At 39.5% G+C, this 55,947-nt stretch overlaps 6 protein-coding genes across 12 annotated transcripts; 3 read left to right on the plus strand and 3 right to left on the minus strand.

The window, feature by feature from the left end:
- Positions 1-11,798: 11,798 nt before the first annotated feature.
- LOC105190461 (metaxin-2) lies at positions 11,799-15,716 on the plus strand. The gene is made up of 4 exons (XM_011153229.3): positions 11,799-11,965; positions 12,322-12,904; positions 13,378-13,512; positions 14,829-15,716. The coding sequence occupies exons 1-4, from the start codon at positions 11,872-11,874 to the stop codon at positions 14,959-14,961; spliced, it is 945 nt and encodes a 314-aa protein (XP_011151531.1). The 5' UTR covers positions 11,799-11,871; the 3' UTR covers positions 14,962-15,716.
- LOC105190463 (CTD small phosphatase-like protein 2) lies at positions 15,635-26,281 on the minus strand. 3 transcript variants are annotated; one of them, XM_025296584.1, is made up of 8 exons: positions 25,893-26,281; positions 24,398-24,626; positions 23,988-24,128; positions 23,484-23,907; positions 22,797-23,383; positions 19,698-20,054; positions 17,793-17,888; positions 15,635-16,816 (listed from the first exon to the last, which is right to left on the minus strand). In XM_025296584.1, exons 1-8 carry the CDS (start codon positions 26,099-26,101, stop codon positions 16,751-16,753), a joined length of 2,109 nt encoding a protein of 702 aa, XP_025152369.1. In that variant the 5' UTR covers positions 26,102-26,281; the 3' UTR covers positions 15,635-16,750. The 3 variants fall into 3 exon arrangements, with proteins under 3 accessions (XP_025152369.1, XP_025152370.1, XP_025152371.1); XM_025296585.1 differs by lacking the exon at positions 25,893-26,281 and adding an exon at positions 25,386-25,842; XM_025296586.1 differs by lacking the exon at positions 25,893-26,281 and adding an exon at positions 24,809-25,153.
- Positions 26,282-29,822: 3,541 nt separating this feature from the next.
- On the plus strand, positions 29,823-34,219 carry UHRF1 (ubiquitin-like with PHD and ring finger domains 1). Of its 2 annotated transcripts, XM_025296640.1 has the most exons (9): positions 29,823-30,375; positions 30,460-30,530; positions 30,725-31,332; positions 31,401-31,755; positions 31,829-32,017; positions 32,113-32,269; positions 32,553-32,751; positions 32,842-33,255; positions 33,410-34,219. In XM_025296640.1, the coding sequence occupies exons 1-9, from the start codon at positions 30,300-30,302 to the stop codon at positions 33,627-33,629; spliced, it is 2,289 nt and encodes a 762-aa protein (XP_025152425.1). In that variant the 5' UTR covers positions 29,823-30,299; the 3' UTR covers positions 33,630-34,219. The 2 variants fall into 2 exon arrangements, with proteins under 2 accessions (XP_025152425.1, XP_011151533.1); XM_011153231.3 differs by having other exon boundaries at positions 30,310-30,530; positions 33,410-34,218.
- A 771-nt stretch (positions 34,220-34,990) lies between these two features.
- On the minus strand, positions 34,991-36,436 carry CUTA (cutA divalent cation tolerance homolog). Its single transcript, XM_011153232.3, has 6 exons — positions 36,144-36,436; positions 35,826-35,885; positions 35,663-35,708; positions 35,539-35,588; positions 35,419-35,461; positions 34,991-35,309 (listed from the first exon to the last, which is right to left on the minus strand). The coding sequence occupies exons 1-6, from the start codon at positions 36,305-36,307 to the stop codon at positions 35,214-35,216; spliced, it is 459 nt and encodes a 152-aa protein (XP_011151534.1). The 5' UTR covers positions 36,308-36,436; the 3' UTR covers positions 34,991-35,213.
- Positions 36,437-38,849: 2,413 nt separating this feature from the next.
- On the plus strand, positions 38,850-48,418 carry Miro (mitochondrial Rho GTPase). Of its 3 annotated transcripts, XM_025296596.1 has the most exons (14): positions 38,850-39,547; positions 39,788-39,993; positions 40,068-40,118; positions 40,201-40,302; positions 40,381-40,422; positions 40,519-40,684; positions 40,782-40,902; positions 40,977-41,169; positions 42,998-43,264; positions 43,372-43,584; positions 44,546-44,742; positions 45,136-45,174; positions 45,401-45,472; positions 47,894-48,418. In XM_025296596.1, exons 1-14 carry the CDS (start codon positions 39,349-39,351, stop codon positions 48,018-48,020), a joined length of 1,995 nt encoding a protein of 664 aa, XP_025152381.1. In that variant the 5' UTR covers positions 38,850-39,348; the 3' UTR covers positions 48,021-48,418. The 3 variants fall into 3 exon arrangements, with proteins under 3 accessions (XP_025152381.1, XP_011151539.1, XP_011151538.1); XM_011153236.2 differs by lacking the exon at positions 45,401-45,472 and having other exon boundaries at positions 38,906-39,547; XM_011153237.3 differs by lacking the exons at positions 45,136-45,174; positions 45,401-45,472.
- Positions 48,419-48,667: 249 nt separating this feature from the next.
- LOC105190466 (Coiled-coil-helix-coiled-coil-helix domain containing 2) lies at positions 48,668-50,041 on the minus strand. Of its 2 annotated transcripts, none has more exons than XM_011153235.3 (3): positions 49,832-50,041; positions 49,113-49,498; positions 48,668-49,001 (listed from the first exon to the last, which is right to left on the minus strand). In XM_011153235.3, the coding sequence occupies exons 1-3, from the start codon at positions 49,870-49,872 to the stop codon at positions 48,991-48,993; spliced, it is 438 nt and encodes a 145-aa protein (XP_011151537.1). In that variant the 5' UTR covers positions 49,873-50,041; the 3' UTR covers positions 48,668-48,990. The 2 variants fall into 2 exon arrangements, with proteins under 2 accessions (XP_011151537.1, XP_025152382.1); XM_025296597.1 differs by having other exon boundaries at positions 49,083-49,498.
- Positions 50,042-55,947: the final 5,906 nt, after the last annotated feature.

Consider the following 55,947-nt stretch of genomic DNA (forward strand, 5'->3'; position numbering starts at 1 on the left):
TCTACTTACATATCTCACTAACTATTCGTCGAAAGAAAACAATAGTATTAGACTTTTTTACTTTATTACTATCAAGAATATATTACTATAATAGTTGCCCTAACTTTTATGAATTATCGACCTTTGGAAATTTCAAAATTATTAAATTATTAAATCAAGCTAAACAACTTTTGTCTTAAGTATTTTTTGATTTAACGCAGTGTTTTGAGATATTTGAGTGGTCCTTGAAAAGGACACCTGTATGTGTGGGCACCCCAGTATGTGTCCCAAAATTTTAAAAATTCATACCTCCCACAAAAATAAAGATAGCGACTTCTTTCTCGAATTGATTTTAAAGAGGAAGATAAAAACTCTTCACACAAAAATCAACACCCTTGTTAGTTTCATCCTCCAATCTGCATATCTCGTCAAATACTCGTAAAATAGGGTAAAAGTGAAAAAAAAATTATATTCCACAAAAATTAAGATAGAAAGTTCTTCCTAGAAAGACCTTCATTTTGAAGGTCAATGTAAGGGCTATATGAAACAAAATTACTACTTAATTTCAATATGGCGGACCAAAATGTGAAATTTTTTGGATTTGAGTGAAACTTATTTTTTAGGGATTTGAAGTCGCTGAATATGAGTCAAGAGTTAAAATTTTCAAATTCAATATAGTCATATCTAATATAGCTGATAAAATGTAAATAAAAAAGGTTGACTCAATATTATTCACATTTCGTGGAATTTTTTGTAGCACGGAATGGGACAGGATGGAACTTTACACGCTATGCATATTAAATTTGTCATTTTTAATTTTGAAATTTTGACTACAGATTCATAATCAGCGATACCAAAAATCTCTGGAATATGAATTTTATTCAAATTAAAAAAAAATTTACATTTTGGTTCGCCATAATGGATTCGCTATTTTGAATTTTGAAATTTTGACTACAGATTCATCATCAGCAACCCTAAAAACTTTTAGTGAGACGTGAATTAGATGCAAATTATTAGATGCAAATTATTCCTAGAAAAAAGTCAGGCACAAAAGGGTTATAGTAAATGTTTCGCAGTAGCCGGACATTTAACGGCGCAATATTACGATTGTTTAATTTTATAAAGGCACATGAAATTTAATGATATAAATATTTCAATTCGTGAAAGCTGAAATATCAAAATTTATTATTAAGAAATGAAAGATATAATAAGTTGCGGAATTAATTAAAAAATAATCAAAATTTCAAAGAGCACGAAAATGTACCAATATTCGAACAATTGTCCTGATACTAAACTTTGTCGACCTAATATCCGGATATAATTATTATGCAAGTAAAATCTTCACGTCCATTAAATTTTCCTTTTATTGACTATTTGAAATTATTTTATATTAGTCATTATTTTGTTTATAAACATTTTATAATATGTTTTGTATAAGATAATAATTATATACTTTATTTTAAATTATAAATTGTTTAGTTAAATTTATTAATTTCTTTTGCGCCTTTTTTTATTAAATTTTCTTTGCTGCTTGTTTTCTTTCTTTTCGATGGTTATTTTCTTGTATCTTCGTAGCCAATTTCCGATCAGTACCGGAAGTTGAAAATATCACTGTCGAGTAGAGCGTACCCGATTTAAGATATATTTAAAAATAGCTGTGACTTTTATCAGTAACAAAGATAAAGTTGGCAGTAATGAAAATTTTATTAGTTTTGTTTCTCGCATCAGTAAAACCAATAATCGATTCACAATTGCCGCGTTCAGCAAAAGAAATTGTTTACCAAAAATTTTGACATGTGCACAAATTTTTGTCGTAATCATAAAGGTGTAAGAAAACTGACCAATCGCAGATCGATTATTCTCCTTGCGCTAAAGAAATAATCGACTGTGATTGGTCAGTTTTCTTATAATTTTACGATTACGACTAAAATTTTTACATGTAAAGACCTTGAGCGCTTAGTGATTATCAATCCTGATTAGCTCGTTCACCTGGATCTATTAAAGATCTAAAATAATATTCTAATCTAAAAAAATATTCTAATCTAAAAGAATATTCTAATCAATGATAATAATAACTAAGCGCTTGGTAAACAGCTAATTTTTATCAACGTTCTCAATTGTTATAGATGTATTGTCCACTTGAAAAATGTTTGTAATATTGGTCATGTTTAGCGGAGAAAATTGCTCCGCTACCACTCAGTAACAAATGTTCATGATTGGAAAATCCGAACAGACGTACCAATCAGAGACATTTGCTACGGAACGGTAGCGGAGTAATTTTTTCCGCTGAACGCGACCATTGATAATGCTGATAAATTTGCTATATGCAATTACTAGGAGCGAAAACATTTGAAGCATTTAAAAGCGATAAACGGACCGCACGTTTCGCATAATATTTGTAACATATAGTTACATGAAAAATGTGTGCTTATATTTAATCCTGTAATCAATACTTCTTTAAAAGCAACATGGCGTCTGCATAAATTAATGCAACTTCTCTCAATGTCGGTTATACAAGGTATCCCATTTTAAAGGATCCACTCAAATATCTAAAAAATACTGCGTTAAATCGAAAAATGTTTCAAACAAAAGTTATTTGGCTTGAAGGAGGACATAAGACAGCGATAGCATTTTGCTTATAGATGACGCCACTTTCGAGATATTCACTGATCATCAATTTTCTTAAATGGAAATCCCAATTTTTTATTATATCTTTTTTTCTATTAATTAATTTTAACAAGTTTTGTCTGAAACATTTCTTTATTTGCCTAATATTTTTTGGAATATTTAAGGAAAACTTGGTAACTTTTTCAACATTTAACTTACGATATTTCGCTAACTATTTGTTGAAAGAAAAAATAGTATTAGACTTTTTTATTTTATTTACTATCAAGAATATATTACTATAATAATGCCCTAACTTTTGTTAACTTATCAACCTTGGAAATTTCAAAATTATTAAAGAAAATGTTTCAAAATATGTATGTACGTACCGGAAGATATCAAAGACTATTAATATAGAAAACAGACAGTATGTGTGTATGTCTCTTAGGATTGCGAGATGTGAGAAAATTTAGAATTTTTATTTTATAAATATATACACACGTTGGCATTCCTTAAGTTAATAATTCGAAGTTGAAATAATACTAAAATTGCAATCGGAAACATATGTACAGAGTGTTTCACAAATTCCTCGTTCCTAGGAATTCACGAAGACATAGAACGGATTAAGACAAATATAAAATTCCCACACCATTTTGCGATGTACGTAACAACCGAACTATTAATTACAGAAATGTAATGAATGAGCACGCGCCAAGATGGTATCGAAAAAGCAACGAAGCTGCTCGAGCCAAGAGCGGCCCACATAATCTAACGACAGTTGCCAGCGTGCAAGAAGAAAAAGAAGAAGGACAAGCCGCCGACGAAGTAAAACAAGTAAGCTGATGAGGCACCCAGGCGAAAGAGACTGAGCTAGGCGACAGAACGACGGCTGACGAGAAATATAATCTAATCGGAAATTTCAAGGTAATACTCGCTAAATATTCCCGCTATGTCGTCGCTGCAAATTCGAGTGTGTTGTTTTTACACGCGTGAGCATGTAATTAGCTCAAGCTTTCTTTACACGATTTTTGTGAGATTAGAAACGATAAAACTCGCCCCCAAAAAAGCCTCAGCCAATCGCACGCTCGTATGCATATAAATAACACATTTGGATTTGCATCTCGAATCTTTCGAAAAAAATCGATACTCGCTCTTCAGGTTCTCACAGAGAATGTCTAAAAACCTCCCTCAAACAAGCAGTATGTGCTCTTGAAATTTTCATGGATCCCGAAACTTATAAAGCGCAAGTTGGACGAACGAGAATAGTTTCCTTCGCGGTATTTAATTTCAAGATGGTACGTGCGCTGAGTATTCTCCACGTGCAACATTTTTCGTAGGCACGTCTCGGGACATTTTTTATCAAGCACGAGCGACGAACTTGCGTAAAAGAGCTGGAAAACTTTACGAGACGTTCAGAGGACAAAGTTATTCGCGGATGTCACTTTCCCCATACTTATCCGCAAAAATAATCGTAATGCGAACTAAACAGCCACAGGAGCAGCTGCGGAAAGAAAATCCATGCGGTTTTTACGATCTCACCGGCAGCAGGCTCTGATTTCTCCTCGTCTTTATCACCGACGAAAGAAGCGAAAGAACCATTTTAAAGAGCGATCATAAAATTCGCGACTACTTTGTCACGCTTATATCATCAACGTCCGTTTCAATCTCCCTCGATAGAATCTCAACACACGATCAAGCGCGAGTTATGAAGATTCAGGCCTGGTCTACAATACATGTCGTAAGTTATAAGTCGTAAGAATTGGCGAATCATAGTCGATTATTACAAAAATAATCGACTATAATTGGTCAGTTCTTACGGCTTACAGCTTACAACACATATTGTAGACCAGGCCTCAGTTTCCACGAAGAAACTAGTCGGGGGACGTTCGCAGCCGCGGTGGAATTTAACGCTCGCGTTTGCAAGGGCCTAACATTCTATTCGCGAAGGGACGCCATCACCCCTCTTTTCACAACGGTGCAGATGTTTAACTCCTTTCTTCCTTATTTTCCGCGACAACGATATCGCGACAAGGCCCTAACGAAGCAAGTTCGCTTATAATCAACGTTTATGTCAAGAGCGCTTCTCGGGAACATTCCGCTCGAAGGATTAGTCCGCGATAGAAAGTTTCCTGCAACCGGAAGCCACTGTGGTTTAAAGTTAAATTGCAGCAAGAACATTGTTATCAAGCAGCCCTGAGACGGGCTGCTGTCATCCGTCCGTGACGTCTGCCGCGCGCCTTTGCTATTATCGGCAAATTTAGTTTTCTCGATTATTTGCGCGATTTCAAGTGGCCATAATATATGGCGATAATACATGGCAATATGTGGCAATAATATATGGCAACAATATACGGCAATAATATATGGCAACAATATACGGCAACAATATACGGCAACAATATACGGCAACAATATACGGCAACAATATATGGCAACAATATATGGCAACAATATACGGCAATAATATATGGCAACAATATATGGCAACAATATATGGCAATAATATATGGTCATAATATATGGCAATAATTTATAGAATATATTTTTCGTTACAAAAGTCAATGCGAATTTGCGGCATGCACAATGTAATAATAAAAGAGCTCTCTGCGAGCATTGAGTCAAACGCTCACCGATGATGATATTGATAATGTCCTGTTGCATCCAACCAGATCCACCAATGTCCGCTCATGTCCGCTGCCGCTCTCCATGTCGCGCAGCATCCATCTTGCAGCGAGTCCCACGTTGATTGCTACACTTTCACCACATTTCCGCGACGCGGTCGATACTTGTATTAGAGCGGCGATATTTGCATCAATTAATGAACGTTTTACATCGACATCGGTGGAAACTTTTTACGCGCTGCGAAACGGACTCTATGAACTCGATCGGCGAGCAGCAAGAACGGTGTGAAAATTTATCGTTTCCAACGGATTTTTACGGTGCTTTTCGCGATCGCGTCTGAAAAGTCGCGAAAATGCGAGAATATCGATATCTACGAGAATATTCGCAAATGCATGCGAGGAAAGATTAAACAATTAGAAACCGGTCACTCCGAGGGAGCGCAAAGAGAGAGATAGAGAGCGGGGCAAAGTTTTCACGCATGATAGTTCCGTCACGATGAAGCTTACGTTCGCAGTACTTTGGAGAAATGAGAATTTAAGCTTTCTTTGTTAGCAGCGCGGGTAAAAACGCGTATTGATAACCGCGGTCGCGATATTCAAAGGCACGCGAGCGAGGATACCTCAAGCTCGGCGTGCGCTGGCGCAATTTTTGCGCGCATTATACGCTACTCGAGACAATAGGGATCGTAATGAATGCACAATATTGCCAAATAATTCTACAGTCTGTTTTGGAAATAAAAGAAAAGTAGCCAACGGTATCGACATTTATGCGTATGAATATATAATATTTTACACGGACAATTGAATATTGTCAAATAATATATTGTCGTTAAATAATTCTGCGGCCCGCTTGAAAAATGAAAATAAAGTAGCTGATGACCGTATCGCATTTGTAGATATAAATATCTTTTATTCAGATGACTGAACATCAAAAGAGAATCATTCGGTATTTTAAATCTTGTATGTAATGCAGGTTATCGATGAAGTCATTTCCTGATTGTTTCGAGCAATGTATTTTATTCAACGTCACAAACACACACATGCAAGAATCTATTTGCAATTCGCATTGACTCGAACGATATTTTTTAGTCCCACATCCGTCATGCAGAATTTTGTTTCTCTTTTCATTTTGACTCACCGAAACGACTTGCAGTCAGAGCCGGCTACGTTCAACTCTGCCGGCTGCTTCAACTCTGTAACAAAAATTTCACATTCGTTCATCAGATTTGACCAACGAGTACGGGCGAGTAAAAGAGTAGTTTATCCTCTGCGATCATAATTCAAGTCGAGCCGGAAATTATATTCCAGCTCTAGATCGCCAAGGGTCAAACAGAGGATTATAGTAAACTTGTGAACTTACCTTCAAGCCGACTCTGCTTAGCCCGAATCGGATCCTCCGATGCGGCATCCGCGTCCGCTGGATTGCTGTTGCTTTCCGCAATAACTGAAACAGAAAAATAATTTTTCCGGTTGATAATCTGCAGTAGAGAGAGAATATCTTTTGATCGGGACGAATCGAAAATACGGAAATATTTTGATACGGAATTTTTATCTTTATATTTTTGTTCCAACATTGAAAATCTAAATGGGAGCTTGAAGCTTTCAAAAGAGCTGATGAGGAACAAGTTGCAAAGGCAAAGATCGTAAAGGGTTGAACACAGATGTGTAGGAAACTTGTAAACTTTACCTTCCGACTGACTCTGCTTGGCTCGAACCGAATCCTCCGGTACGGCATCCGCAACTGCCGGATTGTTGTTGCTTTCCGCAACAACTGAAACAGAAAAGTAGTTTTCCCAGTTGATAATCTGCGGTAGAGAGAGAATATTTTTGATCGAGACGAATCGAAAATACGGAAATATTTTGATATGGGATTTTTATCTTTATATTTTTGTTCCAACATTGAAAATTTAAATGAGACATGAAGCTTTCAAGAGAGCTGATGAGGAACAAATTACAAAGGCAAATATTGTAAAGAGTTGAAACAGATGTGTAGGAAACTTGTAAACTTTACCTTCCGGCCGATCTTGCTCTGCCCGAACCGGACTCTCCGGTGCGGCATTCGCGTCCGCCGAACTTGCTTCCCGCAACATCTGGAACAAAAATTTAGCGTTCGTGGTTGGTAAGCTGCGGTAGAGAAAGAATGTTTGGTCGGGATGAGTGGAGAATATTCGCTACGGTTTTTATTCTTCATTGACATTGAAAGTCTAGATAGGACTTGGAGCTCTTGAGAGAGCTGACGAAAAAAAAAGATAACAAGAAGCGGAGACAACAGTTGTGTACTCTCGAAAATACTCTTTTACGAATAGACATTTAAATTTTAGATCCCGTAACGAGTAAACAGACTTGAAAGAAAGAAGCGCTGACCGAAAACAAAAAGGTCGCAGTCTAAGAAGCGGTATAACGTTGAATATTCTATACAAGACCGGTATACTCATACAATTGGGAATTATTCAGAATGTTTGATTGAGAACATGAATTAGAAATCCGCGTTCATGGACCGTTATCTCTGGATTTCTGTCTCTGTCTGGATCAATATTTCTTGTATATAATATATTCTTGTATAAAAATGTCAAATTTCTTGTATATATTAATAATAACAATAACAATATAATAATTAACAATAACAACGTAATAAATAGACAGACAGAGATTGACGAGAGTAATTGCAGATTCATAAAGTCATGATTACTAGTCGGATGATGACAGATCGTGAATGCCGAGTGCGAAATTCTGACTTCTTATTCCCGGAAAATTCGTCAAACGTCCACTTTCTCGTTATCGAGACCTCCCGCATAATAAATGATTCCACATACCTGGAAACGTGACGTATCGCTGCCGGCTTCCCGGCTGCTGGAGTCCTCCAGACTCCACTCGCTCACGCTTCTAATGTCGATACTCGCGATTCGATCGTGCGGTTAATCAACGTGATGCCGATTGAGTATCTCGAGGACTGACGAGATATATTTCTTTCAATTACGAAACGGAAATGACGAGCACATCGCGCACGGCTGCTGCTGATGGAATAAGGTCGAATATGCGAGGTGCGCGACTATTAATACGAAGGGCAAAAAGTGTCGTCGCTCGCAAGCCGATCAACACAATCGGCGTAATGTAAACATTGCGGGCCTCGGCGGCAGTTAAAGCAAGAGAGACTTGCCCTTAAATGTCTTTTATTTTCTCGAGGGTTCCGGAACGACGAGGGGAATGCGAGGAGGCTTTTCAACTGTACGCGACATTGATTTACTATTTATTGATTACTGAGAATAAAGAAAATTACTCTGTCGAAGCATCGGACATTTGTTAGCTTTATATTAATTAAAGAAGAATGTGTACGATTAGAAAATGTGTTAATAATTAATTGTACAGAGTGTCAAAGTTGTTGTGACGCCGTTTTCGGAGAATAATTAAAGGTCATGGTAGCGTTAAAGAGTGGAATTTTATCTCAAGCGAATTTTGTCTCGTTCGTATTAAATGTTAGATTATCCGCTGCGGACAATAACTCTTCTACTTTTCATTTAATATTCAATGATGATAAATAACATTTAATTGCATTCGTTTGGCTTTTTTCTTTTTATTTCGAAAATAAAAAAATATATATACCAGGTTGAGATTTCACCCATGACAACATCAACGTGATTTTCTTTTTAAAAGTTCAGATATTTCGTCGGCTCGCGAGATATTTATAATCGGAGTCTCGTCGCGTTAATTAACACGTGCTCCTCCGAGCGGATCGAATGCTCACCGACGGCCACTGTCAGTGCCACGAGCGAATGTCCGGAGCGAACGGGATGCTGAATTGAGAAGCAGGACGAAGGAAACGGGACGCGGGCAACGATACATCATGCGTCTCTAGACGTGTCAAATCGTTTATTATAGAGGAGATTTTGATACGGCAACATGTATTCGAAGATTTAATATTTAATATGTACTTTTATTTTTCCTGCTCCTCCCCCTCCTCCCCCTCGCGCTCTTTTTAAACCTCCGGGCATAGTCTGGCATAGAGATTGCAGCACGGACGTAAATCCCCTGAAAGTGGATGTAACACGGACTTCCACCACATGCAGATTTTACCACCGAGATCTGAAAGTGAATTTAGCATCGTAGTTCTTCTCTCAAAATGGATGCAGATGGCGTCCTTTCCCAATGCGGAAAGTCGATGTCGTAGAAAATGCCGTGTTGGCCGCTCTCAGGATTCTCTCAGTGCTGCGATTTTGTAACTCGTTATTGGAGTTAACGACAGTTTCGTTATTGTTGCGCAGCTTTTCTACGGTATACAAAAACTGCGCAACGATAACGAAAGTGTCGTTAACTCCAATAACGAGTTACAGAATCACGGTACTGTAGCGGGATTCTGTAACTCGTTATTGGAGTTAACGACACTTTCGTTATTGTTGCGCAGCTTTTGTATACCGTAGAAAAGCTGCGCAACAATAACGAAACTGTCGTTAACTCCAATAACGAGTTACAGAATCGCACCACTGGGGCTGTATTCCGTACCTGCATATCGACAGTTATCGATGTCGTTAGCGGCATTGCGCAGATTTTTCATATAATAAAAAAGCAATACTACTAACGACACCGACAACTATCGGTACGCGAGTACGGAATACATAGAACAATAGACATTTGTATATTCCCAGCGGCGCGATTCTTTAACTCGTTATTGGAGTTAACGACACTTTCGTTATCGTTGCGCAGCTTTTGTATATCGTAGAAAAGCTGCGCAATAATAACGAAACTGTCGTTAACTCCAATAACGAGTTACAGAATCGCAGCACTATGGTGCGATTCTGTAACTCGTTATTGGAGTTAACGACACTTTCGTTATCGTTGCGCAGCTTTTGTATATCGTAGAAAAGCTGCGCAACAATAACGAAACTGTCGTTAACTCCAATAACGAGTTACAGAATCGCAGCACTGTACCGTGATTCTGTAACTCGTTATTGGAGTTAACGACACTTTCGTTATCGTTGCGCAGTTTTTGTATACCGTAGAAAAGCTGCGCAACAATAACGAAACTGTCGTTAACTCCAATAACGAGTTACAAAATCGCAGCACTGGGGCCCTATTCTTGAACTACTTGCGTACACGTAAGTGGCAAGTTTCGACTAATCGCAATGGAAAATCCCTAGAACCGTATTCTTGACAATCGCAAGTGAAACGTATGCGCAAATTATCATTCACAATGCAACGAATGGGTAATACCATCTGTTTCTCTCGAAACGTATGTAATACGTTATGCAAAGTACAGAAAGTGGAGTATAAGAGTACACATAAAAGCACACTGTTATTAAGAAGAAGAATAATTCAACGCTAAGACGGCTGAAAGAGTGGAAAATAATAGCTGACTTTACATATCCGTAAGAGAAATAATAAATATGAAATTTAAGAGAAAATAGCATATAAATTTCACTGCATTTTAATTATAGAATAAAATTGTGTAACAATAATGGATTTAGACGATATAATAGTAAACATACCAGTTATAAATGCGTTAGAACATGCTGAAATAATGGAAGAACCAAGAAGATTTTTCCATATCAGTTCCATATTTTCCACTTTATTCTGCTGAACGCAGCCAATTAAAATTCGTCATATCGTATTTTTGGTCGATATTTGCAGAAAGTCTATATGTTTTCCAATGTTGTCAAACGTAATTAAACGCAACGGAAAGTGTATACGTTTCTAGTTGCGAATACTACACAATTCAACTACACAGTTCAAGAATACCGTGTCAAAAACGTATGCGCATTTTTACTATTCGCAACGTGCGTATACGTAAAGTTGCGTATAGATTAAAAAATGGGGCCCCAGGATATTGGTGTCGGACGTCCCTGAGATGAAGTGTGCTGTGTGGGGGAATTGAATTTGCCCGGTAAATCGTACCGAGTATCTATCAAATACAAATACTCCAGGCAAAGCAATAGGTTTGGTTAATGAAGAAAATTCACGCGTTTCCTTAGGTAAGAAATATGCAGGCACACGAAAATTTCTTCGGAGACGTCAAGAACAAGGGCGACTGGTCCTTGCGATCACGTATCCTCCATTCTTTCTTGTCGACCGTTAAATCCTCGAAGGTGATTTTTAGTGTCCCACGAATACAATAATTTCCACGGATAATCGCGACCGGCTGGAAAAATATGAGTTTTAACAACCGAAATCTTAATCCGCTTTGCGTTTATTGTCAATTTAGGATGAATCTCAGTTCGACACGAAGAAAGCCGAAACTTTTTACGAGACGTACCTCGACGCGCAAGGTAATAAATATTCGATGGACGAACAAGGATCATCACATTGTCTCGATGAGAGAAAAATAAAAGATTCTCTGTTCCTTGCCGGCAACGGCGAAGAATAAATTTGAGATGAGATTTTTTACAATGAGATCAAAGAGAAACTCATCAGAGTCGTACAAGTTATATCAATAACTTGTACGACTCTGATAACAATAGTTGTATCAATAAGTCGCAAACTACACAACACGTCTTTCCGCGTGCAAAATTGCCGGAGGCAATCGATCGAGATTAAACCTGCTAATTGACTTTGACGATTTTCTATATACGAAAGAAATTTCACGTGGAGAGCCGCGGTTTAAAATAGGTTATGATTCGGCCATTGCTGTGCCCATTCGTGACGCTCACGCGCGGCAGTTAGAAATTCTGGGACGGCGATGATAGGAGAATCGCGTAGTCGCGAGGGTCTGCTTACTTTAGCGATGCCTCAGGTATTACTGAGCGACGTGGCGGTCACGATGGAGCTGGAAGGTAAATTCGTCGGAATCGTCATATTCGTGAGAGCGCGGTGTATCACTCGCACGCACACACATAGCTCACTCGTGACCTAACCTACATCTCTGTAAACAGCATCGCGCGATTTTGCAATTACGCCGTAAATTCAAATCGCCGGGCATCGCTAAATAGCCGCCGGGTCAAGCGGTCTGCCTCTTCCCGGTCTAAGTCTCTCATCGGTCGTCCCTTATTGTCCAACTTGCCTCATGAGCGTGTCACGGGTTTTATTTTCGTACAGCCGAATGTAGGTTACAGTTACGTAACCCTTACGTCGCGGGAGAATGTAAACATGCTGTGTGCCGCTATGTGATGACAATTTGATTTTATTGTAGCAAGTCAAGAACCATGGCCCCAGCCGATCATTCTGTACCAACCGTACGAGGTAGAGCAGATTTTGCTGCCTGACAATGCAAATTGCCTGGCGGTGCAGGCTTTTCTCAAGATGTGTGAGCTGAAATTTGAGATAGAACCGAGGAAGAATGCGGAGTTCATGTCACCGTCTGGCCGGGTGCCATTTATTAAATGCGGCGGCAAGTTGATATCCGAATTCGATGCTATAGTGACGCATATAGGGAGCAAGGTAACGAGCCTGTCCAGTCATTTGGACCATGAAGCCAGAGTGGATATGAGAGCATATGTGTCCTTGGTAAACAATGTATTTGTAAATGCGGAACTATATGTATGCTGGGTGGACGAAGCTGTTTTGAATACAGTGACAAAGCCCAGGCATGGAAGTGTATATCCGTGGCCACTTAACCATTACCTGAATTGGCAAAAGAGAAGAGAGGTCATTAAGAAGCTCAGTGTGCTTGGTTGGTACAACAAAAGTTTGGACCAAGTGTTTGATGATGTAAAGAAATGCTGCATTGCTCTGTCAGAGAGGCTGGCAGACGAGGAGTTTTTCTTCGGGAAAAAGTAAGTAACTCTCACAGTGCTTCCTTTTACTTGTATGTTTATTTATTCATTTTTCCAAAAGACCCACCGAAATCGATGCTCTCGTGTATGGGCATATCTACACCCTCACATCGCCTTCCTTTCCTTCGAACCAAAGGATCATTACCACAATCCGCCAATTCCCAAGACTTATCGAGCACATGTTCAGAATCAAACACCGCTACTTCAGTTTTCAACGTAGGGAGTTTACGGATGGCTTCGAAATAATTGAATCGCCATCCAAGGATACTCTGTGGGATGGCTTTCAGTCACAGCCTGAGTCACTTCCTTCCCTTTCCGAGAATTCCTCTACATTTTCGATAAATTGACACACACTATACATAGTGTACGCAACATTTAAGTAATTTTACGTACTGTTTGCACAAGTATGTTAACGGAAATTCAAAGGCATGATACGAGAGAATTTTAATTACATGCAACTTTACGTCTAATAGACCTAATGAGTTGGATGCTTTGGTGTTTGGTCACATATTCACGATAATCACAACGCCGTTACCCAACAACGAGCTGGCTAATATCGTTAAGGGCTATCCGAAGCTCGTCAACCTCTGTAAACGCATCGAGACTAGGTATTTTCGGCGTATAAAAGACTAGATAGAACCTTACTCGGACTTCGGATATATCGAGTTGCAGTACACCGATCACGTTCGTCATACACTGAGGTTCCTGTGCTTTGCGACTGACGCAACAAAGGATACGAACATCAAGGAAAATCTCTGTAGTATTCAATGATTCGCTGAATAGTTACCGGCTTAACAAGTTGACAAACTGGTGCCTACCTGTCGAGTTGATGAATCTCGTTTTCCTTCGCTGCAAAATGGGTATATCTGAAGTGCGAGTAATGTTGAAGTATGACGTGTAGTACATTTTAACAATGTTGTTGATCTAATTATGTTATAAAATCCATTATATGTATGTGTATACATGCATATACACATACATATACAGGGTGTTTCATTTTAAGTGATATGGTCAATTATCTCGCGAATCGATGATTTTATTGAAAAATTTTTCGAGCGAAAGTTGCATGGCTTGAAGAGGGACACATAATGGAAATGTGGACTTGACCTTGAGTGACCTTGTCAAAATCAGGTCTAGGTCATTAATGTTTTTTTCAAATGGAAATCCCTATTCTTTATTACATATTCTTGTAGCTTATCTCGAGAGCTTCCCAAAACACTATAATAAAGTTACGTTTCATTGACTACTTTCAGAGTTATGAGGCTTGAAAGTTAAGGCAAGACCGATCACTGATCCGGCATCCTGGCCGACTAAGGCAAGACTTATCAACGACTAAAGACATATTCGAATTGATCGATCTTGCCTTAATTGGCCGGATTAATGATCGGTCTTGCCTTAGTTGGCCGGATCAGTGATCGGTCTTATCTTAGTTGGCCGGATCAGTGATCGGTCTTATCTTAGTTGGCCGGATCAGTGATCGGTCTTGCCTTAATTTTCAAGCCCCATAACTCGGAAAGTACTCTATGAGACGTAACTTTATTATAGTGTTTTGGAAAGCTCTCGAAATAAGCTACAAGAATAATAAAAATAATAATAAAGAATAGATTTCCATTTAAAAAAACACTAATGACCTTGACCTGATTTTGAGGTCATTCAAGGTCAAGTCCACATTTCCATCATGTGTCCTCCTTCAAGCCATGCAACTTCTTGTTCGAAAAATTTTTCAATAAAATCATCGATTCGCGAGATTTGAAATTGAAACACCCTGTATACAATGGAGTATAATATATATATATATATATATCTATTAAATCATTCCATGATTCTCGAATAATTTATTTCTCTCTTCTGTGTAAGTGCATAATTTTTGAATCGATCATCTGGTTCATTCCACATGCGTAATATTGCACGTAACATTTTTCAGCATTTTTCCTCTTGAAGCTATAGAGTCAAAAGCAAAAGAGTCAAAAGCAAAAGAGTCAAAAGAACGTAGTGAAACGCTGGAGCTCAAGAATAAAGTCAATGATCCAGGCGAGGATTTAGTTAAGAAAAAATAATATGGTAACCTTTCCTGAACTTGACTAAATTCAAATTTCACGTACCGAGCGATCGCATGTCGGGAGAAATTGATGTGTATAGAATCTTGAAGACTGTTTCGATTAGATGTAAAATTCACTTGCCGCAAGGCGCACATCATTTAGCATGATCAATCTGTCCGTCGTGTTATTTATATACTTATTAATTACAGCTGTAATTATACGAGATATCAGTATTGTATGTTGTTAAGTACAAAAAAGGTGTGAAATTAATATACTGGTGCCGATAATTCGCAGCAGGGTAGAAGAGAAAAGAATCTAGTCAATACAACCACTCTCCCATATCCATCTCTGTATATGTCGCACGCCGGGAAGTGACGCCATCGCTGACGTAACACGTGGGTAATGGCTGCATGCGTAAAATATGATTCCCTGGTATATAATTTCACGATTCTAACGTGTGATATACGATCGAGTACTTCTTGTCTCCAGCGTTTCAATTCTCACACGAAGCGAACATGCCTGTATACCTTTGTAATTTACACCCCTCTCGTCAATTTACTTCTACACGTAGTGACAAACGTCGCAGGGGATGATTGATGATCGTGACACGCAAGATAACAATAGAATGCACAATCGTGTGATGTACAAGACGTTCAGGGCGAGATTAGTTAAACAGACGACGCGGGCGATCTCACGAATAACAATCTGCTTTATTACTATAATGTATTTGTGCATAATGTGTGGTTGTTATAATCTTAAAGTATGATAGACACTACACGAGATGCAAGACTTTTTCTGCGATGCCTCCTGTTACAACACATCGTGTCGCTAACTTTGTTCTCTTTTGATACTGTGAATTCGGACTATGCTTTCTTACGCTATGAATTATACACAAGTTTATATATAGCACAATGTAACCCCAGGCGCATAATTATATAATTAGACGTGTGGTGTAATTATATAATTATCAACAGGGATACTCTTATAACATCTTGTATATATTTCTCTTAAGAATCGCAATCTAGAGAGATGTAGATCTAAGGATCGTGACGATGATAAACAATTGCGGTTCACAGCGAGATCGGAGAGTGTAATGTTGTCAACGGAGAAGAATTTTCAACATGCGACCCGGCTAGCAAGATAAATAAACTGAGATCATTCGTTTCGCACCGGCGCGGTGCTAACAGAGGGAACGGCGTGATCGATCGATCGATTCTCTCTCTCTCTCTCTTTCTATCTCTCTTTCGCGCGCGCGGCTATTGCTATCAAGTATAAACCGTAAAACAAAATACCTCAAGTATAATATAATATGAATTCTATTATGTACAAACGTCGTATAAACGCATCATGGAGAGACTCATTTGGAAGTATCGATAGAAACTATAAACAGCAAATCAGAACTATCGCGCTTATGCTGTCTCCTTGCTACGCAGGAATCGGTATCTCTAACTTGACTTTCAACCTAATAAACGAACCAACGAAATCGCAATCTCGTTACATTCGCATGCAACGTTCGCGCCTCTGTAAATGCTGCCTCGCACGTGACGTGAATCAGAACGATAACTTCAATGGTCTAGAATTGTTAAATTCGTCTCTATATATATACCAACAGGTATACTCATTTGTGAAACATTGTAAAGTGTATAATATAGCGGCTTATGCTACGCATTGCGGAATAACTATTATATTTTATCTATTTAATATCTTTAAGATATTTTATAACTCTTTTTCTCTTCGACCGATATATCTCTCTTTCTCTCTCTTTCCCTCGCAGACGCGACGTTGAATTTGGTGCATGCTACTTAAATTAATCCGGTGGTAGAAAGCTGAATAGCCGAAACTGCTCTCTGATGTGCGGCCGTACGTCTCCTCCCTGCGATCAGAAGTGAGATCAGATTGAAAACTGAAATTATCCCAGGGTTGGGAAAGCTACTTTGTAAAAGTATCTAATTGCAGCTATAGTTTTTTCACTGAAAAAGTAACTAGTTACAGTTACAAGTTACTGACCTTCGAAAATAACATGTCATGATTATTCAAAAAGTAACGAGTCGTTATTTTTCAGTTACTTTTTTACAATAATTGTGTTGTTGTTTTAAATTTCGTAATTGTGTAAATTCCTCCAATTTTTATATAAAAGTAGTTTGTTGATTATATTATATATTCCTTTCATATCGTATATAATTTTTACAAATCAAATTCATCAATTTAAATAAACAATTCATATTTGTTTCTTAAGACTATTAATAACAAACTGTAACTCGAATATTTCTGTATATGCTGGCCATGATATTTTACAATCCTCCTCCGAAGATTGAGATGCTTTTATTTATTGCTTGAATTTTTTATATAACCGAAACCACGCAACGCACTTCAAAGGAAATATTCAATAGGCGTACAATTTTTTTGAAAGAAATACAGGTTACGTTCGGAAAGGAGACTATCAGCGCTATTACGTCATTTTATCCTTTTGCATCTAATAAACGATAAAGATAGATGACGCAATAGCGCGTTTTCCAAATGCAGCCAGAATAATTATGAATGCTTATTGGGTATCAAGCGTCTCACGTCGCGTTATCGTGTTAGTCTGCCAGAAACTTAGGTTTGAAATATATAAAGTAACTATTAAATTAATTACTAGTTATCAAACAAAAGTAACTTAACAGTTACTTTATATATTAACTAAGTTAAGTTACAGTTATAGGTGGAAAAAAAGGAACGAAGTTGAGTTATCAAAAAAAAAAAATTGTAACTGTAACTTCGTTACGTGTAACGAGTTATTTCCCAACCCTGGATTATCCCGACGCGAGAGCCAGCAGGAGGACGACAGAAAAGACAGACGAGAAACTTACCCAGTTCACCAGGTTTTCTAGAAACGGTAACAACTTCATTAGCTCGTTATCGGAGCGGTCGGCGAACCAACTCTCTATGGGTATGCCGTTTTCCAGCTGTAACAACACAAGAGAGACATCACTTTTAATCAGGCTGGGAAATAACGTGTCACTTGTATAACATTTTTTTTGTAACCACTTTGTAACAGCATTATTTTTCTCGTCAGTAACGATAACGCAATTACATTCTCTGGCCAACGGCAACGAATACAGTTGTAACTTTTATCACTGCTTAGAGATTTGTACGATGTGTGGGCTCTGCAGCGAATTGTAAAAAGAAGCTAATATAGCTGAAGCAGCTCGATGCTTCTCGAATAATGAATTATTCTTCACAGTGGACAACCGAAGTGAACACGACCAACTGGCGACCAAGTGACTTTAACGTTAAAACAAATCGATAATGTGTGTGTTAGGCTAACGAATAACTTTTACCAAATGTTATACGTCGATTGCTTTCATCTTTTGAAATCTGAAAAAAAAAATTTACTCAATATCGTTCAGGATATTTATACAAAGAGCGCAAGCTGAAAAAGTGTAAGGAAGATATACACAATATCTCGCAAACAAGAAATTTGTAGGGGAAACTGTTGAAACAAAAATTGCTCGATTTCAAAGGACACATAAGACAATGACTTTTGTTTGACCCCGACAGTCTCTTTCAAAGTCATTATAAAAATTTTTCGACAAAATTGCGAGATTTTATTGTAGTAACTGATTTATATCATATAATTCTGTATGAAAAAATAACACACACATCTTGAAATATAAGCGGATAATAGAATATACTCAACAGCGACTTTCCACGCTATCTTAGAAGTTTCGCTATTGGGCGTTCTATTATCCGCTTATATTTCAAGATGTTTACTTATTTTTTCATACAAAATTATGACATGAATCAATTGTTATCAGTTATTATAAAATCTCGTAATTTTGTCGACAAATTTTTGTGGCGACCTTAAAATTTTTGTCGTGATTTTGAAAGGGACTCTAAAGGTCAAACAAAGGTCCTCGTCTCTTACATGTTAACCTTTGAACCAAACAATCCTTGTTTCAAAAGTTTCTTCTAAAATCTCTTGCGAGATATTGTATAATACCTTCTTTATACTTTTTCAACTTGCGCACTTTATATAAATATTCTGAACAATATTGAGCAAATTTTGTTCTCACATTTTATTCTTCTTTTGGGCTTCCATATCAGACTTCAAAAGATGAAAACAGTCGGCGTATAACATTTAGTAAAGATCATTTGTAAGTGCTCGAAGTGTTGATTTTGTCGGGAAGCTAAAACATTGAAGTTTTCAATGGTGTTATATTTTTTTAATTTACGGAAAATTACGTTCCTAACTTATTTATAATATTTCTTCAAAAGTGAACTGAAGTGTCATTTAGCGACAGTCTAGTTTTGAAGAGGTTAAAAAATAACCACAGATCCAATGCGGCTCAATTTCCAAGATCGGCGAGTAACTGTTCAAACTGTCGCCGTCAGCAGCATTTATGAATCTGATTTTTGAGATGATTAATCGACAATATAAGACCTATAAGACATACAAGACCTGAAGCTGGAGTACATGTTTAGGACAAACATAAATCTGTATCAGCTGATTTATCAAAGGGGAACTGGTGCGATCGTCGAATTCACTTCAGTTATTTTTTCTCCAATCAGTCATAACGTTACTTTCGAATGGTAATTTTCCCAACCAAGTTTTTAATCCTTCAGGGACACTTACAGGAGAGTTGCAAATGAGCTATGTAGAAAATAGACGCTCATCCTGAGAGACAAATAATAACAAAACATTTCTGAGGCATTTCATCTCGAAGAAAAATGGCCGTCTTTGTAGCAAAATTTCTCAATGCCGCGATTTGTACCTGGTATCCGAACGCTTGCGGGCTGTTATCAATGATGACGGTCTTCGACAGGTCTCTGCCCAGAATGGACAGGTCCTTGATGTAATTGCCATTCACGCAGACGCAGTGTTCGCGGAACAGCCGGTACTTGATCAGCTTTCGCGTCGGATCCAGCAGGTTCATCAGCTTGTTGGCGTACACCCGTTTGCTCGCCGTGAATAAGATCACCTCGTACAACGAGGATACGTGTTCGAGGAACTCGCGGAAGTACGGCCGCGTCCTCACAAACACCGTGTACGTAACGTCCTGAAAGACCACCGGGAAGCGGAACGCCGCGTCCGACAACTCCTGTAGGCTGCAATGTACCAACGTCTCATCCTGCAAAAGGTAACTCTCGTGAGCACAACGGGCGTCGACCGGCCGTTCCGCGCGTCTCTTCTCTTTCTCATGTAAAAAATCTACCGGGTGAATGCGAAAGTTCCGATGGGTTCCTGAAAGATGTCCGAGTTTCGCATGGCAGCGCTTTTAAAAATATGCGGAGACGTTCCGCTTGGCGATCGCGTCGACCTATCCGAGTTTCTCAGTGAATTTCGGTTAACTCTCGTCCTTGAATATAAACATATAAACTTTCTCCCCCAAACCGAGGACAAAAGTCAACTGTTTCGAAGCTAAATTGAAAATTCTTAAGGATGGAAGGAATGAAGTTACTTGTCGGGGATGGGCGGGGGGAGGGAGACCATACCGGTAAAGTCCGGCTAGTAATAAGTATATCAAGTAATACAAAATATTTATGGTACGAAAGGATCAACCCTCCCCCTCCTTCTCTATAACGCCATGCGACTTTAAAGTCACGTACTGATATATCGATATTCTTGACTTAACTTATGCAGGATGTTAAAAAGAGTTCAGGACTTAAAAGGCAGATAATACTCACGAAACGGAGGAAGAAAGTCCTCGCAAACATGGGCAGGAAAATTAATATTGTCGGAATTATGAACAATATATTATTTATTTTAATTACGAATTTATATTTAATTGTAGAAAATAGCGAAGAGACCTTTTTTTAGGGATTCTTTTAAAGCATGGTACTCTTCAGCGATAAATGACAAAGAGGCAAATTAATCAGAAAGTACCAGAAGCGGAGTACGTCACTTGCTTTATTTAAAATAAATAATTGTCCAAAACTTCGATAATATTAATTTTCCGTCCTATTTGAGAGGACCTTTTTCCTCCATTTTGTGACCATCATCTGTCCTTAAAGTCCTGAAAGAAAGTACCTTTTTTGTAAACACCTGGCGTACAAATATTGCAACTCCAAAGTTGCGAGCCAGAATAAAATCCTTGAAAGCTGCGGGTTAATCCTTAAGGAGGGAATTACATGCAGAGCAGGTCATTTTCAAGGCTATTTTTACGAATTTTTTCAACAGAAACGGTAACATCAATGGACTCAACATTTTCACAGTGTATTCGTTAATGTTCAAAGCATAAAATAAATTTGTTACTATCTATATGGAAAATACATACATAAAATTTGAAACGCGTTTATCTGGAAACACCATTTTCTTAAACTGTCGACACGATTACACAAAAATTACTGAACCGACTAATTTGAAATTTTTACACAATATACAGTAGATATGTAGTTTTCGCGCCCCTACCTCGAATACAGTTATGTTTTATTTTATTAATTTCTTTAAACATGATTACAACTTGAAAAAAGTTTTACTTTCGATATTTTTTTATATGCAGTCATTATTTTTCCAAACTTGGCTTCATTGCCTTTATTTTGCTACGGGCTATAATGGCAACCGTATATTTTCAAAATCTTTCTCAGTTTTTGGTTTCAGAGTAGTGAGGGAGGCCTGGAATGATGTCGACAGCAAACATAGAACTCGCAAACGGATGACTGCATTTTTATCTACAGGATGCTAAATTTTAAACGTAACAAGTAACAAATCTCGAAAACTATGAAAGATATTAAAAAAAACTAAAACACATGTTCCATGATTTCGAAGGAGAAAGAGAATGGCATTATCAGTTTTTTATTTGGAGGGCATTTTCAAGGTCAGTTGAAGGTCAACTTAATTTTTTAAAATAGAAAGCCCAATTTTTTATTATATCTTCTCTTTCTATCAATTAATTTTAACAACTTTGGTTGAAATATTTTTTTGTCTAATATTTTTTAAAATATTTAAGAAAAACTTGATAACTTTTTCTTTATTTAAGGAAAACTTGATAACTTTTGTTAACTTATCGACCTTTGGAAATTTCAAAATTATTAAATTAACAAAAGGTAAGGCACTATTATAGTAACATATTCTTGATAGTAAATAAAGTAAGAAAGTCTAATACTATTTTTTCTTTGGACGAATAGTTAGCGAAATATCGTAAGTTAAATGTTGAAAAAGTTACCAAATTTTCCTTAAATATTTCAAAAAATATTAGACAAATAAAAACATATTTCAGACCAAAGTTGTTAAAATTAATTAGTAGAAAGAGAAGATATAATAAAAAATTGGGCTTTCTATTTTAAAAAATTAAGTTGACCTTCAACTGACCTTGAAAATGTCCTCCAAATAAAAAAACTGATAATGCTATTCTCTTTCTCCTTCGAAATCATGGAACACGTGTTTTAGTTTTTTTTTAATATCTTTCATAGTTTTCGAAATTGTTTACCTGTTACGTTTGAAATTTAGCACCCTGTATAATTACAAATTGGATCGGTTCATGTGATTTAATAAAATTTATTTTATACTTTGAACATTAATGAATATACCGTGAAAATTTTGGGTCCATTGATGTTACCGTTCCTTAAAAAAATTTGTAAAAATAGCCTTGAAAACGGCCTGCTCCGCATTCCCCCCTTCCCCCCTTAATGTCCACCCGGAGGTTAATGCTTGCTGCTCCCGCGTTACACTCAGGGAAAAAATTGTTGCGACCGCCAAGTGGGGCGACCGCCGTTGAACCGCGGAAATGATGAAATCGCGCTCGGGCCGGGAATCCCATCGGGAGCGAACCCTCGCGCTCAGCGCGCCCGCGTGCATGCAGTAATTGAAGTCGGGTGGTTGTAAAAAATTACACGTGCATGCGTGGTGGTAGAAAGATGTAGCACGAGCGTACCAGATCCAAGACCAAACTGAACTCCGGACTGCTCCTCGTTTTGAGAGGCAGCGCGGGACATCTGGCCCTCATCGCCGGCGTGAGCGGCGGCAAGTGCTTGATAAAGACGTAAGGATCGAACGGTTCCCAGTCCTCTTGAACTTGAGTAACCATGTTCTCTACATCGCAAGACTCTACTATCTCTTCGCTACCCACCTCCATGTACTCAACCTCGTGAAAACGACTCTCGACATCCTCGGAATCATATTTGTCACTAAGATTGCCGTTTGTATCGGATGGATGATGAGGATTTATATTGTACATACTTGCTGGTATACTATACTTTGCACTGCTGGGATATCCAGCAGTTGCCTCATATTTTGTTGGGTCTGTTTCAATAGCATATTGATCTTTTGCGAGATCACCGCGGTTTTCATTGTTACTCGCTAGGGAGTACTTCCCGCTCGGGAAGTACTTGCTGTTGTCGGGCGACGGGTACGCGTTACGGCCGCTGTACGCCGACGTCGAGTGCATCAAGCTGTAATATTCGACGGACGTGTCGGCATGCGCATACAGCGTGGAGTAGTAGATCGACGACGGTAGAGTATCTGCAAGGAGAGAGACGCGCCGTGAGAACTTAAAGAGTCACTCTGAAAAGGAGTGCGACCAGTCACACTATGAGAGTGCGGTGGGAAGAAGGAGATGTACCGTTGCTCCTGCTTCCCTCGTCGTCCAACAAACACGTGAGATCCGAATGCGAGCCTAAGGACACGGGAGGCATCAGATAGGTCAGCGGGGACACGCTCGGCGTGGAGGACTTGGGCTCATGCGTCGGTGGTATCATCGGACAACGCGACTCCGTGCTCGTCGCCGACGGGCACAGAGGCAAGGCGGCGGCGGCAGCGGCAGCAGCAGCGGCGGCTGCAGCGGTGGCGGCGGCAGCGGCGGCGGCGGCAGCGGTGGCGGCAGCAGCGGCGGCGGCGGCGGTCGCGGCGGCAGCGGTATTGTTGCTGCTGCTGGTGCTGGTGGTGCTAGTGCTGGTGCTCGTGCTGGTGCTAGTGGTGGAGCTGCTCCCGTTCCAGTTCTCCTTAGACTCCTCCGAGACTTTAGACGGCGTGGCAGTCCTCGTGGACTACAAAACGCACAGATTCGAGTTAAGCACGACTCTGACTGTTGATTCTGCTCTGTATTTTGCGCAAGCAGGCTTCTTACAATGACTGCGTCTATCGGAGGAGCGCGGTGCAGCGGAGTCGACGTGACCATGGACCGTTTTATGCATTTTCTTCTACGAGGTCCTCTCTCTCGTCTAATAGGCGTGGATTTGGCAAAATGTAAAACATTCTCTTTACAGGCCTACGAAGATAACAATTGCTTTTTAATGTCCTCCCTACGCTTCAGTTAGCCAGTGTGTATACAGTGCCGGTTAGTTTGCAAAGTTTGTTTTAATAAAGAATGAGCGGTACAAATGACCTGCAAAGATCATTTATGGTGAGCACGCAATGATAACACACACACACACATACACACAGCTTATTCGTATAGCAAATCGCTCTTGGGCGTAAGACACCAGGATAACACAGCGATTATCCTTACGACAGTCCCTCTCAGCAGGGTCCACTTACTTCTTTGAGGAAATTCGACGACCTGCGTCGCCACTGAGTCAGTCTGCCGCATCTACTCGACGCTATAACTCGGCTGCTGTTATTGATGCTTGGTAGTTTCCGCGCTGTGGCAAGTTGCGCTCGGTGGCTGGTTCCCTTGGAGGCTGACACACCACTTAGACACAAACGACCGCGCAGTCTTCTACTTATTCGTTCGCTTCTTAGCCACATTTCAATAGAATTCAATGTCCTGGAACGAGAATCAAGCGGTTCTCAAAAGCATCGATGAGGAGACATGAGGAAAAAACGACAGTTCATCAGCTTCCTCGGAGCCAACGGAGGAAGGCCAATTCAGGCTAGTTCGTCTCTACGGGGAAAAAAACAAAAAAAAAAGGAAAACACCATGCGCAGCGTCCAGCTGTGTGTACGCACCATACAACGGCAAATCGTTATATCGATCGTATCGACGAGAGACACGAGGGAGCGCGCGGGAAGCGAACCGAAGGGAAAAAGTCCGAAATCCGAATCGCGAGGGTGTTCGGATTCGCCGGGAGAAGCGACGGTTGTCAACGCGGAGCAGGCCCGCGTCGAGTGTTTCCCCGCGAGACGCATCGACGGCCGCGGAATCTCGCGCGCTCGCTATCGACGTCCCGCGCCGGGCAAGATTGCGCGGGAAAGAAGTTCGATCGTTTCGTAAAAAGGGGCGTTCCACGCACGTCGTTGTGTGCGGGCGCGCGAGCGCGAGCGCGCGCGTGGTGCACACCGTGCCGCGCGACGCGACGCGACGCATACACGCGCGCACACGAGACGCGGGCGTCCACACGGACACACGCGGGACGCGGAGTCGTCGGCGCGGCACGCACACATCGCGAGTCGTATATCGATTTACATGCGGCGCAACGTCCGTGTATTGCGTCTCAGCGATCTCGCCGGGACGGCGAGATTTCTCGCGCCGACCGACGGATGGACGGAGCGAATTGCATTGGCAACACGACGGGGTCTCCTTTACCTTCCGATCGAGAGACAGACAGAGAGAGGGAGAGCACGCGAGGAGAGAGAGAGAGACACTCGCAGGCGGCCGAAGCGGCGCGATGCTCGCTCGCGGCGCAACGCAGCGAAGACGGCAGCGGAGGCGGCGGTGGCAGCTGCGGCTGCGGCTGCGGCGAGACGGCACCTCGACCGTGACAGCTGAAAATCCGCGCGAAAATCGGCCGCCGGCCGCGGCGGGCTGGCCGGACGCCGCGCGTTAACGGCACTCGCGGCTGCTTGGCATGCTTGCGGGTCGCCGGCCGAGACGCTCGCACGCCGGCACAAACGGACGCACGCGGCACGGCTCACACACGCGTTTCATTCAAATCTGCCCGACGACGCCGTCGAGTACGCTTTTCATCCCTCCGAAACTATAACAAACATGGCGACGGCGTCACCCGCGACTCGGTACTCGCGACTCAAGCGCGCCACCGCGACCGGCCGCGGGAGAGCCGCCTGCAGCTGGCGCGCATTGCGCGATGCTCACTTGGCCGCGGGGAGATCGCCGGCGGGACGATCGGCGAGTTTTCCCCCCGGGAGTTGCCGATCTTCGGCCGCTCGATCGTTCTTTTGATCCCTGGGATTTCCGCCTGGTGACGCGCCATCTGTCGCTTCCGGCGCCAACCAGCCCGTGCGTGATGCCCAGCGCTGCCAACATGGCCGCGATTCAACGCTGGTTTTCGCGGTCGTATGCATGATTGCAGGTCTGTTCCTTTTGTGCCCGTTCGTACCAACGATGCTTAAGAATTTCGTCGCTAGTTGACGGTTGAGTAATCCGCTTGAGAAAAGTTGACGCAAATATTGCTTCCTGCCGATAACGCGCAGTTTTATTTAAACGAGCAGTATTGACCGCTTTGTGTCGCTAAACTGTAGTTGGAAGATCTAACCGGCTCATCTGGTACTTGAAAGTTGTGTCACTTGCATCTATTGTGCGATAATATATTGTGCAATGCGGTAAAGTGACAAAAATGTCAGGATACTCGAAATATCCTTAGAATGTGATTCAATATCCTCACGCCTGTTTTTATCGATGATGTTGAAAGATCTCGTCGCTGATAATATCCGATTACGGAAAGCTAATCTAAAAATATTGGTTTTTACTGATAACATAATTCATGTTTAAACGTAAATTTTTATTTAAACAACTGATAATGATCGTTTAATATGGTTAAACTACAGTTAAAAAATGATAATTATTTAGAAAATGGGTCTCACCTTGGATTTCGCTCAAACTCACCTATCTTGTGTCTTTTGACGTGTAGAAGCCGAATCTGCAAGTAAAAATTGCCGTTCGACTCTAGATTGCGAGAAATAAATTGTTAAAAAATGACATATACGAGGTTAGGAAATCTTTCATGCCGGTAATATAGAGACTTATGGTCTATTCTTTTTAGTCGGAAAGTGTAAAATAGTCATGTAAGCGGGGGAGGGGCGAAGCCCTCTCCCCAAAGACATTTTCATATATTAACATATGAAGTTTTAGCTCATATATCAGTGGTTATTACACAACAAAAATAACCACTGATACATGAGCTAAAAATTCATATGTTTAATATATGAAAATGTCTTTGGGGAGAGGGCTTCGCCCCTCCCCCGCTTACATGTACTATTTTACACTTTCCGACTAAAAAGAATAGACCATAAGTCTCTGTATTACCGGCATGACAGATTTCCTAACCTCGCATATGTCATTTTTTAACAATTTATTTCTCGCAAACTAGAGTCGAGCGGCAACTTTTACTTGCAGATTCGGCTTCTACACGTCAAAATACACAAGACAGGTAAGTTTGAGCGAAATCCAAGGTGAGGCCCGTCTTCTAAATAATTACCAAAAATATAACTGGATCGTTTAGTATTTAAAAATTATGTTACATATATTATGTAATAAGTTAATGTAGCAAAGTGACAAATATTCCAGGATACTCGAAATATTCGTAAAATAAAATTTAATATCCTTCAAAATTATTCCATCAATCCATTCATTCTCCATTACATTTTATATTTTAATACCAAATCCGTTAAAGATTGGTTTCTCCATTTCTGGAAGATTTTGGAAATAAGTTAGTTTCTTATTTAATCTTTCTTCGTATATTTTTACTAGTTACGCACTTTTTACCATTACGTAAAAAAACACTTCGATGCCATTCAACTAAAAAACTCATATTCGAAAATAACACAAATTTTTTCATTATCCATGATTATACAAAAATTGCTGCAATAAAGACAGTTCGAAAGATAATTATAAAGCAAAACATGCGATTGAAAAACTCTGGTGTACTTTGCCAACAAAAAAAACCAAGAACTGCAAAGATAAAATGTCAAAGATATCGACTATTGAACTTAGTATTTAAAGAAATTAGATATTTCATATTTAACGACCTAATACATCTCCAATATATTGGGTACTTGAATAAGTTTTCACAATAAGTTTTTTTATGAAACAAAAGACTTGTGTTTCGTGAGAAACAGGAAGAATAGTTTATTCAAAGTAGTTAGCTATAACACTTTCCCATATTGTACGTAATAAATAAATTCCACGATAAAAGAACTCTGGTTTTTTCGCGGCGATCCACTGCTCAAGTCAAGTGTTATCTTCATACAAAGTAAAGTGCTGCTCAGCAAGGTCATGCTGCATGGACCGAAACAAATGGTAATCAGGAGCTAGGTCTGGGGAATGCAGCGGGTGAGGTAACACATCCCAGCCAAGTGTTTTCAATGTATCCTGGACTGGTTTCTCAACATGTGGTCGAGCATTGTCATATAATAAAATCACTTTGTCATGTCTTTCGACATATTCTGGATGTTTGTTTTTCAGTGCTTTGTTCAAATTTAATAATTGTTCTCGGTAACTGTCTACTATCAATAGTCTGATATGGTTGCAGCAGTTCATAATATACCACGCCTTGTTGATCCCACCAAATACACAACATAGCCTTCTGTCTATACATATGCTGTTTTGACGTTAATGAAGGCTGGCCGAACTTGCTCCATGCTTTTGGTCGTTTCAGACTGTCATAGTGGATCCATTTTTCATCTCCAGTAACGATTCGATGGAAAAATGGCTTCCTGTTTTCTCTTTGAAACAACAATTCGCATATGGTTAAACACCTTTCAAGATCTCTTTCTTTCAATTCATGTGGTACCAGTTCCCATGTTCTTGAATCATTTCCATTGCTTTTAATCGTTTGTTAACAGTCGATTGATCAACATTTAATGCCTCTGACAATTCTTTCAGCGTTTGACATGAATTTTCATCAAGTAATGCTTCCAGTTGTTTATCCTTAAATTTTTTCGGTGCACCTTCGCGTTCTTTATCTTTCACATCGAAATCAACATTTTTGAAACGTTGAAACCACTCTCTGCAACTTCTTTGGGATTGAGCATGCTGCCTGTATACCTCTACAAGTAAACGATGACTTTCAGCTGCAGTTTTCTTAACAATAAAATAATGCAGTAAAACTTCCCGCAAATACTGTTTTGTTGGCACAAAAGTCGACATTTTCAATGCAATGACAAAAATAAATGTTTACATGTCCATCAAATGTCATATGCTAAATTTTAAATTTTATGTATAGTACTTGTTACATCTTTTGGAAAACGGCGGAAACTTATTCAAAATACCTATTTACCTGTACATAACTTAAGGTCCTTGCACAATATCAAGCAACAGGCAATAGAAATAAAGCCAGCGGCACACGGTGCTTGTTTTCGAGCTGGAATGCTTGCTGGATGAAAATACTGCGTTGTGATTGGTACATTTCCGAAGATGGATGGAAATGCACCAATCAGAACGCAGTATTTTCATTCAGCAAGCAATCCAGCACGAAAACAAGCATCGTGTGCCGCTGGCTTTAGGAATAGGAATAAAGAATTCCAACATATCAGAAACTGTATATCAATACAGAATAAAGCATGACACAAGCAACAGACACAGAATTTCTGTCACCTTGAAAATTCTATTCCTATTGCCTGTTGCCAACTGATCACAGCATTTGGATTGTTGAGGTTAAATTTATAAATTGCAGTGTACACTCAGAGACAGGTTCCCTCGGCGATGTCGTATACGCCTTTAAAACAATAGAAAGCGATAACAGGCATATACGCATACGTATATGGACGTACTGTACGTACAGCGCGAGAGGAGCGAAAAAGAAGTGGTGAGAGACGTTCCGATGTTGCATCTTTATCGCACGTCGCACGATCGAGAGAAAAAGCATTACCAGATGGTTAATGGTGTCCCCAATAGCTGTCTCACTCACTCTGTAAATTTTTTTTTTCTTTTTTACATATTATTGATTTACTTTGTTCATACACACACACACACACACACACACACAGCAAAAGCTTTAAAATATATCAATATTTAACTTGCAGCATGAATCTAAAGTATAGAAAATCTTAGAACTATGTTATTTTTGGATTATGTCGATGCCGATAATTTCTTATTCTTTATTTCTATTGCCTGTTCCTATTGCCTGTTACCTGGCATTGTGCAAGGATCTTTATCCCCCCTATTACCTGTTCGCCGGTCACTTCCCGCCAAAACATATCATATGTATTATGGAATTCTTTTAAATCTCATCGCGCATGCGCGTCTCCTATATTGCAACGCTGCGGACGGTTGCGGCCAAGACGCGCCAACGCTGCCACGTAGAGGAAGTTAGTGAGGAATACCGCAGTAACCAATCAACGCCCCGCATGCCGCATGTTTCATAAACACCTTTTTCGGGTAAGCAAGATGCCGAATGGCTGCTGTAGTATTCCCTAGCTAATTCTGTCCTGCGCATGCGTGCTGCGTCCTGAATGCGCCCGTTGATTCGTGCGACAGTTTTATAGCGATCGCTCCCCGCCCTTTTTCGGCAGCCATTCTGTGACATACCGTTTCCCGCCAGAAATGTTGCTATATCAGATGACGCCGTTGGCGGTAACGTATTTCAAGTTCATTTCAGTCGTGTCCGGAATCAGCGGCGGTACGTAAGTTATTTCAGTCCAACTGCGCTCGCACGTTTCTTATACGTTTTGTCCGTCTATTTGTGTAACAATGTATATCAAAGTGAGGACGATTGATGGAAAAGGCGAAGCAATTATAATGATCTCCAAGCTCACTGAAGTGGAGGATTTAAAGGTAACGTTATTAACAGCTGTTCGATAGTTTGGCAAGATTATTAAAGCGATTCGTTCGATCTCAGTGGTAAAAAATATTCTCGCACTCTTTGGACTCTACTGTATCTATCGTATAAATGCGCCCAATATCATATTAATCTAATTTGTTAATTGGTCGAACATGTGAAGTGTGTATATAATTTTTAAATTTTTCAGCGCGAGATTAAAAAAGAACTGAATATTGAGACTGACTTACAGAGATTATTTTTCCGCGGTAAACAATTAGAAAATGGCTACAAGCTATATGACTATAATGTTAATCTGAATGATGTAATACAATTGATGGTGAGACTAGAATGTAGAAACGATGTAGAAAACAAGGCTACCTCTAGTAACAATTATAGTGTAAACAATAGCGATTTAAATAAAAGTATAGAGGATAAAGAAGTGGAAGATATTGAACTGATAGAAGCGGAAAGTTTATATTATAAAATTGGAGATGCGGTGGATTGTCTTGACCAAATACATGGTGCCTGGTTTGAAGCTATTATAAAAAAGATTTTCAAACAAGGCACAAAATTAATATATAATGTACAATGGGAATTTGAAAGTCATGGCATTCCTTTTAATGTACCTGAAATATCTATACGGCCACGTGCCAGATATCTTATACCATTTGATGATTTATTTGTTGGCCAAAAAGTAATGATTAATTATAACGTGGACGAGCCCAAAGAAACTGGGTTATGGTATGACTTAACAATATCCAAATTGGAAAAAAAGAGGAAGCTAGAAGAATTAACTGGAGTATTACATATAGGCAGGCAAGTATATTTTCCATCTGTTTTGTAACATGTAAAAATTGTGCATCATCTCTGTTTTCCTTCCATAGTGATAATGAATTAGCGGATCGGAAGGTTAATCCCAGAGGAGAAATATACGCAATAGAATCACCTAAGTTATTAACAGAGCGATCGACTGAAGATGAGAAATTCATGGTTAGCAGTGGAAAACGCAGGCGTATTGCAGCCACATGTACTTCGTGTATGGATAATCCTCGTAGAAAATGTCGAGAATGTGGTTGTAAGGTTTGTGCAAGTAAAGAGGAGGAACATAACCTCCTGCTTTGTGATGAATGCGATTCTGCTTATCATCTTGGATGCCTAGTCCCACCACTCACGAAAATCCCAGAAGAAGATTATTGGTACTGTCCCGAGTGTAAAAATGATGAGAATGAAATTGTTAAGGTATGCATATATAATTAAAAGAACTTGGTTTCTATCATTGTTGCTGCAATTTTTACTTTTTGTTTTGCTACAGGCAGGAGATAAATTGAAGACGTCAAAGAAAAAACTGGTTGCCCAAGATAAGGAAGACAAGCCCCAGAGGGATTGGGGTAAAGGAATGGCCTGTGTTGGAAGAACAAAAGAATGTAGCCTTGTGCGTCCAAATCATCGTGGTCCAATTCCAGGTGTTGAAGTTGGCACATGTTGGATGTTTAGAGTACAGGTAAATGAGAGCCTTCTGCAATTTTTTAAACTATTTTGACGAAATGACTTGATACATCTATATTAATTAAATAATACGGTGTAAAATTTTTTCAGGTCTCTGAAAGTGGAGTGCACAGACCTCACATAGCTGGCATACATGGACGAGAAACAGACTGTGCATATTCTCTTGTTTTGTCGGGTGGTTATGAAGATGATATCGATAATGGTGATGATTTTATCTACACTGGCTCTGGTGGCAGAGACTTGTCTGGTAATGTATTTTTAGTTTACTATTCTATTATTGCTATATTACAGTTTTAAGCTAATGTGTTTTAAATTACTGTTATTAAATAAAAGTTTGAAAGACTTTAATAAGACTTTAATAAGTTTGAAAGAATTAAATAAAAATAAATATAATTAAATAAATTGAAAAATTGATCACAAGATAAATCTTGTAAATAATAAAATAAGATAACTATATCATATTAGGTTATAATACAGTTATAACTGAAATATTTGTGTTTATAATATATTTATATTTATCTTACCATTAGGTAACAAACGAACTGCTGGTCAAAGTTGTGACCAAACGTTAACCAGAATGAATAAGGCGCTTGCTATAAACTGTAATGCCAAATTGAACGCAACAGAAGGCGCCACGGCACAAAACTGGAAAAAGGGGATACCCGTTCGAGTGGTGCGCAATTTTAAACTAGCGAAATATAGTAAATATGCGCCACGGGAAGGCAACAGGTATACCAAATGTTCTATACATTTTATTAAATATACATCTTCATTAGAGTAGTACGTATTTATTGTTTGACAATTTTACAATTATTGCAGATACGACGGTATATATAAAGTAGTAAGATATTACCCGGATACAGGCAAGAGCGGTTTTCGCGTATGGAAGTACGTATTAAGAAGAGACGATTCCGCTCCTGCACCTTGGACCGAAGAGGGTAAAAATAGGATCGCTTCTCTCGGTTTAAAACTTTTGTATCCTGATGGATATCTAGAGGCTATGAAAAAAACCTCAAGTAATAAGAAACGGCCGGCTCTAGATGATCTAGAAGATATCGCGACTTCAAAGCAAGATAAAAGTCGCCTTAAGAAGCTTAAACAGGAGAGTTACAAGATTGAAAACAAGTTGATTAATTTCATAAAGGAAGATTTAGCAAACACTAAATTATGGGATGAATGTTGCGCAGTTACATCGGACGGCAAATCCATATTCCTGAATTATGTTATGGACAGGTAATTCTGTGTACAATTAAGTAACTTATATTTTCAGACTGTCTTAAACAGATATTTTTTTATGAAACGTATATCGCATCATAAAACTACGAAAAACCTCATCGTCATAATTTCATCTTTCCTTATTACAATTCATCATTTTTATATTTTGCAGATTCACATGCACTTGTTGCTTGGAATTGGTTTGCAATCCTGTAACGACTCCATGTGCTCACAATATATGTTTAAGCTGCTTAAAACGCAGTTTTTCTTCCGGCACACACTCTTGTCCTTCATGCAGACACAAGTTGGACAAAAATTATAAAATGGAAATTAATCAACCGTTATCAAATGCTCTTTTACTACTTTATCCTGGTTACAATAGTGGAAGATAACATCAACTCTTTCACACGGTAACTCAAAAATCAATAAAATACAAAAAATACAAAAAACGCAAAAAATGCAAAACCCCCCGAATTAAATTATATATTTAAATTATAAAGGAAAACTTTATACGTCAAATTACTAAATTATTTACTTTTGCTCAGGAAATTTTAATCATTTAGAAATACCGATATAATTTGTCCAATCACACACACACACACTAAAGTTAAACAATTGAGCTTTTTTAATATACATTCCTTTATTGTCGTTCTTGCCGGCATGAATTAGACAAAAAGTATAAAACGCAAGTTAAATTGTTATATTATTATTGTTATAAATATAAAATATGACAAATATTGTTGATATTGTAAAATCAGATCATAGAATTATTTGAATTCCATTTATTCAGATCAAGAAGGAATTATTCAGATCAAGAGTTACATTATTTTTTTTTACATTGTAAAAATTTCTGTGGACACAAGTAGATGTATATCTACTTTGACAAAATAACTAACGGAATCAATTTCAATTTAATAAGATTGTTCATGCTTTTTCAATGAACACCTTTTAAACGAATAAAAGAATATAATTGCAGTATGTATTTTATTACAATAATTTCTGTGTATTAATGTTGAATTTATGCTATCAATAAATTCAATTTATAAATATTTCTTACCTTTAAGAAAGGTAACAAATATTTTTTATCCATTATGTATCTGTCTGTGCAATTATTGTTTTTTAATATTGTCATTTTTTTCAAAAATTTCATATCCTTAAAAAAATATTTTAACATTTCCAAAAATATGACCAAGTATAAAAAATATGTGAATATATTGGGTTGGTGCATAATTTCATAGTGCTTATTTTCTGATCAAAGTTCAACCTTCTGATGGAATTTTGTCCAAAGAAAAGGAATTTTGTTTTACATATCACATTAATATTTCAGAATAAGACTGGAACTTAAAATGATGATAAAATATTATAAGGATTTAATTTTAATATAAATAAAAACATAATGTTATAAATACATTATAAAAATTATCTTAAATTCTTGTTCAGAGTAAGATTAAGACTTTAAAATAATATATATAAAACATAAAAATTCCCTTTTTTTCTTGTATAAACTTCCGTCGGAAAATAAAGGCTACGAAATTATACACCAATCCGATATATAGTTTATGTAAAAAGTATTTGCTACATAAAATTATTGTGCCTTACTCTATGTGTGGAATTAAGCAGTTACACAATATTCCACATTATTGTTAAAAAATGTTAACAATATATATAATACAAATAAATTTTAATTGATTGATACCATTTAACACACATACACACACACATATTCTTGGTAATCAGTATTTATTTATATACATAAATGGAAAATATTTTTAATAGCAAATACATATCATATAACTAACATACACAATTACGGCATGTTACACAGATTTCCCCCCCCATATATGGGCTATTACATACTTATGTTACATAATTATATCTATTTTATCACTTTTTGTTATTTATTCCGATTCTAGTAGATTTACATATTTGAGAAATAATAAGATGACTATCTTCATAAATCAATAATTATTTAATGATTAGTTATCTTTTGCATCCAGAGTTTCCTGAATGTCACTAATTGATGGTACTACTTCACCAATCCATTTTAGATACTGGCTATTCCCATTCTGTATCTGGAATAAAATTAAAAAAATGTTAATATATATTTCTTTCTTTCTCTTGACTTGTAATTTTGCATTTGTATAACGTGATAAATGTTTAGCTTTAGATGCGATAACTTACAGGTAGTGAAATGACTTCGCAAACTGTATATGGATGATTCTCTCTGTATGAAAAATTAAACATTGTGAATTAATATAGTTTAACATGAAATACATAACATAAGATATGAATGTGACTTACTTTACATATTTTGTTAAAGCATCCACTGTCTCTGTTCTAGTTTTAATCATCTGTAATGTACAAATAAACAAGTACAATCACTCACATATTATTTGATAGAAATTTTAATCAATTGATTTCCTACCAGTAGAAGTTCAGAATCCTCTTCAATCTTTCCTTTCCATTCGTATCTATAGAGGAATATTTTCTAAATTAGAGGTATATTAGATAAAAGTAGTAATATATATATTCTTAGTTTCTTTTTCCTAAATATAAAATATCATAGATAACGAATGAAGGTGACCTACATAGAAGTAAGCTGTGGAATGATATTGACACAGGCAGCAAGTTTATTCTCAACCAGGCCACTTTATGAAAAAGAAAAAGCATTAAAATTATCACATTAATACAATAAAATGGTATATGATCCAAATTGATTTTGCTGTATGTTATATTAAGAGGATGTAAAATAAAAGATTGCTATATGATATATTAAAAGAACGTAAAATAGAAGATTTAAGCAAAGTCAATTTCGAGTAGAAAAAAGATAAATAGATAAACGGTATCTCATCAAGACACAATATCATCTAAACATGGTCAAATCATAGGTACATGTGTTTGTTTACCGAGCTATTTTTTTCGCTATTGTGTCGGTCGGCACTGTGACATACGATATGGAATACATTCCTGCGACGTTGGACATATTCCGAGAAACCTGGGCACAGATAACTCTTGTCAAGCACAAAAGCATGAACACTTTTACAAACGAAGCACGTGTCATCGATATCATCTGCAATGTTTCGTCGCGGGATGCCGGTATTTATAATCAATTTTAAGCACAGCCAGATGCAGTCCGGCTTGGTCCGGCTAGTGGTGGAAACTGGAAAGTTGCTTGAGATTGAATGCGCATGCGTGACACTCTGCTGTTGTAACATGCAAGACGAGTGTATAAAGCGGAGGATGCCGTTTTATTCCTATTTATAAATATATATTTCCAAAAAATTAAAAAGAAATATAAATGTAACGTAAAATATACGCAATTTAAAGATTTATGTTAAAAGGTCTTCGAAACAACATTCATCGATCTCAGTACATTTTTACATACGAAAAAACAAAGAATTTGTTTTCAGTTTTTTCGTATCACCAAACATAACAGAAATATCTTGGATAGTCAAGTAAACAAAATTCTCTCTGTGTATAGTATGTATTATTCCAGTGCGTTTACTTATTATACTTTAACTCACAGCTCGGCAATAAGGTACTATTGTTGACGCGTTTTTTTTTAAGTGGTATCCCCAGTAAGCCTCTTCATTTTTCAAAAATGAAGTTTATAAAAAATGAGAAGTGTTCTTCTTTAAGCGACGATTCCTTACCACGTCTTATGCGGTTCGCTACATGCAATATCCAAATTGACGTTTCCACTCTTACCAATAAAAGACGCCGAAAATCGAATTGAATATTCTTCATTTAACATATTTTATTTCGCTTCTGCTCAATTAGTTGTTACAGTCATCAGTGGATTAGGCTTACTGAGGACACCACTTAAAAAAAATGCGTCAACAATAGTACCTCATGGGTGACGTGAAAACTATTGGAAACACGCTTCTGAGGCTCGAGCGGCGAGGTAAAGGGAATAGCGGTGGGCGGAGATAATCGAAAATCGGCCGTCGCGTGCACATTTTGTCGAGCTCTGCTTTAACCTATACTTCACCATTTGTGTATATGTATGTATGTGTGTATGTCTATCGGTTGCATTTCGTCTAAAATAAATGCATATATTTATTACAATTTAATTCTCGACTCCTACATTTAATCAGCTATAGCACCTATTCAAATTTAATTCCCCCCTCTCTCCCGCTGTTTTAAAGCATCACCTTTAAAGGCTCGTCTACAATAGCTGTAAGAGTAAGGCTGTAAGGCTGTAACGTAAGCTGTCAGCGAATGAAAATATTTCATTTCGTGTCTTGCAACCTTACAGCCTTACTCTTACAGCTAATGTAGACGAGCCTTAAGGATTCACACCTGCAGGTCCTCCTTAACAGTTAATTTATCAATGTGATCTTTTCTCATAACCTTATTGGATAATTTTGCACGAACGAGTCAAAAATAGACTCCGGTCTAAATTATAATTCACAACCTAACCGGCGAGCTACTTTTGATTGATGGTTTGAAGCACTCTGATTGGTAGGTCCAACATCCAATCGTAACCTCAATTTCAATCAAGTTCACAACCTATAGTGGGATACGGCCTTTAAATCAAACTAAACAAAAAAATGTCCTCTAGACACACATATAAGAAACCGTGTAACAGTCTAAGTTTTTACTACAGAGTTTTTATTACATTTAATTGCGCACGATTATCCTCTTCAGTTAATAATACAGAATTTTACGTGCTTTCTTGCCAAATGAGAACATTTCTCGTTTACTTTTTTTGCAAATCTTCTTTAATCGATAATTCAAAAATTTACGTGGCTGTCGCAAAATATAGTAGAGGACTTCTTTTCTTCAGTTGAAGCTAATCTGCACGTGCACGTGTCATTTTCGTGTTATCTTGTCAGACACCCTGTATAAAATCCGGCTTATGTGAGATAGGTTATTGCACCGCTTATCAGATTAACAATTTTGGCAGAAAGTTTCAAAAAGCAGCAAGATCAAATTTTGCGCGACGTATCGCGGCGGTGCGAAAATCTATTTTCGAGTATACCCATCTCTTTCTTCTGATGCAACGATGCTCAATTTACACGTCGATTGATTTCAAATGGGCCAACGAGGCGAATTCGTTCCTAGAAAAATATAAACAGATATAAATTATAGCAACCGTCAAATACAAATCGCGCAATCAGGTTAACGCACGTATTCGTGAGCAACGCACGATTAAAAGCTCATCTCCATCGCGATCGTGGGATCTCGTTCCAACCCTGACTTGAATTCTCGATGGCGAAGTAGCTGAATTATTCGCCTCACTTGAATTAATCGTCTCCGATTAATTCCGCCCTCCCCTTTGAATTTGAACATTTGATTTTCTCATCTCAGGGAGAAGCGAAATCATTTCGGTCGCGAACAACGCGAACAGCCTTCTCTCCTCTTTCTTCCGAAAACTTTCTCAACTGGAAACCAAATCTGCACCTGTCTCGCTCCGACTCATCGCACCAGTTGAGTAAGTTCTTCGAACAAGAATAAACTTCCTTTTTCGGCGAAATAAAAATGTCAGGCGCGGAACATCAATAAAGTATACACACATGCGGTCAAGTCTCTCCCTCTCACTCTCTCTCCCTCCCCCTCACTCCTAACCGCCGCACCATCGACATCCACACGCACACGTAGCGTCATTCATCGCGGGGGCATAGGTAACCTTGAAAAGCCCACCCTCGAAGCGCTACTACTTTCGTCCGCCAAGTCCGCCGGAGTTTGCTTCAGTTTCCAGCCGTGGTGTCGCGCCGCGACGATCGCGATCGCGACGAGTCGGTGATCGAGAGCGAAGAGGCTGCTTCCGAGACGTTCAGAGTCACGGTGCAAAGTCGGCCGGGTCGTCCTAACGATTTTCCGCGGCATGATAAGAGACTCGACTGCGAAAGAGACCACGGGATGCACCGCTGAGTATCGTCGAAGTGTCACTTGGTGAGGAGATCGCGGGAGCATCGCCGTCGGGCCGACGTTGACTGAGTAAGTGATCGCGCGCGCGTGAACTCGTGCGGCGGTTTATAGGTTATACGCGGCGGCCGCTGAGACGCTCTCCTCCGGCGCGTAGGGAGAATGTCGTCTGCGGGGAATTGACTGGCGAATGCCGCCACCGTTGTCGTCACTCGCGATAGTTACCGGTGCTACAGCAGCATGGTGCAACGCGCGGTCGCGCCCCGGCGCAACGTCCGGATACTGTTGATCGGTGAGCGCGGCGTCGGCAAGACCTCGCTGATCCTGTCGCTGGTGAGCGAGGAGTATGCCGAGGATGTGCCCAGCAAGGCCGAGGAAATCACGATACCGGCGGACGTCACGCCGGAGCAGGTGCCGACGCATATAGTCGATTACTCAGGTACGTGGCCTCCGCAGTCTCCAACAGGGTAGCTCTGGAGACGTGACGGTGAGTGCCGGCTGTAGTAACGGTAACGTGAGGTTGATGTGATATGCGCCGGGGCTGTTTGGGACGTTTTGAGTCACATCAACTAGCTTCCTATAGTTGTAGCGAGCGATATTTCTCTGTAATTTGGTGCTTAACCAGCAGATATCCTTTGTCACGTTCTTTCCCCAAGTATCATCAGCTTGATAATTGCAGCGGCTGAACAAACAGATGATCAATTGGCGGAGGAGATTCAAAAGGCCCATGTGATATGCGTGGTCTATTCCGTGGATGATGAGGACACTTTGGACAGAGCCGCCAGCTATTGGTTACCGTTAATCAGAAGATGCTCGCCTGACAATCGGTGTCCAGTTGTGCTTGTAGGCAATAAGATTGACCTTGTGGATTATTCCACGATTGAGGTAGGTAAGCCTGAGGAGAGGAAAATTTGAAATTCTATTTCGTGTCCTCAATGATAACCTCTTTTTATTTTCAGGCGGTGTATCCCATCATGAAGGAGTTTACAGAAATCGAAAGTTGCATAGAGGTGAGTCTGTACAGTTCAACTGCTGAAAGAAAGAGGAAAGCTCAAAAGGAAGATTATCTAAAGAACATTTTTTTGTTCTCAGTGCTCAGCAAAGACGCTTCAAAATGTTTCCGAGACATTCTATTATGCACAAAAGGCGGTTTTGCATCCTACCACACCTTTGTATAATTATGACACACAAGAGGTAGCGTTTAGCACTTCTCCTCTAATAACCTCTACTTAGGTAAGCGACATGTTCTTAAACAATATTTCCTGTTTCCAGCTCACAGGAGAATGCAAAACTGCCTTACAGCGGATTTTTAAAGTGAGTGTACATCGCAGATGTTAGCATACTACTTTTACTTTCTTTGCTCGTACTTGTTCTATGCTCTGCTACATTGTCGTCTTTTTCCCACTGCAGATATGCGATTTAGATAACGATGGGCTCCTCAATGATATGGAGCTGAACGCGTTCCAGCAATGGTGCTTCAACACGCCGTTGCAGCCGCAGGTGTTGGAGGACGTGAAAGCTGTGCTATCGAAAAACATTTGCGACGGCATCTGTAACGGATGTGTCACCATGAAGGGTACGTTGTGCCGGTATGCGCAACCCACCGAAACGCGAAAAAGAAGTCTCGTTCTAACGCGAACAACAATTACAATTTCTCAATCGTTCTTGCGCAGGGTTCATGTACTTGCAATGTTTATTCATACAACGCGGGAGGAACGAGACGACCTGGGCTGTGTTAAGAAAATTCGGATACGACAATGAATTGCAAATGTCGAAGGAATACATTCACCCTCCGTACGTATGAGAGCCACGTTTTGAGGACCGCTACTGATTCCCGATTACCTTACTCGACGATTCCGATTCCGTAGATTGAAGGTGCCGTCTGGCTGCACCACCGAATTATCGCACAGAGGCCAGGAATTCCTGACGCTGCTGTTTATGCAGCACGATCGTGATCGCGACGGTGCTCTGTCGCCCATAGAAATGGAGTCGCTGTTCTCGCGATGTCACGTTCCACCGTGGGGGGAAGAGTACAAGCACACCGTACCTACGAACGAGAAGGTTTACCCTCACATTCTTGTTGTTCTTAGACCGCGTACATTTGCATTAGCACAAGTCCGGATGACAATCATAATCCAGTCGACAGGGAACCGGTATGATTGCTCCCGAGTACCGGTAGAGTGTCGAATGGAAATAGAATTAAACACAGTCAATTCATAGTCAGGTCTTATAATTAACCCTTTGTGTGGTAGTTATTTTTTCTATTCAACGGATTTCTGTGAAATCTCACATTTCACTTAAATATTTTGGCTTGCTGATTGCAAATCTAAAGTAAGATTGTAAAAATTCAAAATAACAGACCCAATATGGCTGCCATATAGGGTAGTAAATGAGAGTAAGTCTGAATAAATATAAATCAGATATATGATGTGAAAATTTTTCAGATCGTCAATTATCAGTTTCATCAGATTTATGAAATTCATTCAAATAATTTGTTTATAATAAAAATATAGAGTGCAAAAATTTCTGGAAAAAGTATGTATTATATTTTGACATGTGAAGAATATATTTAGTAAAATTTTCAGCTTCTGATCTTAAATACTTTCAAAGAAATTAAAATTTTTTAGAAATTTGATCTTTCTCGGATCGCTGGTTACAAATCTGGAACCAAATTTCAAAAGTTCAAAATAGCAAACTCAATATGACTGCCATGTAGGGCAATAAATTAGTGTAAGTCTGAAAAATGTAAGTCAGATGAACAATGTGAAGGTTTTTCAGATCGTTAATTACGAATTTCATATTAGATTTATAAAACTCATTCAAGTAATTTGTTTATAAAAAAATCTATAGTGCAAAAACTTCTGGAAAAAATATGTATTATATTTTGACATATGAAGAATATTCGGGCGCTAAAATTTTTAACCTTTAATTTTAAATTTCTCCAAGAAATTGAATTTCTTTTAAAGCGCTTTTCAATTTTATTTGTTCATAAATAATTAAAAATGAATAATCGGATATAAAAACCATGGAAAATATGTAAGCAAGTGTTGGTACATTAGAAAAATGTGAGGTCATATTTATTGTCATTAAACTGTAAACAGTGAAAATTGTTAAAGTGAAAGAGAAGAAAGTAATAAGTAATCACTGCCACACAAAGGACTAAGACAGTTTTAAGCTTATCTCCAAATAATTTATCTAGAAATTAGTTGATCTGTGTATATCATTTTTTGGCCGAGAAAGTCGTCCAAAGATAAACTTGAGGCAATCGTACATACAAGATCTGAACAAGGTCTAAAGATGTGAGTACTGGAAGACAAGATTGAAAAGGAACGCGTTAGGTCCCAATAAACCAAATGCTGGTAGTGCGCTGGCGGATTGGCAGCAGACTTGATCAGAATCTATAGTGGTCCATCTGCGCATTAAGCGATAAAGTCTGCTGACGTAACTTGACGGCACATTGATGACGGAAACCGAACAGGGTTTGCAGCATGTTGTATTTGAATACATTTAAAAGGATATGGAATAGATCCTGCTGAGTTTCTGCCGTCAATCTGTCATACTCTGCTAGCAAGTCTTCTGTTAACAAGTTCTGCTTAAAAAAAACCTTGCTTAAAAAGAAATTTAATTTCTTGGAAAGTATTTAATATTAGAGGCTGAAAATTTCCCTAAAACTATTTTACTATCTTCTTCAAAATTTTATAAAGAAAGTAATGGAAAATAATGACTTGCTCTTCAGTAACATCTATTTTAAAACGTAACTTTAAAATAAACGCAATCACCATCCCGCTATTATGGATCGGAAATTGAATTCGGTGCAAAACTAGAGTAGAAAACCAAAACGAAACTCGTCTCGTCATGATATGTGATGCATTAATCTGTTTAATTTAAGGGTTGGATCACGTTCCAAGGGTACATGTGCCAATGGGCGCTACTGACACTGACGAACGTGCGCAAAACCCTGGAATACATGGCGTACCTGGGCTACAATATGTACAATAACGAATGTCAGACGAGCGCGGTGATTGTGACCCGCGAGAAGAAGGTAGATCTGGCCAAGAAGCAATCTAGCAGAAACGTTTATACCTGTCACGTGATCGGCCAAAAGAGCAGCGGGAAAACTACACTCTGTAGGACTTTCATCGACCCGAAACTCGAGGTAAGGCGTTTGTTGTTCCCTCTTGAGATGTCAAAACAGTTGCTGAAGGATCAACCCCGATCTTTCACGACCTCGCGTCCTCCTCTGCATCCTCACGATTGTTGTAGAAGTTGAACAACCAGTCGGTGCCGCCGAATGCTCACGTCACCGTGAACACTTTGCACGTGTACGGCCAGGAGAAGATGATAGTGTTGAAGGATATAAACGTGCTGAACGTCCAAGATGCGCTAACTCCAGCGGAGATCCAGTGCGACGCAGCTGCTCTCGTCTACGACGCCAGTAATCCAAAATCCTTCGAGTACATAGCGCGTATTTACATCGTAAGTACCATCTCGCAGGATCCATTAGTTTTTCTTAAATATTTCAAAAAAATATTAGGCAAATAAAAAAATTTCCAGACAAAAGTTTGTAAAATTAATCGGTAGAAGATGATACAACAAAAAATTGGAGTTTCCATCTAAGAAAAGTCTAACGATTAGTGAATATCTCGAAAGTGACGCCATCTGTGAACAAAATGATACAGTTATTTTGTCCCCCTTGAAACCATGCAACTTTTGTCTGAAATATTTTTTTTTAAACGCTTGATTTTTTAGATATTTCCTCGTCCCGATACTTTTTATACACTCTGTATAAAATCTTCGTGTAGAAAAAATATGGGAAAAGTTGCATGATTGGGCTTATTTGGACGATCGTGTTTACGTTATTAACGTCTTCAAAGTTCGCCATTCTCTTCGGGAAACAGATTTTTAATTATACGAATGACAATTTTAGCATCTGGCTCTTGCTTGCTTCCGCATTTGTTTATCTCATTATAGAGAGAGCCAGTTTATTAAAAATTTCCACAAGTATTTGTGTCATCAGTAACATCAATGATGCTGTCACAACTGCCTGACGCCGTCATTGATTATGGTTTTGATGACATGATCATTGACGTCGTTGATCAATTCCTCAAAATGAGTGTCAAACCTTAAATATTTATTAATAATAATAATATACGGATCTGATGCCTTTGGTGTACAAGATTGATACACTAGTATACGAGTAAGAAAATTTTCATACAATAAAAAGTGAAAGAAAATAATAAAAAAGAAAAAAAAAAGAAAAAGGAAGAAAGAAAGAAAAAAAAGAAAAGAAAAAAAAACAATAAGAGAAAAAAGAGAAAAAATTTTCCTTTTATCTTATTATCTTCTTATATTCTTCTTCTTACTGTCCTCTTTATATTAAATTCTTTGTACAAAATACTAACGATAATATTTCACATGTCTCTTCGCGCCTTTGCAGAAATATTTCGCCGACAGCAAGATTCCAGTCCTGATAATAGCAAACAAAAGTGACCTTTCGGAGGTAAAGCAGTGTTATCTGTTGCAACCGGCCAGCTTCTGCAGCAGGTATAAGCTAATGCCGCCGCAGCCGTACAGCATCTCCCGCACAGTTCGACGTGAGATCTTCGTAAAGCTCGCTACAATGGCGGCTTTCCCGTAAGTTTCGCTCGCTTGCCGGGGACATTGACAAAGACATAACGCTAGAAGGAGGGAGATCTCAGGCTTGACGCGATTTGCAGACGGTAGACGGTGTTTCTCCGTAGCGATAGCTGATACGTCTGAAAGTACCGATTACTTCGAGACTCCTGAAGCTTCTTTGCTTGTTTACTTCTTTTTTTACGCGATATTCTCCACCGCGCGGTTACGTTCAAGCAAGAGGTTTGCGTTTCTCGCCGCACGTCTTTCCAGATCTTCCCCGTTTTTCTTTCGTCGTACTTTAGTTTAAGGACAAAACCTTATGACTGATAAGACGAGAGAGAAAAGAAAAAAAAGAAAAAATGAAACATGAGGAGATAATTCGGTACTAACGGAAAGGTATTTCGTGTTTAGCCGCTTTCAAGGAGCGTGGGTATTATTTTACCGAGACAGGTTGGTCTGAATTTCAATCTCACACTGTAAAAGTCTAGAGGCTTGAGCAAATCGTGAATCTCTCTGCATTCAGTCGTCATCGTACATTCCTCTCTCGATGCATGCGTTCACCGGTGTTTAACTTCATCTTCTCATTCTGTATGTGCCGGGCGATTTGCTCATATACATACTTTAGAAAATGTCGCACGGATAATACTACTCGTAACAACGTCTTGGCTCTTTTCAGCCGTTTGAGGCGTATGGTCCACATGTTGCTTGTCGAACCCTCACCCTCTCAGTGGTGGAGTTCTTTTACAAGGTTTCATTTCGTATTATTGCTCGTGTTTTTACTCCTCCCCTTCGTCCCGCCCACCGTCCTCTCTTCCCTACAATCACGTGTGTCTCACAGCTTGATACATCCACATACTGGAGAAGAAAGGACCGATGTGTGTCGTGCCTGAACATTCCCCAGGCACAACCGTAGGCTGCTTCTGGTTTTCCGCAGTGAAGTATCCATTAACACGCTGATCACCATAATGAACAAAGAGGATCGCTCCCGACGCCATTTTAAAATTAGCGCATTGCTACAATGTGCTAATTCTCCCGCTTATTTCATCATCCCAGTCGCAGTCGCAACATTTTCAAACTGCTTCTAATCTCATCTAATTCCTCCATCCGCTTGTACTTCTCTTCCTTGTTTGTCCTTAACTTCCTGTCTCTTTCTCTCCAAAACTTGCTTTTACTCCATCTAACTTCTTATATACCGTATTTCTTCTTCATATCCCCTCCTAACTTATTAACCATCCTCTTGTTTCTTCTAAATTTTCATCTCTTCATTCAAAAGGACATTATAGTCCAGTGCGCTCAGAAATAAGGTAAATTTAGGAATTTTTTTTTTTAGAAAACTATAACTCCGATTAAATTGAAATTTTAGGGGAAGTTTTACACATATTTAATGAAGAAATATAAATTTTTACAAGGCATTTAATTTAGATTTGGCTGAGTTATGCGCCATTTCGCACGAAGCATTGCGTGTTGTCACTTGACTTGTCCTTGACATCCTAGTGCCCGTTTGAATGATCTGAAGCATAAATGTAAAGCACTTTTCTTTTTTAATATCAATATCTCTTTAGCGTGAACCTCAATCCGGATGATAAAAATATACTTTTAAATTAAAAAAAAAATTTGGTTTAAAAAAGAATTCGATTTTTTTACATTTCGCTAAAAAATGTAGTTTGTTATTAACTTTTTATTGGTTTCATAAGTTCACTCCAAAGATGTAACTGTTATGTTAAATTATCTAAAAGCTAAAGCCGATTCGATTAGAAATGTTTGAGTTCTGACGTCAATCAACTTGTAAAACATGGTTTCGAGAAAAACGCATTTAAAGTTTTGGTTACTATTTTTTCGTACTTATAATATATTTCTGGCTAATCTCTGCTATTCCTGGCCCATAGAACAACCTTTCTGATTCCTCGTAAAAATCATGTAATTTCTCTACATTACTTTGGCTGGCCACTTCTTTTGTAGCATCAGCACTCTTGATTTCCACAATGTATATGAATCGCTGTTTATCCGCGTAATCAGCGTAATCAAATAACTTACATTGCTGATCAATAACTATTCTCCCATCGTTTCCATAACTTTTAGAATGTAATGTAACCCTCGTTGAACACTCCTGCAGCCAAATATGCACGAGATTCATGAAAAAACTGAGTTCGAACAACCATTAGAGATTACATTCTTGCTTTCAGAAAATCGAAAAAAATTTTTTTAGATATTTTTATAGCACAACATAGCAAGCGGGAATTTTTTGTGGCCAAAGAAACAAAGTAAACATAAACAAAGAAATATATATAGTGGTTTTTATATATGTGTGTATATAAAGGCCACTGTACATATTTGTTTGTTTGTTTATTTTGTTTCTTCGACCACAAAAAATTCCCACTTGCTATGTTGTATTATAAAAATATGTAAAAAAATTTTTTCGATTTTCTGAAAGTTCTGGACCTCGTAATGTCCCCTTAATTACCCCTCCCTCGCATCCATTTACCTATTCCTAACTTATCCAAGTTTTTCTTCCTTAAATACCTCGAACCACCTCCTTCTATCTTCATTTCTTTATATTATAATTTGCACTCGAAATTCTGCTTTCTTCCTCTGTATATCTCTTTCTCTTTCTATTATTTCTGCTTTCAAGTTCAGCTCACTATTCCTCACCCATTCCTGTTATAGAATTTTACCCTCTCATTTCTAAAGAAATCGCACCAATTCCTTTCTCTTTTTCTCCCCAACACCTTGCCTCCTTAAGATGAGCTCTTTAAGATCGCGTGCTCATATGAACCCATAAAGCGACTCATAAAAGTCAACTTCCAAACTAATGGATAATACTTGATAAACACTTTGCACCACAACAATGTTGGCTCTTTCTTCTCCAAGATGTAGATAGACATACTGCCTTTTCCGTTCCGTTCCAAGCATGAGCATGCTCTAACCTTCCATCCACCTTCAAAACGCTTTTTCATTACGCTCAGATCATCCTAAAAGGGAGAGACACTTCTCCGTTAACTCGACGTTATCGCATGATGAAGCTTATTGTCAATGTGATGTGTAAAATTCCGTCGACACTCGCATTGATAAACGAGGAAGACCCTGGACATGCATCACAGGACATTGGTTTCATCATGCTGCTAAGAAACACTTCGCTTCAGCGACGATACTCAGCCTTTCAACGTTTTAGGCATATAAACCAATTCGGCCTAATGCAAGGGGACTCCATGGTCTGGTGGAAAGCAGGATTGGGAATCGCGGTCGCCACTGTTGCTGGTTACGTGATGATGCGGGTGTTGAATACGGAAAAGAGATAGTCTACCACATACACTCCCGTGCTACTTCTGCGTGTTTAACTGCCTCCCGAGTTGTCGAGTAAAGAAAGAGAAAGTCATATTAGATGATCGCGTTGAATAGAAGTTGAGTATGGCATATATTTATATGTATATGTATGATATTATACATATTATATAAATCACTGATTTTCAATATATGGCTATTTTCAATAGCTGAGCATTAGAGGATTACCGTAAAGGTGCGAAACTGTTTCGCGTAGATGCGCTTATATTTTCGCTCTCGTCAGGACGCCAGAACTTTTTATTTGCTGTTTATTCTCCCTAGTGTATGTATCTTCTTCTTCTACAAGAAGTATTTTCACCCTCTGTAATAAATTATTGTTTAATGTATTGTAATATAAAGTGAAGAGAAAATGTGACATGTGTGCTCCGTGTACATCTTCTGCTCATTTCGGCTTCCCGGTGCTCGAGTTCTTTGTACGATCACGTCCAGCGAACGCACGTCGGCTGAGCGACTTGGAAGATAGATGTGATTGACACATCTAGAAGTACTCACTGATTATAAATGATGTTCATCGAACATGCACAACCGTTGTGTTCGCCGAACGCGATTAATCGCAGAAACTGACAAACTGGGTTCTCATGGTCTCGCCAGTAAAATGAGACGATTGTGTCTATTGTAGTTTATTCAAGTCATATTATTGTAAGGTGCATCTTTACACAGAAAGATTTACAGAAAAGATCAGGGAGGTTGACGCGACTATAAAGTTTAAACAGACAATTTTTTATTATTATGCATTCTAAAATATATGGATTAGGTACAAGGCATGGATCCAAGACTGCTTCGCTCACAATTATTGTATTCGTGTGTATAACGGTAAAAATTAACAAGAAACACCCAACTAAGTCACCATGGAGCATTATACGCTACAGTACCGCCATGTATCATTGTCTAGGAATCATCTCTAATTTCTCCACTTCCTATGTTGATTTACAGCATATCTGAAAGTAGATAGATAGCATAGAGTTGAACATTCATTTGCAGCAAGCGCTATATCCTAGAGCAACGATCAAGAAATTAACCAAGCGACAACATGAGACAGAACTACTGACGATTAGCAGCTTTGCATTGACGAAGTGCCTCATTGAAACCTTCGCAGAGGGACAAGTCCGACTGATTTTGAGCACATTCCAGGAACTGTTTGATCTCCCATGAGCAAGCTGTACCAGCAGGTACTGAGCTTGGAACAGCTTCAGCTACTGCTGGCGCAGCTGGTGTGGCGGCGTCGCTGGACCCACCACTGAAAAGTCCAGTCATGGCATGTCCAATGGTGTGTCCCACAGCGGAGCCAATGGCCACACCACCCGCGGTGGCGGCCATCTGACCCATGAGGGACGGCTGCTGTGGTTGGGCCACCATGGGTGTCGATGCGGGCGCATGGGCTGGCACTGAGGATGGTGGAGGTGCGGCTTTGGCCGGAGCAGGCGTGGGCCTGACGCTGGAAGCAAATTCTAAGGTGAACAAAGGAGCCAGAACACAAAAGAACTTCAGCAGTAAGACGCAAGCAAGAAAGAGGCTGGTTAATCAAAATCTTTTTACCGCCCAAAATATGCAACTGTGACTGCTTCATTCTCTCATTGCTTACGTCTTAGCACTCAAGTTTATCTGTGTGCCCGCAGCCTGTCGGCTGAGTGACACGAAGAGAAACTGATTTCTCCGCGCGGCTGACGTTGGACGTCGCGGCGACGACCATGATGTAACGCACGCGAGAACGGCGCAAATAAGGATTGCCGATTTTTCAGCCGATCGAAAACACATTGCGCTGACTTACGTTCGCGGGGGAGGCGCGGCGGCGCGTGCACGTCGTGGCATTTTCGCTGTTTGCGACTTCCCGTCGGATCACGATCGATTCGAGCGCACAACGACGATACTCCGTCGCAGCGCGAAGTCCACTTCGATCAGCTTCGACCACGTTTGACGCAACACGTCAGATGCGACTCGCCAGTCACTTGGTTACATAACCATGCGCAATCGCGCGATGGGACGGGCCAATCAGCGCGGCTGGGTCGAACGATCGATCCGTGTGGGAGGGCGTTGCGGACGCTTCTTGAAACTTCTCGGCGGCTGACTACCAGACAGGAAGCTGAGAGCGGCCAACACGGCGTTTTCGGCGACACCGATTTTTCGCACTGGGAATGGGCGCTATCTGTATCCATTTTGAGAAGGGAACTACGATGCTACATCCACTTTTAGGTCTCGACGGTAAAACCTGCATCAGGTGGCTGTCCGTGTTACATTCACTTTCAGGCGGTTTATGTCCGTGCTACAACCATAATAGCGTACTTGACAAGCACGGTCTCGCGCATTGTTATGCATTTGTAACATGAATTAACATGTTAACATGCACAAAAAAAATAAGAATTGAGATTGTATATGATTAATATCATGAAGATTATAAACGATTTATATCGATATATAAATATATGATAATAAGATAATATTTTGTGTGTACCCAAAATTATTTTTCCAAAATATTTCAGCGTTACGTTAGTATTTATTTATACTCTGGCAGGCGTTTTTTAGCGCAGTTGTGTCCGTGTGCATGTGTTGCATTGAAAGTGTGCGTGACGTACGTGTGCATATACGCACTCACATACACACACATGTCATACGCAACAGATAGAATCTCAGGGTATATGCTTAACATTTTCAATTGCCGTACGTTTCTATGTAAGAATGTAGTCGGCACACACATGTAGAGAAACTGCTCCCGTCTATCCGTCTGAAGTCCCGCCCACCGCTCGGCTTGTTTTGACGAGCCAAGCGAAAGAGAGAGAGAGAGGGAATGTGTTCTCTCCATCTCGCTCTGATTCGCCACGTTGCCGAGATTGTGCTTCCCGACACACGGCCGAGACTGACGTTTCACTCTCGGCGTGAATCCAACGAGATGATCAATAGCAATCGATTTCGACTAAACTCGTTGTGTCGATAGATTTGCATGACAAATTAACATTGCACTTAAAGATACGGCGTAGCATTGAAGCGTTTGCAAGAAAGTCGCGATTGAAAATCGCGAATGCTTTATGAACCAAATGAAGGAGCGAGTTTCTCAAAGAGCGTGCGGCTTGGTGGAAGTACGTTGGACTCGCGGGGTTGAGGTCGGTGGTTCGCATCTCCTTGGCGGTCGGCATTATCCTTTTTCGCCAATCATTTTTTTTTCGTTTTTTAGGAAAATGCACGTGTTGCGTACAACATACGTGTATCACAATTAATTTTTTTTCATTTTTTAAGAAAATGCACGTATTGCATACAACACACGGGCATCGCAAGCATTGCACGTTTCGTCGGTGACACTTCCTCTGAGACCCCGCCCTCCGCTTGATTTGTTTCGACGAGCCAAGCAAAAGAGAGACAGAGAATGTGTTCGCTCCATCACCTCTGTAAAGATGGCCCTTCATTCTTCAAATTTGAAAAAAATTATTAGAGTTCTGAATGCTCCTCGCAGAGTTCTAGAGTTCGCAATCCTTTATAGAAAGAGTTCCGTCATTTAAAGTAGAGAAAATACCATTTTAAAAATCGGAGGGCCAACTTCACGACGCCCCTCATTATGTAAAAAATGACAATTCTTTTAGAGTTCTAGATAGATATTTAATAGTTCTATAGTTCTAGATAAGTTTTAAAAATAGATCTGTTTAAAACAATAAGAAAAATTATATTTAAAATATATTATACTTTTATACAAAATATATTAAATATATTATACATTATACTTACCTTCTTGCGATGATATCCTGGAGGCGAGGAGTGGCGACTATATTGGTTCTGTCGATGGATGTTTGTGGACGGCTGTAAAGGCAGGAAAAATTAATAAAATTTTTGCGTCGAAATCCGACCGGCGTGCAGTGGAGCTGTAGAACAAATCCGAGAGAAAGACGAAAAATTTTCTAAGTCTAGTGACGGGCGGCGTGTTGCTTTGTCACATTGCCGCATTAATAGCCCGTCACTGGCAATAAAATATTAATTATTAGTTGTCGCACGTGTTGGCGGGGCATGTGGCGGGCACTCATATTAAAAAACATCTTTTGGTAATAAAAAGTCGAAAATGTAGGGTTTTGAGAGGACTTTATTTTGGTGCCAGACCGAGGCCTGTATCTCTAACCGTTTAGGAGATATCGAAGGTTAAATTTTTCCAACCTTTCTCCGTTGATATCTCCGCTTCTACTGGGACTAGAGAGTCGCCACTTACGGCAAAATGTAGGATTTTGAGAGGACTTTAATTTGGTGCCAGACCGAGGCCTGTATCTCTAACCGTTTAGGAGGTATCGAAGGTTAAAGTTTTCCAACCTTTCTCCGTTGATATCTCCGTTTCTACTGGGACTAGAAAGTCGCCACTTACGGCAAAATGTAGGGCTTTGAGAGGACCTTAATTTGGTGCCAGAACCAGGCCTGTATCTCTAACCGTTTAGGAGATATCGAAGGTTAAAGTTTTCCAGCCTTTCTCCGTTGATATCTCCGCTTCTACGGGGAGTAGAGAGTCGCCACTTATGGCAAAATGTAGGATTTTGAGAAGATTTTAATTTGGAGCCAGAACCAGGCCTGTATCTCTAACCGTTTAGGAGATATCGAAGGTTAATGTGTTCCAGCCTATCTCCGTCGATATCCAGCCTTCCTCCGTCGATATCTCCGCTGCTACTGGGAATAAAGAGTCGTCCATGTAGTAAAAAATGTAGGGTTTTGAGAGGACTTTAATTTGGTGCCAGAACCAGGCCTGTATCTCTAACCGTTTAGGAGATATCGAAGGTTAAAGTTTTCCAAGCTTTCTCCGTTGATATCTCCGCTTCTACTGGGAGTAGAGAGTCGTCACTTACGGCAAAATGTAGGGTTTTCAGAGGACTTTAAATTGGTGCCAGAACCAGGCCTGTATCTCTAACCGTTTAGGAGATATCGAAGGTTAAAGTTTTCCAGCCTTACTCCGTCGATATCCAGCCTTCCTCCGTCGATATCTCCGCTTCTATTGGGAGTAGAGAGTCGTCACTTACGGCAAAATGTAGGGTTTTGAGAGGACTTTAATTTGGTGCCAGAACCAAGCCTGTATCTTTAACCGTTTAGGAGATATCGAAGGTTAAAGTTTTCCAAGCTTTCTCCGTTGATATCTCCGCTTCTACTGGGAGTAGAGAGTCGTCACTTACGGCAAAATGTAGGGTTTTGAGAGGACTTTAATTTGGTGCCAGAACCAGGCCTGTATCTCTAACCGTTTAGGAGATATCGAAGGTTAAAGTTTTCCAGCCTTTCTCCGTTGATATCTCCGCTTCTACGGGGAGTAGAGAGTCGCCACTTATGGCAAAATGTAGGATTTTGAGAGGATTTTAATTTGGAGCCAGAACCAGGCCTGTATCTCTATCCGTTTAGGAGATATCGAAGGTTAATGTGTTCCAGCCTATCTCCGTCGATATCCAGCCTTCCTCCGTCGATATCTCCGCTGCTACTGGGAATAAAGAGTCGTCCATGTAGTAAAAAATGTAGGGTTTTGAGAGGACTTTAATTTGGTGCCAGAACCAGGCCTGTATCTCTAACCGTTTAGGAGATATCGAAGGTTAAAGTTTTCCAAGCTTTCTCCGTTGATATCTCCGCTTCTACTGGGAGTAGAGAGTCGTCACTTACGGCAAAATGTAGGGTTTTCAGAGGACTTTAAATTGGTGCCAGAACCAGGCCTGTATCTCTAACCGTTTAGGAGATATCGAAGGTTAAAGTTTTCCAGCCTTTCTCCGTCGATATCCAGCCTTCCTCCGTCGATATCTCCGCTTCTATTGGGAGTAGAGAGTCGTCACTTACGGCAAAATGTAGGGTTTTGAGAGGACTTTAATTTGGTGCCAGAACCAAGCCTGTATCTTTAACCGTTTAGGAGATATCGAAGGTTAAAGTTTTCCAAGCTTTCTCCGTTGATATCTCCGCTTCTACTGGGAGTAGAGAGTCGTCACTTACGGCAAAATGTAGGGTTTTGAGAGGACTTTAATTTGGTGCCAGAACCAGGCCTGTATCTCTAACCGTTTAGGAGATATCGAAGGTTAAAGTTTTCCAAGCTTTCTCCGTTGATATCTCCTCTTCTACTGGGAGTAGAGAGTCGTCACTTGCGGCAAAATGTAGGGTTTTGAGAGGACTTTAAATTGGTGCCAGAACCAGCCTGTATCTCTAACCGTTTAGGAGATATCGAAGGTTAAAGTTTTCCAAGCTTTCTCCGTTGATATCTCCGCTTCTACTGGGAGTAGAGAGTCGTCACTTACGGCAAAATGTAGGGTTTTCAGAGGACTTTAATTGGTGCCAGAACCAGGCCTGTATCTCTAACCGTTTAGGAGATATCGAAGGTTAAAGTTTTCCAGCCTTTCTCCGTATAGCTTCTCCGTCGATATCTCCGCTTCTATTGGGAGTAGAGAGTCGTCACTTACGGCAAAATGTAGGGTTTTGAGAGGACTTTAATTTGGTGCCAGAACCAGGCCTGTATCTCTAACCGTTTAGGAGATATCGAAGGTTAAAGTTTTCCAAGCTTTCTCCGTTGATATCTCCGCTTCTACTGGGAGTAGAGAGTCGTCACTTACGGCAAAATGTAGGGTTTTGAGAGGACTTTAATTTGGTGCCAGAACCAGGCCTGTATCTCTAACCGTTTAGGAGATATCGAAGGTTAAAGTTTTCCAAGCTTTCTCCGTTGATATCTCCGCTTCTACTGGGAGTAGAGAGTCGTCACTTACGGCAAAATGTAGGGTTTTGAGAGGACTTTAATTTGGTGCCAGAACCAGGCCTGTATCTCTAACCGTTTAGGAGATATCGAAGGTTAAAGTTTTCCAAGCTTTCTCCGTTGATATCTCCGCTTCTACTGGGAGTAGAGAGTCGTCACTTACGGCAAAATGTAGGGTTTTGAGAGGACTTTAATTTGGTGCCAGAACCAGGCCTGTATCTCTAACCGTTTAGGAGATATCGAAGGTTAAAGTTTTCCAAGCTTTCTCCGTTGATATCTCCGCTTCTACTGGGAGTAGAGAGTCGTCACTTACGGCAAAATGTAGGGTTTTGAGAGGACTTTAATTTGGTGCCAGAACCAGGCCTGTATCTCTAACCGTTTAGGAGATATCGAAGGTTAAAGTTTTCCAAGCTTTCTCCGTTGATATCTCCGCTTCTACTGGGAGTAGAGAGTTGTCACTTACGGCAAAATGTAGGGTTTTCAGAGGACTTTAATTTGGTGCCAGAACAAGGCCTGTATCTCTAACCGTTTAGGAGATATCGAAGGTTAAAGTTTTCCAAGCTTTCTCCCGTATCCGCTCGTCGATATCTCCGCTTCTATGGGAGTAGAGAGTCGTCACTTACGGCAAAATGTAGGGTTTTGAGAGGACTTTAATTTGGTGCCAGAACCAAGCCTGTATCTTTAACCATTTAGGAGATATCGAAGGTTAAAGTTTTCCAAGCTTTCTCCGTTGATATCTCCGCTTCTACTGGGAGTAGAGAGTCGTCACTTACGGCAAAATGTAGGGTTTTGAGGGGACTTTAATTTGGTGCCAGAACCAGGCCTGTATCTCTAACCGTTTAGGAGATATCGAAGGTTAAAGTTTTCCAAGTTTCTCCGTTGATATCTCCGCTTCTACTGGGAGTAGAGAGTCGTCACTTACGGCAAAATGTAGGGTTTTGAGAGGACTTTAATTTGGTGCCATAACCAGGCCTGTATCTCTAACCGTTTAGGAGATATCGAAGGTTAAAGTTTTCCAAGATTTCTCCGTTGATATCTCCGCTTCTACTGGGAGTAGAGAGTCGTCACTTACGGCAAAATGTAGGGTTTTGAGAGGACTTTAATTTGGTGCCAGAACCAGGCCTGTATCTCTAACCGTTTGGGAGATATCGAAGGTTAAAGTTTTTCCAAGCTTTCTCCGTTGATATCTCCGCTTCTACTGGGAGTAGAGAGTCGTC

Source organism: Harpegnathos saltator, unplaced genomic scaffold (assembly GCF_003227715.2).
Source record: "Harpegnathos saltator strain DR-91 unplaced genomic scaffold, Hsal_v8.6 scaffold15, whole genome shotgun sequence".
Classification (NCBI taxonomy): Eukaryota; Metazoa; Arthropoda; class Insecta; order Hymenoptera; family Formicidae; genus Harpegnathos; species Harpegnathos saltator.

Coding starts and splice junctions, on each gene's coding strand:
- LOC105190461 (XM_011153229.3), top strand. CDS start 11,872: ATGATAGGAGAATCGCGTAGTCGCGAGGGTCTGCTTACTTTAGCGATG. Junction 12,905..13,377: donor GAGTTTTTCTTCGGGAAAAA/GTAAGTAACTCT, acceptor TACGTCTAATAG/ACCTAATGAGTTGGATGCTT. Junction 13,513..14,828: donor TGTAAACGCATCGAGACTAG/GTATTTTCGGCG, acceptor AACATTTTTCAG/CATTTTTCCTCTTGAAGCTA.
- CUTA (XM_011153232.3), bottom strand. CDS start 36,307: ATGATATCGATGACACGTGCTTCGTTTGTAAAAGTGTTCATGCTTTTG. Junction 35,886..36,143: donor ATAGCGAAAAAAATAGCTCG/GTAAACAAACAC, acceptor TTTTTCATAAAG/TGGCCTGGTTGAGAATAAAC. Junction 35,589..35,662: donor AGGATTCTGAACTTCTACTG/GTAGGAAATCAA, acceptor TGTACATTACAG/ATGATTAAAACTAGAACAGA.
- UHRF1 (XM_025296640.1), top strand. CDS start 30,300: ATGTTGCTATATCAGATGACGCCGTTGGCGGTAACGTATTTCAAGTTC. Junction 31,756..31,828: donor ATGAGAATGAAATTGTTAAG/GTATGCATATAT, acceptor GTTTTGCTACAG/GCAGGAGATAAATTGAAGAC. Junction 33,256..33,409: donor CTGAATTATGTTATGGACAG/GTAATTCTGTGT, acceptor TATATTTTGCAG/ATTCACATGCACTTGTTGCT.
- LOC105190463 (XM_025296584.1), bottom strand. CDS start 26,101: ATGCATACGACCGCGAAAACCAGCGTTGAATCGCGGCCATGTTGGCAG. Junction 24,129..24,397: donor CGTCGAATTTCCTCAAAGAA/GTAAGTGGACCC, acceptor TTATCTTCGTAG/GCCTGTAAAGAGAATGTTTT. Junction 16,817..17,792: donor TAGAAAACCTGGTGAACTGG/GTAAGTTTCTCG, acceptor TTCTGATCGCAG/GGAGGAGACGTACGGCCGCA.
- Miro (XM_025296596.1), top strand. CDS start 39,349: ATGGTGCAACGCGCGGTCGCGCCCCGGCGCAACGTCCGGATACTGTTG. Junction 39,994..40,067: donor TGGATTATTCCACGATTGAG/GTAGGTAAGCCT, acceptor TTTTATTTTCAG/GCGGTGTATCCCATCATGAA. Junction 45,473..47,893: donor TGGTGGAGTTCTTTTACAAG/GTTTCATTTCGT, acceptor TCAACGTTTTAG/GCATATAAACCAATTCGGCC.
- LOC105190466 (XM_011153235.3), bottom strand. CDS start 49,872: ATGCCACGACGTGCACGCGCCGCCGCGCCTCCCCCGCGAAC. Junction 49,499..49,831: donor GCCGCGCCTCCCCCGCGAAC/GTAAGTCAGCGC, acceptor ATTTGCTTCCAG/CGTCAGGCCCACGCCTGCTC.